Consider the following 70,239-nt stretch of genomic DNA (forward strand, 5'->3'; position numbering starts at 1 on the left):
TGAGTGTATTTTCCACAGATTTTTTATGCAATCGTGGACGCGAACCAGTATTTGCTCTCAAACTAGCAGACGATTCTAACCATTTGGCGCTATCTAGGCTAAGCAATAATGTGGCTCGTGTATCAACTAATAACCGGTTAGATTTTGCGCCCTCCCTTGGTTAACGCGAAAAGCTGGTGGCTTGCAGCCCTCTATGCAAAACAAATGTAAGCTATGTGCTATTTAGATGCCCAAGAGTATGCTGAACATTTGTAGCTATTAGGTTTGACTTTTATGCCCAAGAGTATGCTGTACATTTTTTACACATGTCGAAGCTGTGCACGCACTGCAAAGGCGTCGAATGACTTAAACAACAAACTGGAATGCCACACGCTGAGACACGCTTTGACATTGATTCAAGCCAATAATTGACCCGAGCGGTAAAGCCGGCTGGGCTGTGGGAATTAATAATTTCCATGCAAATTTCATGCCTCGTTGCGCTGACAAAATGAATTAAACGGAAACCAATAATTTAGCTGACCGCTTCTTCAGTTGCTGGTAAAAGCAGGCGCACTGCAATTACGCAATCAGCTTTGGCCGTCTTGCTGTCTTGCCGTTTTGCATGTGCCCGACAATTGGCAAGCGTGACTGCAGCTAACTGACTGACTGACTGACCAACTGAATGCCACTCGAGCCAAACCGATGAAGATGATGTCGGTGTATTTACAAACCAAGCCAACGCCCAGTGAGTGTGCAAATGCTTCAAAATCAAAGCCATATCGAATTTGCATGAATTACAGCTCGCTTAATCAAATGCCAAGTGAGTGGAGCAGCGCTTTGAAGAACCCGCATGACTGGCAAGACTGGCAAGAAACAGTCTGGAGCGTTCGATTTCCTCGTTACCAACATGAACAACGTCATGGCCATAACGATTGCGCAATTATTGATTGCCAAACGGTCAACGAACGCAGCACAGACAGAACCTGCTCTAACAGCCCATTCCCAGCTGCACTGAAAGATCCCACATAGCCTATGCATATGCATTTCCGTTCGCCGTTGGCGCCCGTGCGTCTCGTTGAATTTATTTTCTTGTCACAAGAGGTGCGACTCGCGCTTATTATGCAAATGAGTCGAGGGGGGGAGGGGGGGGCGGGTCATAATAGAGACATAAAGACATAATTCATGCAGTTGGCTTTGTTATTGAACGCGACGTGATTTGACATTTTTTTGCCTATTTCATTTTTATTGTATGGGGTTTGTGTCTTAAGTCTTTTGTTGCCACAACGATTGGGGTCGTATTGGAATTGCATTCGTGCGACCTTGAGCGAGCTGCAGCTTCAAATGCAATCTGGCTGGCCTTTCGGGGAAGTTCAAGCTTGATCTTGTTGCAGCCGAAGCGGAGAAGTGGGCGCACTTGTGGAGGGGCATGCAATTAAATTGCGGCAAGCTGGCGAGCCATAAAAGCGCAACTGCAACAACAACAACAACAACTACCGCGACAAGATCTCGATTGCCTTTGGTGCGTGCGTGTACGTTTTGGACCTGACAACTGTCTGCAAGTGGTTCGGCCAGCTGCCCAAAAAGCAGCATTTGCCTATTTTGGTGGCCAAGCAGGAAGCCATCCATGTGTCAATCGGAAGTAAAAGGTGCAGTGCAGGCGCAGGCGCAATGTATAAGGTGCCAGAGCCTGAGCCACAGCCAAATATGTGGTTCATTGACATGCGGCGACTATGTTAATCAGCTGGACACGCCCCCAACTCTTAAGTGACGCCCTGAGTTATTTGCTTGGCACAGACGCCCACGCCCAGGCCAAAGCGATTTGGCTAATCTCTGCAATCTCGGCTTTTGGTCATTCGAATCAGGTGCAGTGCAGGAAGTGCATGCCAAATGCTGCTCCAATTTGCCTGCCGGAACACCACACACACACACACACACACACACACACGATTACACATACAGACACCCTTGGACGCTTAAGCACTTAACACATTGACTGATTACTGCCACGATAAGAGCAGCGAGTGGCCAATTCGTGGGCCATGAATAAATATGAAAAGAAAAATAAATAAATCAACAACAACAAATGGAAAACAAATCGCCATCAGACAATTTGGACTCGAAAAGTAAAAGTGGTTCGTCGACTTTATCGTCGTCGTCATCATCGTCAACGTTGCCTGCCATCATAACACATCACACGGCTCGCGTTGACTCTGAGCCGCAAGAAAGGAAGCCATTAATATGGCCAGACGCAGGTGGCAAGGAAGCCATGCATCGCATTTGCCATTGGGCGGCCCAATGTGGTGTCTCTGGTGTCTATCAACATTTTGTTACGCATTTCATTTGCACTGGAGTCCAGTTCCAGTTTCAGTTTGCAGTTGGAGTCTGCGGCTTTCTGGCCACTTCCTGAAACGCATGCTGCAGTGGCTGGCGGACATTTTATTTATCTAACTTTAATGAATATTAATATAAGTTTAGTTTTCGTCTGGTGCGAATCATGTTGCTGTCACTTCCTTATGGGGCAGCTGCCGGGCAAATGGATATGTACGCATTTGAGTTATTCAAGCGAACAATTCGAGATATATAACGATGCCAAATACTATTATTTATAGGTTATATTTTGCAGCTAACCAAGCCCAACTGTTGACTATATAAATAATTTATGAATTCCAATTACTTTCGGCAGCAGGAAAAACATGCACACATCTATTATATTATCTTTAATATAAGCAAACACTTTCGATTATTTCTTGGTTGTGTTGCCTTTTTTGTTTTGGCCAAGAGCTGCCCACTAAGTAACGGAACCACACGCTGCCACACACGCACGCTTCCACGTGGAACTCGGACCCAGACTGGGCAACTAGTCCCTGCTCGTTCACAAGAAACCGGGGGAATTGTTGAAAAACTAAATCAACATGCAATTAATTTGGCTCTTGGAAATGTAGCAAGCCATTTAAAGAGCGCTGCTTCGAATGGAATTCCGCATGTTTTTCAGTTTCTCAAAAAATGTGCACTAGATGCAGGAAATAAAGTGCGCCATATTAAAGCGGCGGCATTTTTCCATTGGGTTTGCTGGCCAAGCGTTGCCACATTGTTGCACATGCAAAAATGCACGCACTGGACAAACGACTTGTTGTTGTTGTTGTGTTTAGATGCCATTTGGCAACGCGAGCGTCTGCCCTTAACCGAGTTAGAGCGCCAAGTATGGCTTATAAATTACATTAAGAGCCACTAATTGATACGCTGCTGCCCAATCCCAAAGGCAATCCGTTGTGTGTGGACATCAGGCGCCTCACGAACGTGACGGCCTTCGTGTCGTCATTATTGAACAAGAATTCCCAAAAGCAGCAGCAACAAATATACGCATTATAAAAACCCCAACCTAACCCAAGCTAAGCTAAACGAAAGATATGCGCAACGTTGCCATACAATTTGTTTTTGTTTTCGTTGATTTCCCATTTCGTGCTATTAATTTGCATTGCGCCAATGTTGTTGTTGTTGTTGTTGCTGTTGCTGCTGTTATTGTCATTTTTGGCCTTTTTTGTATTAAGATTTATAACTTTTATTGCCATAAACTTGGCTGCGATTACAACATTTGCACCCGCTGCCTCCTTGACGTCTTCGAGCTGCACGTCACGTCGCTGCAAACAAATGCGAATGCGCAGCACAAAAGAGAAGAGCGAATGCCGGCCCACGCTCGCTCTCACTCTCGCTCACTCTCACACTTACTCTCTCTCTCTATAACAAGCTGAGCTCAAGCTGCGCTCAGCTTGAGCTGAGCTTTTGCCAGGCAGCCGAAAGCTCGCTTTGTCATTGTTTACACACAAAACCGTTATCAGAATTCAAGGTCTTCGGCTTCTGCTGCGACTCGCTCTCATTTTCAAAATTTTGTTGGCGCTCTCATTTCGCTTTGGTTGTTTTCGGTTAGTTGGCGCCGGCTGCACCTGTGCGCCGTCTATTTAACCTGGCTCCCCAAACTCCAGTGCGACAGTCAGATCCACGAAAGTGGCCCAAAGAGTTGCGCGCGTTGCCCACGAAGCGAGTGGTGCCCCCCCCACACACATAATAATTTGATAATTTCTCGTGCCCAAGTGAATTAGTGTTACATTTTTCGGTCTAGGGCCAACCCCCAGCCAACGTTAAGCGGGAGCCATGAGGATCCAGCGGCATTTTATGGTAATTACCAAATGTGTCAACAAAGTGCAAAAGATAGTGTAAAATGTTGTCGTTGTTGTTGTTGTTGTTGTTGACTTGGTCTTGCCAGCCAAGTGGAACTAATGGAATACAATTTTGTCACTTTAGTGCAGTTTTATAATAGATGCGCACAATTTGTTTACCAAACTGCCAAACGGCTAACACACACACACACACTCACACACACACACACACACACACACACTCACACACACATATGGAAATTATGAGCACATGCTTCAAAGATGCGCAAAGCAACAAATTGCAAAATTTAGTTTCGGCTTCGCAAATTGCGAAGTGTGGAGCGTAAATAAGGCATGATGAATCAATTACCTGAGTTAATAAGCCCTATTGGATATATATATATGTAAAAACTGAATGATTCGATTTATATCGAATTAAGATTTATATATCTAGGTAGATTTATATATCTACCAGACTTTGCAATAGGTCTAACGCTGGAAGAGCTACTTTAACACTTTGGGAAAAGAGACAAACTTTAAATCATTTAGCTTTCATAAGCGTAATCTTAATTTTCCCAAATATTAAGTGGATATTAAGTAGAGTTAGGCTAATTTTCAAACGCGATTTTCCCACTCGCACACTTTCCAGCCGGGTGGGCCTGTTGTCGCCTGTCAATAGCACGACATTTGAGACCCTCTCCGGTTTTCTCCTGCTCTGCACTCTGTTTTTTTTTTTGTTTTGTTTTGTAAATCGCTTTCAGGCGCATTGTCAACAATTAAAAGCGCACAAATATAGAGGCGGCGGGATGGTTTCATTAGCGCTTGCCCATGAAATGTGCATTGGAGTCTCGACTCTTTTCCCTCACGATCGATGATCCAATGCGGGCAAACCAGTCGCCAGTCGCGTCAGGAGATCGCAGACGGCATCGCTGGCGACTTTCACTGCCCACCGACTGCGGAAACTGCGGCTTAGCCAGCAGCTGCCTCAGCTACTGCGCACTCCACATGCGGCATCGGCATTGCAATTAGCACCCCGAGTGCCAGCGATGAGATAATTTTTTTGCTGGCGCTAATTTACATTTCATAATCGGATCGAAGTTGACAATTGATTGGGCTTATGTGCATTGAAATTTGATAGATTTGGATTATGTGAAATACCCGGCCCAAAGATGACAGCAAATTGACGCCAAATACTATGACCTCGCCAGTAGCACCAAATATAGAGCTTGGCAACGCCAACGCCAAATCAAACAGAGACAGGCCCAAAAGCGGGCATTTGCATAATGCCAGCAGACCTTTGGGCCTGGTAAAGAAAGAGTCGCAGCCCCAGCAAATAAAAAAACAACCGAATATGACACACAAAGATTGCCGATGGCTTTGACCTGCAGCCGGGTCAGGCTCTATCATGTCGAACTGGCATATTTATGCCCAACAAAAATAAGAAAGTGACGCAACATTTCACTCTTACTTTATGTCTGGGGGCAGTCAATGGACTCTCAGTGCAAACAATGCGAAAAAAAAGAGTTGGGCAGAATGGGACAAACAGTGTCGGCAACTGGCTGACCCAGTTAAAACCAGTTGTGGGCTTTTACGCTTCACATGAAGAATATTTAATTAATTAACATAATCGTTGCGAATTCGGCTTGATCCCTAAGCGGGCGCGTTCGTTGCCTAAGTCTTTCGTTTTATTCGATGTTGACTAACATTAAATGACTTTACTTTATTTTAAGTTGGGTTTGCTCGGCGCGCTCTCTGTCGCCACCAGAGGCAGCCATGCCAAAGCCGTGGGCGATCAGCAGGCAGCCGAGTCCCAGGTAAGCGGCAAGAGCGTGGCGCAGCAGCGCATCGGAGACGGCTTTGGCCTGGGTCTCGATATCGGCATTGGCGAGCATGAAGTACACGAGCACCACATACACGAACACCACGAGCATCACGAGCACCACGATCCCGGCTATTGGAAGAAGAAAGTCGAGTGGAAGGAGGGCTGGAAGAAGATATGGAATCCAGCCAAGAAGCAAATCTGGAATCCATCGTGGAAGAAGGTAATCAAATCAACCTATAAAGAATGTACTCAAAGCTGACTTTAATCTAATTCAATCACAGATCTACAAGCCGCATTGGGTCAAGGTGCCAGGCTGGAAGGAGATTCAGGTGCCCGCATGGAAGCAAATATGGGTGAGTTACACGTCTGGAGTTCGGTTAATTCTTATTCATTATTCAAAAACTTTGTTTTAGGTGCCGCATTGGAAGGAGATTTTAGTGCCCGCTTGGAAGGATATTCAGGTTCCCGACTGGAAGCAGTACTGGACTCCCGAACTAGTCAAGGTAAGGTTCAGATAAAGCCCATTGTTTGCAATACTCAAATTAAATATATTGTTTGTAGGTTGGTATTCCTGGTGAAAAATATCTGGGCAAGGATCATGAGGGTTGGGAGTATACCAGTCACGATCTGTGGAAGAAGAAGGTTGTCTGGAAATCACACTGGAAAAAGATCTGGAAGCCAGCTAAAAAGCAAATCTGGGTGCCAGAGAAGAAACTGGAATGGAAGGAGGCATGGAAGCAGTACTGGAAACCAGGCAAGAAACAAATCTGGACCGACAAACTAGAATGGAAGGAGGCCTGGAAACAGATCTGGGTGCCCGGCTGGAAGGAAATTTGGGTGCCTGGCTGGAAGAAAATCTGGAAGCCCGTTGTAATATCCGAATGGTTCCCCACACCCGATCACCATCACGACCATCACCATCATGACGTTGGCTGGGACTGGGATCGCAAAGACAAAGGCGCCACCAACGAAAAGGATAAGGTTGTCTGGAAACGGGATGACAGCAATGCCTCGGCGTCGAAGCCAACACTACTGCAGCCAGTGGCCAGTGCAGATTTCCAAGCCAAGACGCTGGAGGCAGCCAAATCGCCGGTTGCCGCCGCCGCCACATCGCAGTCATTTAAGTTTCCGGGCGCGTAGAGCATCTACGAATATTTATATGTATAACATATGCCAACTGCCCGGTTCCAAGCTCCTTGTAAATAGTTGTAAACCAGTCGCTAGCACGTAAGGTCCCCCTTTGATTCGGCGCACACTTAAATTATCTCTAGACTTAAACAGCATTTAATTAACAAATAAATAAATAAATAATCTTAATTGTAGTAGTCAGTCTCTCCTAGGCCTAGCTGGAGTGCAGCTGCTGCTTATCCTGTTTATCCTCCGGCTGCTGCCAGGCATCCGGCGGCGGCGCATTGGGCAGCGGCACCCACTCGTTGAGTATGGTGGGCGTCCAGACTTTCTTCCAGACGGGCTCGTAAATGCGCTTGGCGCGCCAGTACTTCACCCAGCGCGCATTCCAGGTGGTCCTATTTGTCCAGAAGCCATCCAAATGCGGCTCCACTGTATCCGTATGACGTACACTGCATGTGGGGCAAACAGGAAGTGTGACTGGTGCTGTACAGTTGGGTGAAAGTCGTTGCGCCGGCTGGCGATTACACAACATCCTCAACACTTACATGGTCGTTGTCTTGCCGCCCACGCTGCCATCTATGCGGAGGAGGAGGAGGAGAAGCAGCAACAGCAGCAGCAGCGGCAGCAGCGGGTAAGCCAGCCCATAAATCCGGCCACAGCTGCGTTTGGCTTGGGCTGCTGTCATCATTATCATCCTGTCACTCTTAACTTGGCTGCTGCCTCTAATTGTGGACCCTTTCATGTTTCGCAATCGACTGGCAAGCTTTAAGACTCCGCTCTTAAAGTTAACTAGCTCGAAATGTTGCGGTGCCACTTATTGAAATTCATGAAGCAAACGCGCAAATGAATTGCAAATTCGCGCGGTGAAAATTGTTATAAATAACGTACGACATTATATAATGCACATAAAAGGGCATTAGTTTTGATAGTTTTCGTATTTATAGTTTGTTTCTTTAATCGACTTTTGTTCGCTGCATTTCTTTATATGCTTAAGCTAAGACTCTGCAAATCAAATGTGTGAGTGCCAAAGCTTAACTAACTATATATATATATATTTATATATCTAACTGATGTATCTGAAGAAACTGTTGCCCATAGTTAACATAGTTTTCGATTTTTTGTAGAATTCAAGCTGTATTGTCTAGAGAAAACATGCAACATATAAAACTAGATACTTAAGCTAAAAAATAAACTACAACTAGACCCTACCATGCAACATAATAGTATAAATCGTGTTAGCAATTCTTAAAGTTTCTTATTTAAAGCCTATGTTTACCGTTTCGAGTATGCGTTAAATAGTTTTCTTAATTCTTTTGTTTTTGATTCTTTGTTGCAAAATAGTTAAGCAGAACGAACGTTTACCTTAGACACTTGGAATTAAGCGATTAATTAATTATAGTTAGACTTGGCCTAAGAAAAGGCGGTACAAATGTTTTGCATAAAGTGCTGTTGATTTGTTCTATATATATGTATATATATATATATATGTGTATATATGTGTATGTGTAAATCGTGTTTAAAACTATGTTTTAATTAAAAGTTAATATGGCACAATCAGCGCATATATATATATATGAACATACATAGTTAATTAAATCGTCGTTTATGATTATGCTTTTAATGCTAATTACAAGATAAACGCAGACAATTAATTAAACATTTAGGCTACAGCACAAAAAGCATTCGAGATAGTGAACCATATAGCCACAGCCGGCAACAGTTGAGAAATCGGCCGAAGAGTCTAGATATAACCCATAGTTAATTGTTTTTAGCTGTGACCAATATCATATCATTTATCGTGTTGTTTTTTTAGACTGTGTCGTGTGTTTCTGAGTGTTTCCTTTTCTCTGTAATCCATCTTCAACTTTATCTTGTTCTCTGCTAGTCTGTCAGTCTTTTGAAATACCATTTGAAATCGTTACATTTGCAAATTACAATTTGTTCGTTAGTTGGTTTTTGTTGTTGTTCTTGTTGTGATTTTCGGTGTGTGGGTTGCTTGAACAAGCAGAGAGTCGCGGGAATGTTCTGTTTTGCGTGGTTTTCAGTTGCGTTGCAAAGTGAAATCGTGAGTAAATGAACAGCTAATTAGTTCCAATTGTTGAGTACAGTTTTTTGCATCATTTTCGTTGGTGTCCAGTCCTGCAGTCCTGCCTGTGACTCACTCGAAGGACATCAGATTGGCGGGCAGTGGCTTTGGCACACGCGTCGTTGCCAGCTTGCAAATGGCATTCGTCCAGAGATGCGTCATCTGCGGACTGTCCGTGCGAAACTTGTAAACGGTGCCCAGGGTGCGGTGGTATAGCTCGAAGGTGTTCTTGTGCTTGGTATTGTCGCTGACATGGGCATACCAGCCCTCCAGGGGACACACCTTGCACGGTTCGCGCTTGAAGTCACCACGTTCGCTGCCCTTGAACGACTTGGGCGGAAAGTAGACAAGCGAATTGGCCCAGATCTGCAACCAGTAGCGCTGCCAGGAGGCCACCGCGGGCTTCCTGCCCTCCTTCTGCACGGTCTTGCGACGCACACAGCCCTGCATGGCAGCCGCCGCCTCCGGCGACATCAGATCGCAATTGCTGCCCATGAAGTCGCACAGGATGCCCTCGGCGCTCTCAAGCGAGATCAGGTCCGCACTGGACAGCGCATCGCTGTGCTCCAGCACAGAGTCGTCGAGCAAATGATGACGCGGCTGCTGGACCGTCGCATCGAGTTCCAGATGCAAATGATGCGGATGTCCCTCGTAGTTGTTCGGCGCAATTTTGCCAAAAATACTGCGAAAGCACAGACGATATAGATATTTGTCGGAACAGCACGCCTTATATATATGCACAGAAGGGGCGTCATGCAGGCAGGCGTTCAAATGGCTTGAAGCAAACACAAAGTAAAGCAGCTAAGAGCGCTCGTGCGTATGCGTGTCTGTGTGTGGATGTGTGTGAGAGGGTGCGTGTGCGTGTGGGTGTGCGAGTGTGGGTGAGTGATGCATGTGGCAGAGATGAGCGAAACGAAATTCAATTGGCTTAATTCATACGGCTAATTTAGACCCAAAGAAAAGCGTGTGTGAGGGGGTGTGCGTGGGGGCGTGTGTTGTGTGTTGTCTGTTGTTATACTCATGCAGAGCGGGGCTTTATAATTTTGTCACGCAATGTGTGACCCACTAAAGGAAACATCCCTGATCCCATAAAACATGTATATTCTTTAACAGTTTCCACAGTCAAAGGCAGATTCTTCTTTTCAGCAGGCTACTGCAAAAGATAGTCGATCAGATCTTAACACTATATCATTGTAGCTATAGCTGCAATAGGAACGAACGACCGAAATTAGAGCTATTCAAGGGAGGACTTTTGTTTTTTGAAGACTATCTTGACCAAACTAGAGAATATCGTATAGCTCTCACAGGAACAATCGGATAAATATGTAGTTCTTATATAAAACAAGTTCTTTATCTTAAGCCAACCCCAACAATCAAATTATGAGCTTCACTTCACAATATTCTTCTTTCCATTGACATAGGATCACAATATCAAGTCAAACTATTTAAAGTATAGAAGAAAATAAAACGTCTATTCTATATCTGCAAGTGTATATAACATTCGGCACTCCGAAGATAACATTATTTTCATGTGTTTATTTACATGTGTTTATGGGTCTCGTTTATGTGGAAGCATTTTAAGTTGGGTCCGTGCACACAAACTGATGAACTGATAATAGGATAGGTAAGCAGCTGATTATTCCTATTGTAGATCCTAGCTACGGGACACTCACCGACGGCATCTGCAGCGCTTGTTCGAGATGGTGCCAATGCCCGGCGCAATCATTACAATGCAGCATTGGCACCTTTGTGCAAAATTGCGCGGCAGGCTGCTGCTGCGAAATCTAATGCGCAGCCAGTTGCAGTTACAAACAAAGAGGCACAGATACAGATACAGATACAAAGATACAAAGATACAGAACGAAAGCCAAAAGCAAAAAGCATAAGTGAGACGTAGAAAAGAGACAATAATAATAGTATTGAGTGTAAAAATTGATATAGAGTTATGATTGGGACCCCCAAAGGTTCAGTCCAATTGCGCAGTGAGTTTTGTGTCGAGTGATGTTTAAGAAACGAAATCGAAACTTGATTTTGATTATTGATTGTTGTTGTTGGGACAAGACACGAAATAGTGTATTGATTGGCAGTTAGAGAATGAGCGCAAGGATTTGAATAAATTAAGATGCAGTTGGATGACTTACTTGGTGCCCAGGCTGCGGCACTTGCGATGGCCGGGCACAAACTTGGTGCCGCTGGCCATGCGCATGGAGCCGATGGTCTTGGCGGGCGATAGATTCAAGCAGCCCAGCGCTGGTGTTATTGATTCCACATTAAATGATTCCTTCGAGCTGCAGGAGGATGAACTGGGCCCGGAGGGTGAAGCGGGCTCCAAGTTTAACGAGCGTCTGTTCAAATTACAAATTAAACTTTACTCGCACATTTACTTATTTCATGATAATTACTTGTATTGATCCTCCTCGAATATGTTCTGCAGCTCCTCAATGTAGCGTATGGAGGTCAGATACTTTTGCGTGGACTCATGTGGCTGTATGTGCTGATAATCCGACTGCTGGTAATTGGAGATGACGCGCAGTATGTTGTTCATCTTGTTGCGCCGCTGATCTGGCTCCAAGCCGCCCTTGTGCGGATGCGCCAGATCAATGTAAATCAAGTCTGTCAGAAATAGGCCCAGATAGGGTATGCACGGCAGACGTAGACTCTCCAAGTACGAGCGCAAATTAGCCCAGTTGTTCTGATCGCTAAATATATCGCTGAGGCGCTCAAAGGACTGTCGGTCCTTCTTGGACAAACAGGCCCAGGTCTTTTTGAGACGATAAATGCTGGCGCTCTGCATGGCCGAAATAATGGCAAACAGCGAGTGCAGATTGTTCAGTTCGTGCAGCTTTTTGGCCACCTGAAAAGTAAATAGGTTTAGCATAAAGTTGACTTTTTGTAGACGTTGAATGTTGCACCTTAATAAAGTGTGTCATGATCTCTGCACGCTGCTTGGGCTGCTCGGCATTGAGTATTTCCTGCACCGTCCAGAAGCTGGTGTGATTGAAGCGCTTGGTAAAGGCCACAATATTCGGCGTGGCCACATGCTTGTCCTTTTTGGTCCAGGCGCAGCTGCTCAGCTCGTCCGGCTGTATGAGCGCAAAGACGGGAAAGTCGAGCAGCGTTATCTGATTCGCCAGCACATCGGCGGGCACACGCAATGCACTCAAGATGACCGCATCCAGTTGCTTAATAGAGCCATGCGCTGGCAAACTCTGCGATTTGTTCGCTGGCGCTGCGGTTGTACTGCAAGTGCGAAATTAAATGAACCAATTTATACATATTTATTTGATTTGCTTGACTCTCTTGTGTACTCACGCTATGCTGTAGTAACAACCCGGCGAGTCCGGCGACGAGCTGAAGCTGGTCAGGCAGCCAATAGAGTTCTTGCGACGTGTGCTTTTAATATTCAACGTCTTGCTGACGGGCTGTTGCGCCTGTTCGTGCTCCGCCTGCAGTTCCTGCTGGCTTTTGTCCTGACGCAAACAGGCCATGGTGTGTGCACTGCCATTGGAACTGCGCTGCTTCGACGGCCGCTGTGTCAGCTGCGGCGATGCCGACTGCTGTGGATGGCAGCGGGACTGTGCGGGCGAAGCTGTCACAAATGTCTGTCCGGCATAGCCCACATAATCCGTTGCGGGTTTTCTGCTCAGCTGTGTGTGTGTGTGTGTTTAATAGAAATATGAGTAAAGAATGCGGCTGGAAAACGCACAAACCTACCTCTGAGTAGCGCAGATTATCCGTGGACAGGTCGCGCGATATTTCTGAATAGCGCATCATAGCAAACGTCTCTGGCAAACCACGCAGCAACTAAGCTGTAAATAGGCAAATGATTTGTATTTTATAGAGTTCTATATATATGTTATGTGTAATGATAAATAATTTGTATTACTTCTGTTGAAACTGTGGCTTGTGCTCTGCAACTTTTCTGGCGTTGGCTTTGGCACCGAGCGCTGGGCAGTCTTTATGCTTACTGAAAGCCATTTTCTGCAGCGGCTGCAACCAAAGTCACAATGCAGAACAACAATAACAAGCCACCATAATGAAACAACAACAACTGTTGGCTTCAGCCGTGCTGCAGCGTGTGGCACGCTTCGCTGCTCAATTTCCACAGCGGCGAGCAAACTGAGTCACGAAGAGACCTGGATCTGGTCTTTTATGGCAGCAATGGCTACTGTTGTAGCTGTCGATTGGTTTATTTTTTGGGGGTGCCAATGCAACACACAACAACACCAACAACACGAGGCTAATGATATGCACAGTCAGCGGAAAGTTTTGTTTTTGGAAAACTAAAAACAAGTCACCAAAACGGTCATTGAACCGCCATAGAATACATAGAAAGAGAAACCCTACTGATGCCCTTATTGATAAACATACTCTATATAACAAGTCTAGAATGGTCAGATGTATCCAACAGGAAGATACCCTGTAACTCTTTCCTATGAAAATTCATTCCCAATTAAGTTTCGTATTGATTTTCCGACTAAATCTCATTCAAATGCGATATGTCATCTGCCTGTTGCACAGTTTTCCATTTTGTTGGTGCAGGCCATAAAATAACCTTCGATATTGATATCTAACACACAGCGAGACATGTTGTTGAGCTAGCTCCAATAACAAGAGACTCATGCATATGTATCTATATATCAATTATATATCTATAGATATAGATATCTATAGTATGTGCATATGCTGATGCCACACATTTCTCGAAGACTGTCTGACGGCGACCCCGTCTAATTAATTTCAATTAAGTCATAATCATTCGACACAGCAAATGTTGATCAAATGCAATGACGTTCGCATTGGCTATTCAATTCGATTAGTTTGCGTGCCCCAGGGAAGAAAGAAATATATATATATGAAAGTGTGATGCGATTCAAAAATGACGGGACAAACTGCTATACATATAATATATATATTAATACCTCGACATAAGTCATTTGACGGACTCTTATCGATTAAGAGCACATGGGAAACAAATTGTTTACTTGTTCCAAGTTCCTCCTAAATTCCGGGTAAATAGATTTGTTTGTCTGAATACTTCAATTAAATTTAAATGGATAACATTTTGACAGAAAGTATTTAAAACAATACTTAGACATGGTCCAAGTTAATTCATATCAATCTTTCACATATTCGCAAGCAATTAATGAAACTGGAACAATTTCAATTACATATCAATTTTTCTCGGAGTTTACATTTTTGCTCGTTATTGGTTTAAAAATTTTTCAAAGAGTAAATAAAAGTAAATTGTTTTTTTTTTCGAAAAATTGACTCTAACTCGGGTAAAAGAAGTTCTTGGAAATATATATGTTTCTGAACTCGTGAAACTTTAGCAACAGATGGCATATAGATTCCAAATCAATAATATTATCACCTTTAACCTTATATATATCTATTGTATATATATTTATATAAATATATTGTAAATTGTTGTATGTATTTAGTTTATAATTTAACGACTTAATTTGGCTGACTTGAATATCTGAAATTTCCAAAATTCTCATGACATGCTAAGCAAATCAGAAACACTATTTAAACAAAATATTTATGCTTACAACAAATAGACATGTTAATTTGTAGCGCATGTTTATGACTTCTGGACCTTAAACTAACTTGTAAACTTTACACAAAAAAAAACATTTCCATTTGTGCATTTCCACAGGCCTTTTCCATTATATGGGCAAATAAGCGAAAAAAACACACTCGATTCCGATAAAAAGAAAAAATACATTTCTGGCAAGACAAAAGCGCAAATGAATTTTTTTCCAGACTGCCTCAAGTTTTCAGCAAATGGATTTTTATTGACTATTTGAACTATTACCCAGGCAAATATACATATACGTTTATATACATACGATATATACATAAATATATATATGTTTAAGTATATAGAGATATGGGCATATGTAATATAGCTGCCCATAGATTTAGCATTGTTTTTGGTCTGGGCCACAATTTGCAAAGATATCAAATGTAATTAAAGCAAATTAACTGCCATCACGTGTATGTGTGAGAGTGTGTGTGTGTGTGTGTGAGGTGTGGGGTGTTGTTTTCCGTCTGAGTTATGAGCCTTTAAATTGTTGTAGCTGTTGTATTTACGTTTACAAGTTTCCCACGTTTTGTGCAATATGTAAATACATTTTGTTTGCTTTGTTATTGTTTTTCATTTCTCTTTTGTTTAGCTTTGATCTGCCTGCCTGCCCATAGACACGATATGTGCCCAGGCATAAGTGCCCATATATATATAAATATACATTTATATACATGTATGCAATATAATTTGTATAATAACAAATTCTAGATTGATATTTTGGTCAGGGACATGAATGTGTGTGTGTGTGTGTGTGTAGGCGTTGCGGCTGCTTGCATTGGTATTGGTGCTGGGCGCTTTTGTTTATATATGGCCGCTGCCCACCACGTGACGCTGCCCACCGCCCACCGCCCACCACCCACTAGCAGCTACCACCTACCACACACGGACAAAGCCGCACACACATGCGCACAGTCCCAATGAATATGTTTATTGTTTTTACATAAATTTCGCGAGGGAAAACAAACAGAACAGCTGCAAAGTTCGCGGAAATCAAATTTGACTAGCGCTTGTTTATCAGCCGGCAGCTGTATTTAAATAAAATACTAAAGAACAAATAAATGAGAAGTTCCGTGCACAACAGTCGTTCTGCGTTACATACGATGCGAACTAATTACAATACCCTGCGCAGGTTAGGGCATCAGAAGTTACACCTACACAGACAGATATATGCCCCATATCAAAGGAATGTGTGTTGGCGTCTTTTATTGCCTTTGATAAATTCCGGGGCCAGCGGAATGCGCCTTCCACACACTTGGAGCTAGCCCCAATGCCCCCAGCTGACCTTTGGGCAGATCATTCAACACAGCCCTATATCATTATGCTGCTGCTTCTTCCACGTCTCTTACAGAACGAGAAAATTAAGTTCTGTTGAGTCTTCTCATTTTATTTTTTTATTTGGGTTGAAGACTTTGACATACAACGGGCGCCGTGTAAGATTGTGTATGGCGGGCAAGGTCAGGTGGTGTCGCCAGCGTTGACAGCGATGCCATCGTCAAGTTCAATAACCGCCAGAGATTTGTTTTTAAAATGGAAATGCCCCGTTATATATATATATGTGTATGTATGTATGTGTGCGTACGAATATGTTTGTCTGTGCATAAATTAACCTTCGCCCGATTGTGAAAAGTGCATGCGCATGCATATACAGTAAACGTTGGCTATAGCTAACCAAGGCTAGTTTGGCCATAATTCATTTTGTTATGGGAAACATATTTGCTTAATCTTAGAATTTAATTTTGATGGCTCTTTGGCAAAAGTTTATACTCAAGTAATTTTTTAAGGCTATATCGAAACATTTGAACAATTATATTGAAATTTCTGAATGTCAGAAGTGCAAGAAAAACAAGTAAATTAAAATTGCACCAAGAGACTTTAACAGCTGGCCTCGCTGCAACTTAACATGCATCTGTAATGTTGCTGTACTATGTTAAAGAATGATCGCTACGAACTCCGAAACTGTAAGAGCTGGAGGCATTTTATTTGGAATGCGGTTAACATACATATACCATGAGTAGCTGGAAGGAACACTCACTGTACCATGAAACAAGTGCATTCATTGAGCTGCCAAATCGCAGCGTGTTGGCTTCATTGACTCTATTTTTTTAATTGAAGGCAGCAGAAAGGGACAATTGCAAAGTTATCAGCTAAATTTAAACGCATGCGATTGCAATGCAAATGCGAGTCAAGTGCAGTTAACATATGTATGTGTTTGCTTACACACACACATACACGAATCTAAGCATCACTATCAGCATAATTGTGTATGTATTTGTATGCATGCATGTGCGTGTGCAATAAGCACTTGTAATCTCAGTCGCTGGGTAATGAGAGAAATTACAATAAAAGAAAAAGAAAAACTGCAAAAAGAAACAAAACACAAACGAGCCGAGCCGAGCTGAGCTGAGCCGCAGGAAGGCCAAGCATATAGAATAATGAGCTTGGGGTCGTCTGGGGTTTTGCTTTCTGCTGACGTTTTGTAGAATTGAATACACTGTTCACAAAGTGAAATAGGGCATATTGGTTTTCGGTAATGTCCAGCAGGTAGATTGCAGATAATCTTTGTTGAAGATCGAACTAATAATTGAACAGTTCAACGGAAACAGTCCGTTAACAGATTATCATTTTTTCAAACTACAGAGTATTGCGCAGTCGACTACCACGGACTGCAGTGTTCTTTTTGTTTTCTACGCTGTCTGTGATCCGCGCGCTGTTAAGTGGGTCAAACCTAGAAAACTAGAAATGTAACCAATACGCGTACTTTTTAAGTGCCTGTACTTATAGCAAGAGAAGGACAGAAGGAGAGGGAGAGCGAGAGCGAGAGAGAGCTACAGTGTTGAACAATGCAACGCATGGGAGCCTTGAAATGGCAGGCTAAAAACATCTGGCATGCAATATGCTTACCCTGGCAGCAACCTGGCCTGTCTGGCTGCCTGCCTCTGCTCTGCTCGGCGCATCCTGTTTAACAAGTAAGCGAAAACAACAGCTGGAAAATATTTCAACAAAGTGAAACTCAAATTTCTTACCCAGGGGCGTTGCTAAGCGTTTGTGTGTGTGTGTCTATTTTGTGTATACTATTTGCGGGTGTCTGATAACATTTGCTTATCACATGATCTATTGCTCAAGTCTAACACCAAAGGAAGCAATGCTGAATGTTCTTCTTTTTATTCTTTTATTGATTTGCTTTGGCGATGAATCACGCTTTACTCATTTGCCGGCAATATAACAAAAATTAGCCACAGCCGCAGGCACAGGCACAACACACCCCTAGCTAAATCGATAGCAATGAATATAAATACCGCTACTCCTACCCCCTACCCCTTCACCAAGCACAACTAGCTTCCCCTGTTGTCACACGCAATTTTGTGTATGCCGTCAGCAACGTCGTTAATGCTTAGCATATAATATGCAAAGTGTGGCCCTGTTAAAGACACTAACCCTCCACCTTCCCGCTCACTTAGTCTGTTGCCCGCCCAGTTTCGTAATCGGCAAAGTACGCCCAAATACATGAAAAAAAGAAGAAAACTATTTGCACTTGATAGCGACTGTGACAATGTTGTGGGCCGGCCAGTGCCAGAGCCAGATCAGAATAAAGCGCACTGCATCTCGAGACATTTATTTTTAGTGCGCGCCCGTTGACGCCCCAAAAACTTACCTAAACAACAACAGCAAGAGCAGCAACAACAGCAGCAGCAGCATCTGTACTAAGTAACCAAAGCATATTAAATTGGCACTGTAGCTGTGGCTATGTTTAATTATGTTTCACTCGATACCAGAGCACTCGATAGCAGCGACTTTCGCGCACGTTTTTAATGCCCGCAAGACTTTTAATTGTATTTTATTAATTAATGTTGAAATAAAAAAAAACGCGCGCGGCGTACGCACATTGAATTATTATTGTCGCAATTACTGATTGGCTTCTGTCTGCAGTGTGACCAGCATGGTGAAAGCACAGAAATAACTATGCGAATAGTGCTGCCATCCTTACGTTTTAAACAAGCTGGCAGCGTCATTTGAGCAACTCAACAAAGCAGTGTGTGGCAACTCTACAGAATGCCCGCCTAACATGTATAATTTTGAAATATTTACCATACACAAACTATAAAATTAATATTAATGCATTCATTCAAATATCAAGGTTTTTTTTTGGGTTAGTTTATTTTATTTTGTATGCATATTGTATAATTTGTGTTGTTATGGTTATCATATAATACATAAATAAATTAAATTATATTCTTTATGCACAATATAGTTATGTATTTTTTGGGTTTCTTTCAAGATATCATACATGTTTGTTTTCTGCCTTGACGTTCTTCAGAAAACACCATAAAATATATATTTCAAACTCAACATTTTGTTCAACATTTCGTTTGCAGTTTTTACGCTTTCGTTTTTGTTCTTATTCATTCTTTTACTTTTCTTGTAGCAAAGTACATTACCAATTGTTATTGTTGAAAACAATATGAAATAGTTTCATATAAGTATTTCAAAGTGTTGATCCAACATGCTTAGCAGTTGGAGGTTTTTATATTTTTTTCATCATTTCAATAGTTTTTGTTTTAATCATTATTATTGTAGTTCTGCGTGTATATAAGTTGCGTTTTTTTTTTAAACTCGTGAGTTTTTCTGGCGTCTTCAATGTATTGTTCCGGCCGCAATTGTTTACGTTGTTGTTTTTTTTTTTTCATAAATATGTTTGTCTCATATATATATAACGCACATACGTTTCGGTTTATGTTTATTTACAGCAATTGAGATGCATTTAAATGTTGCGCTAATATTTCGTTTGGGTACTTGGAGGCATCTACTATTTCGCATCGTAAATTTTCCACTAATTAATAAATAAATTTCATTTTATTTTTCTTTTTGCTTTCATTAATTTCGTTTTTGGTTTTCGCTTTTCCTCTTTTTGTACAATAGACGCGTGTATTTTTGTGTGTTATCAGTCGTTTTTCATTTACTTTACATGAATGTGCTGGAAATTATTGTTAAGTTATACTTGTAAATAATTCATTTCATTCCACCAAATCGCCTTGCCACAGATCCAATATGATAGGTACATACATATACACATATATATGTGTGTGTGTGTGAGTGTATGCATGTATATGTGGGCTACCAGAATTGTATTTCTAAATTGACACAGATAATTTAAGATCACAAAGCGTAGTACAATAAAAATGTTTGTTTTTTTTTTTTTGAAAATCAATTTCGGGAATTTTCTAAGAAATTAATTTCTTTAGGCTTGTATAATAAGTATGTTACAATAATTACACGCATAGATTTATGGTATGTATATTTGTATATGTGCATGCATGCATGCATACCTACATACATACATGTATGCACTGTATGCATGCATGCATGCATACATACATACATACATGTATGCACTATATGCATGCGTGCATGCATACATACATACATACATGTATGCACTGTATGCATGCATGCATGCATACCTACATACATACTTGTATGCACGTTCATAATACATAATAATTATAATATGTCATATTATGCTTTAATTTGTTTTGTTTTTCTTTGTTTCAATGCCAAATGCGCAGACTTTAAAATAGTTTTCATAAATTGATTCTTGTTGCAGACACCAAAAAGTTGTTGTTGTTGTTGTTTTTGTTTCATATAAATTACAATAAAATGTTAAATTACAATACAATATAAATAAGTACACATGTTGGATTGTATGTTAATATAATCAGTAGCATATTATGTATATTCAAAGGATGAGAGAGGAGAGGGGGGGGGGGGGGGGGGCGCGTGTAGGATGGATTATATGATAAAGTGTTTGCGCAATTTGTCTGCTTCTTTGCATTTATGTTATAAATGTTTGCGCAATTTTTCTGTTTCTGCTTTTGATTGACAGCGCACAGCAGGAAATCCTGCATAATGGCTCGTCTCGACTGCTCACAGCAGGTGGCAAGTGCATGGTATGGGGGAGGGGAAGGGGAAGTTGGAGGGGCAGGTCTTAGATCATAGAAAATACGATTATGATACGATACGATTACATAATATGATAGGACTTACAGTTAACAGGGGGAAGATAAGAGAATTGTGCCTTCAAGCAAGTTGACTCGTTTGTTGCACTCGAGTGCCTGCAGCCGCGGAATTTAATTCCATGGACTTTCATTAGGAATACATCGTCTATACATGTCGCTGTCTGTCTGTCTGTGTTGGTGTGCGTGTGTATCTCCGTCTGTGTGTGTGTGTGTGTGTATCTACTGGCTGACAAAATGGATCAGTTCTACTTTACCAATTGCCTCAGCACCTGGGCAAGCCAAGAGAGATTGTGTGTGTGTGCGAGAGAGAGAGCGAGAGAGAGAGAGAGGGGGAGAGAAAAACGTTTCACCTCCAACAATTTACTTCTTGTTCTTGCGCTTCTGCTTCTCCTCAGCGGCAGCGGCGGCGGCTTTGGCAGCGGCCGTGGCCGCGGCATTCAACAGATTCATATTCGGCTTGACCGAGCCCTTCTTCTGTGTGGCCGGCTGCTGTGGTGTGGCCTGCGTAATGTTGTTATTGGCGGCGTTGTTGGCGACTGCGGTGGAGCTAGCGACGGCGGCGGCGGCGGCATTGGCGGACTTGGTGGTGGAGGTGGCTGCGGCGTTGGCGCCTGTGGCTGGCGTGGCCGGCGTCTCGTCCAGGAAGAGCGGATTCTTGACCTCCATTTCACCAGTGGGCGCCAGGCCGGGACATTCATAGACGGTATAGTCGCCCTCCTCGTTGTCATCGTCACTCTCCACATCGGACAGGCCGCAGCTGCCGTCGGTCGCCTGGCAATTCTCCATGGCAATAATCTGTTGCTTCTGGTGCTGATAGTGATACATTTGAGCGCTCTGCGCCAGCTTGCGATCGCACGACGGCGACACATCCTTATTCGGCCCGGTTATGCCATAAGCCGGATAATCAACATCTGCGGCAGCTTTGGTGCGATTGTGGAACCTGTCGAAAGAACAAATCGGGCTGTTAACTATTTGTGTGTGATGGAGGTTGATTGAATATATAAAGTATAAAGTGAATACTATATGTTATAAGAAGCTGTTCTTATTTTTAAAAAAAACTCAACTTTAAAGATACAAATTCGATTTGATTTGGGATATTGATTTATATAAATAGATCTAGTCCGTGCTGCGCGTCGTATACGTAATATTTAAGTCCCACTTCCTCATTTAACTTCACTCTCAACCATTTCTTATTGACTATAGACTTACCAGGTAACGCCTAGGGCTAGAAGGCCCACAGTTACAGCCGCACTGACGCCCGCTATGAGTGCCACAATATAGACGCCCATTTCGCTGTTCATGCCCAGATGCTGGCGCAGCACAATCTGATCGTCGCCGGTGCTGGCCGCGTATGCCATTTGGGAGGATTTGCTTTGCTTCTGCAGCTTATCGATCAGCGCATTTATCTCGTTGGGCATCTCCTTGGAGAGGGGCAAGTTGACGCCGGCCACAGCTGCAGCGGCCGCCGATTGGGGCTTGATGCGATGGAAGTTGGCGGTGGCCGTGTCCAGCAGCTTGGGCGGCTCCACGGGCTTCGGTGCCGGCACCGAAGCTGTGACCAGCTTGCTTTTGGATGTAGCCAACTCGGTGTCGGATGGTTCCGGTGCCGGTGCATACTCCTCGTAATCTTCCAGAGCACGTGAGTCTAGCTCACCCGACGGATCGTTGGCGTTGTCAAAGAAGCGCTCATCGTTGGGGCCCACGGCGAAGGGTATGCGTTGGCGTGTGTAGCCCGGGTTATTGCGACTGTAGCCGCCGTTCGCCTCCAGACTATTGAAGCTGGGCAGCGGCAGTTGCATCGGCAGCGGCGGCGGCGGACGCACAACATCGGGCACGGCATCCAGTGGACTGCCATAGGCGGCATCGCCCTCAACGTTATCATACTGATCGTATTGCTGATTGTTCAGATTGTTGTTATCGTAATTGTTCTCCGTCTCGGCCATTAATTGTGCCTCCTGCTCCCGCTGGCGAATGCGTTCGAGCTCCAGCAGCTGCCGCTGATGCTTCTGCAGCTTCAGCTTGATCAGCTCCAGCTGCTGCTCAAACTGCTGCTGCAGTCGGCGACGGGCGTGATCCTCCATGAGCTGCTCATACTGCTGCGGCTCCATGGGCGCCGGCTGTATAGGACGTCGACGCAGACCTGTGCCAAAGATAAACAAAGACGAAAAGAATGCAATTGATTAATTGAACATAGCTCTCTCTTTCTCTCTCTCTCTCTCTCTGGGCGTGGACTGCACTCATTATGCTAATGCCAAAGCTAATGCTAATGATGTCCGTCATGGCCGGCGGACATTGCGTGCCAGTTGCCGTTCAAAAATAAAAGCGACCAAAATAGAAAGCAACAACAAAAAAGGAAACGTGGTAAGAGAAACGGCTGGAGAAACTACTTATAACCCGCCCAAAAAAAAACAAAAGAAAAAAATAACAAATATGCCACCGGAATAGACAAACAGAAGTCAATTTAATTGCCAATGCCTTAAAATAGACCAATTACTACACGCGCCAACATCTACACACACACACGCACACACATAGGCACGCAAAAACACATAGATACAGGCTGTGACGTGCTTGGAAAAACTTTATTACACTTCTGCTGCTGCCCTGAAAAGTAGGCAATAGAAAAAAGTACGTTGAGCAGCGACTGCAACGAACTCGAACTCAGGCGGGGGCAGAGCCGAGGGGGTATATAATGTGGATGGACTGGGTTGGCACTAACTACACCCATACACACACACACAAACACACACACACGCACATACGTGCACAACCAACGTCAATTGCGGGCGCTGCAGGTTTGTAGTTTGTGCAAGTGTGCGTGTGTGTATGTGTGTGTTTGCGTGGGTGTTTTGGTTTGATTCGTGAATATTTGATGCTTGATACACACACACACACCCACTCATACAAACACATGCATATCTAGTACACAGTTATACACAAAACGAAGTGGCAAGCGGCTGCTTTCGCCTTCCAGCGCCATTCACGACGCAAAAGTTGAAATGATATGCACACACACACACACACACACACACACTCACACATGCACATTAGTTCTAAGTGTGGTAAATGTGGGCTGGTTTGTGATATTTTTAGGCATATATACCTGGGTAAACGGACACTTCGCAGTGACCCAATATGCTGCACATCAGGAGTGCAATCAGTGCGCAGGTTATTTCCATTCGCCTGCCCATATTTGTCCGGCTTTCCTTTATTTATTTAATTTGTATCAAAAAAGTTGAACGCTTTAATTGTTGCCTCCTCTTTTTTTTTCTTTTTTGATCAGAATATGCAACTTTCAATTAAACACTTGGCACCTGGCTGGAAATTTGGCTACCATATGGCCGGTTAATATGGACCGTACATTCCGCTGTTGCCCTTTCACACAGACTACAGAGTTTATTGATTTTCACACCAGCACCAATACCAATGCGCGCACACGCACACGGACACACACACGCACGCACGCACACAGCAAGCGGGCAGCTGGTGGTTGTAATTGGCTCGCAAAATTCGCGTGGGCGTGCAATATTTTTTGCAATTTCCGTTAACCAAACAACAATTTTGCCATGCAACTCGTTTGATTTGAATACTTTAAATGATTTCTATATATGCACCGGTTGCCGCAAATGTCAAATGTTGCACTTTTCTATCAGATTGCAGCCAAACACACTGAGTGAAACTTGTGAGGCTGCTGCCTTTGAAAGATGGCCGTCGTTTGAGTTTTGTGTTCTTGAATCGTTGACGTATACCGTTATACTGAATGAGCCTGGCGGCAGCAGCAGCAGCAGCGTCGACAGCAACAGCAGCATTGTTAGCTGTGACGCAAATGTTATGTCCGCCCCCGCGCTGTTAAATGTTGCGGGCAGCTTTTGTGCTGGCCAACAACAAAGCGCAGCGAAGCCAGCTCAGAGCATGCGTCCTTTTATCCACAAAAAGCTCGACACGTCCGCCAGCGAGTCTGTGTGTGTGTGTGTGTGCGCGCGCTGGGATTCTTTGAATAAACATTCATGCATTCATGAAAAAGCCGAAGCCAGATTCGACTTCTGGGCAGCTAGCAGGTGGCCGCTACGTAGTTACTTGCACACACACATACACGCGCGCGCACACGCATGCACACGCGCACGCATACACACTTGATGTTTGACATGTAATCTTGTGCTCTCGCCCCCTTCCCGCCACCACCCAGCAGCTTTTGGTGGGCACGCGCTGAACCATTTTCGTTTGGGATAGGGCACTTTATTTTTATCAATGAATTTTCAACCGGAAAGCTTTCTATTCACAGGAATGTATAACTGTTGCGTACATTTGATTCTGCCCATAATATAGGAAGTTGTCTATGATCCATTCTAGTTTTATCAGGTATTTAAGAGTATTCATTTAAAAAATTGACGAGCTGATACCATGCTATCAAATATCAAATATCGTTTATATTTGGATATTGATAGATAAATAACGACTTCGACGCCTCATTTGTCAATTAGAGTAAATAAAATAAATAAAACATTACTGCATTTGCCTAAATTTAAATAGTTTATGAGTTTATGAAATTAAGAGAGAACACCCCGCTTATTTGCGTCTACCTACAAAAAAAAAGCGTTTGATACCAAAAAAAAGTACTAAAAATGACTGAACCGTAAAAACACTGCTCTTGGTATACTCTTGTTATCGATACTCAGTCGTTGTTGTTTGTGAATCATTTTTTTAGGCAAGCCACAAAGAAAAACTATAAACAAATAAAATGGCAGCAATGAAAGGTAATAATGCGCAATTAATTCGATAAAAGATTAACTTATGCTTGCATCTATTTACATGGTTAACTTGCTGTTAACGTGCTGCTGTCTGATTGCCACCGACAACAACAACAACAACGAAATTACCAACACCTGCAGCGTGAGTTGCCACCCACTATTTTTGCTTTTTTGTACCTATTGATAAGGCTCCCCCCAACATCTTTTCAGTTTGGTTATATGCGCATTTCTAACGTGCCTGGGCATGACATTCCTGATATTGGCCTGCGCCGTGCCCACACCCAAGATCTTCTATCCGTTCTTCGTGCTGCTCTTCTACGTGTTATCAGTGCTGCCCGTCTTCATATCGAAACGGACTACCCCCGGCACCGAAACCAATCCGAAAACAGAATTTGCACTCTTCCTAACGGCCGGCATGGTGCTCAGTGCCTTTGCACTGCCCATTGTTCTGGCCCATTCGGCTGTCGTAAGTTATAATAAAATTGTGCTAATTGTACTGAAAGCTTAATCTTTGATTTATATTTACAGATCGGCTGGACCGCGTGCGCGCTGACGCTGATAGGCAATGTCATTAACTACTCGACCATGTTTGGCTATGCCATGCGTGAAGATGGCTTCGATACGCCATATGGAGGCATGTTTTAAGTAGAAGTTTGTTTAGTTTTAGGCACCCGTCGACGATTTGCGGATGTAGCAATTTGGAAGCATTTGGCTTCATCAAGGACGACAGTCAATCTCACATTAATAAATATATTCACAAAACAATTAATTGAAATAACAAAATACATAATAGTTATTAACCGTAAGCGGACCATCGATCATTTTTCTTAATTCAGTTGAGGATTAAAAAAAAATGTACGCATATGCTAACAGAAAAGAGCACAATATTGTCTGGCAGTGCGGAGCTTGTACTTAACATTTAGTTGCTTGCTTTAAAATACATTAAACTGCACTATTTAGATTTAAATTAGTTAACTCTTAGCCCTTTGCTAATGAAACAACATATCAAACAAAATTGATTTGAAATCCAGTCGAGCTTGTTCTGCAGACTGTTCGTGAGCTGCTGAAACTATCGATATCGATATTTGTTGATATCGATAACTATTGGTTCAGCTGCAGCAGCTCGCTCGTGAGCCAAACAATGTCAATTGTTTTTTAAAAGTTGGTAGAAATGGAAAATCCGACAAAAAATAATTCACCCCACGAGGAGGGCCCTTCGCAGCCCTCTTCGTATAAAGATAATGGGGAAGAGGAAGAAGAGCAGGAATATGATGAGGAGGAGGAATGGGATCTACAAACGGAAAGGAGCACTTCCTTGGGCGGCTTTAGTAAATATGAAGAAGATTTCTTTGAGCCACTCCCACCCGACGTTCGCACTGCAGATGTGCCCATGCACAAATATCCTTTCAAGCTGAAGCACACCGAATCTGGGTAAAATACTAATCGAATTCGTTGTGCGAGAATATCTCCAGTTGTTTTTCACTTAGAAACATTCTCACCGTGCATCATACGATCAAAGATGTGGAGCGTGCTCTTAGGATTCGCATTGCCGCCTGCTGCTTCAATGAGATGAGCAACAAGCTGGTGGTCATTGATAGACGGTAAGATCAGGCGCATATTGTACGCAAAACTTTAATCTCTGTCTTCTCCCACACAGCGGCAACATCTACGTCTTTGACTTTGTCTGCAAACGCTATTGGCGTCTGAGCTTCAGCTTGCCCCAGGCGACACTGGTGCTGGCCTCGCCACTCCAGCGTAGCGAATATATTGTGGGCAACGACCTGGGCCATGTCCTCACGGTCGATGTCGATAAATCCATTTTGCGCCGGCGCAATGCAGTCGGCAATGCGGCGATTGATGAAATCTCCTGGGGCAATCGACTGAAAAGTTCCAGTGCACCCAACACGGTAATGCGCTTCGGCACATCGGCTGTGCTGTTGAATTTGAGAACCCTGCAGGTGTCACATCAACTGGAGTTTGATCAGTCGCGTTTCACGCTCAAGTTTGCTGGCTATTTGCCCAGCTCGGATCAGTTCTTCACCTGCTTCACCAATGACTCCATCCATTTGTGGTCGACTCACACGCTTCAAACTGTGAACATTGCCCAGCCCATTAAGGCACGCGATCGCAAACTGCGCCTGCTGCGCAGTGATAAGACGATACCGGAGATTGTTTTGCGTGGCGCAGACGATGAGGAAACCGACTTGGAGGATGCTCTAGCATTCAATTGCGAGGATCAGCATTTTGCCGATGGCAAGCTGCTCAGCTACAGCTTTTCACCCAACAGTAACAAGCTGTGCCTGAGCACATTGGATGGCTATCTGTTGCTGCTCAGTACGGCATCTCTCGAGATCGACAAGTTGTTTAAACTACGCGATTTCATCTTGAAGCAAATGGTGTTACTGCCGCAGCCCAAGGAGCGCATACTCTTTGCCATCACAGCACGCGGCATGGCTATTATGCTGGACCTGGAGCACACCGATCATAAGCTAATCGTACAGCGCTCCAATGCTGCTAACGTGAGTGTTAGTCGCGATGGCAAGCTGCTTAGTGTGCTGTCCAAGTGTGGTGAGCTGAATGTGTGGTCCACTTGCCGGTTGTTCAATGCTCTGCAGGCACAGACACACTGCATATCAGAGCTACGTGCGACACTGAAGCAGCCGAAGCTGCCTGGCGCTGTGGGCACCGCCATGAACCGTGAACTGCGTCAGCTGCTGAAGCGCGAACGTTTGGTGGCCATGCTGGGCGAGTATGGATATTATCCGGAAAAGTATAGATTTATTATATGGAGCACGCTGCTGGAACTGCCCTCCAATGGCGTCCAGTTCCAGTCACTGCTCAAGCTTGGCCAGCCGTCAATTGTCAAGCAGCGTGCACGCTGCCTACAGATCAGGAGCGACGCCCAAAGGCGGGCCGTAGTTAAGATTTGGAGCTGCTTGGCGCGCTGGTGCAAGGTTTTTGCCTATACGGATTTTATGCCAGATCTGATCTTTCCCTTTGTCAAGCAAATGACCAAGAACGGCTTGGTGGTCTTTGAGCTGCTCGTGACGCTGCTGCTCAACCATTTGCAGCTTTGCTTTGAATTCCATCCGCTGCCGCCCGGCAATTATCTGGCCATGTGCGAGAATGTGCTGCAGGTCCATGATGAGCAGCTGAGCAAGTTCTATCAAGCAATGGATGTGAAGCCAAAAGATTATGCATGGTCGCTGCTAACCAATGGCTTTGCCGAGGTGCTAGAGGAGCAGCAATGGCTGATGCTGTGGGACAATATCATCACGGAGCCACCACATTTCATTATATTCGTTATTGTGGCCTACAATTTGATGCAAAGGGAGATCATTATGCGCCTGCCGGAGAAATCGGCTGTGCTTTGGTTCTTTCACGAACAGAATCCCATTGATGTGGCCAAGTTGGTGTTGCGAGCCCGGAAGCTAATGAGCAAATGTCCAGCCCACGTGCACCCGAAACGCTTTATGCCACCCTTTGCACCTATACCCAAGGGCGTATATCCCAAGTTTCTCAAATATCCCACTGAGTGGATTGAGCAGCAGGAGGAACAAACAATCGAGCTGATCAAGCAACATCAGGAGATTGATGCGCGCATACGTAACTTGGAATTGGAGGAGCTCAAAATGATGGATCGTCTGGAGAACGGTCTCAAGCAGGAGGAGCACACGCGCCGGCTTAAGGAAATGGAGAAGCTCTACCAGGACACCATACAGCGCGAAGGGGAGCGTATTGCCTGCCACCGCAAAATGCTGCTCACGTATCAGCTGGAGGTGCGGCAGCGCAAGAGCGAGATCATGAGCAAGCTTCAGGAGTCGGAGCAGCGTCGCAAGATATTGGAAATGGAAAAGGACATTGACGAGCTGATGCACAGCGTCGAGCGCGAGCGACGTCGCCAAAATCAGGAAATGCTATTCGCCGAGGATGAGATACGCAACCAGGAAATGCAGCTGCTGGAACAGCATTATTGCCTGAATGTACCAGATGCACCTCTTGCTCAAAAATACTACGATAGCATACAAAAAATGCGCCAGGAAAGGGATAAGCTACAGCAACAGCTGCGGCAGGTAAGCGAAATCTTAGCTTAAATAGAAGTATACTAATTAGGTTTTCTGTTGATCCCCGACAGATGAGCATGGAGCAACTGCAGCAGCCAACTACGTCAGAAAGGGCTACTCCAGTGCAGCCACATCTATCAGAAATTGAACGTTCAATTCTGGAAATACAACGCGAATTCACAGATCTCGTAGCCAGCGACAGAAGTAAGTAACAGGGGGCTATATACTTATATTAGTTTGTTTAGCTAAGATAACAAGTCTGATTATTTATGCTCACATTGTGTTTTTTAACCATTGTTTTATACATATTTATGAACATTTTCGTAAACTAGCCAGGCACTTGTTTAGAAAAGGCTTTTTTAGAGGCATAAATTAGTAAAATACAATTAATAATACATCAAAATTGTGCATTATTAACAAATAAACCTAATTTAACTTTTTTAAATTTATATAACATTTATGTCAAATCAATAAGCGTAAACTGTAAAAGTAAGGTTCATAATTAAAATCCGACTGATTATGATTACGAGCTTTTTGTGCTCCAGCTGACGCATAAGTAATATTAATAAAAACAAAAAACTATCTGCCACTAACAATGGCAAACATATTTAAATGTTAACAAATATGTAATAAAATGTTAGCAATGCTAACATTTTATGCATACAATTAAGTGGCACATATCTGAATAGACTCTTTTGTATTAAATCTAAATTTTAAATAGCACATAGCTAGCAAAATATGCGGCTAGCTTGGGGATTCGAACCAGCATCCTACTTGTACATATTTACAGTCTTCTAAACCTAAATTTGATATATATATATATATAAACTTATGCACATATTCTGTTATTTACATCTACGCTAAGGCTAATTACTTTTGATCTAGCATCAGATTTGATGTGGACGAAGGCACTATCATCTTAGGCACATTTATAACCAGGTGTATGCTCGATGGGGGTATTTGTATCTGATTGCCCACGACTGCTAGAGAAGAGAAGAATCAAGTTAAATATTAGGCTGCACTTGCTCCGTGTTGACATTCTCCTACCACCCGCATTGTTGTTGTTTTGCTGTTGGAGTTGCAGCTCTAGGGTCTTGATGCGCTCTCGCAGCTTGCGTATCTCTTGCTGTAGCTGTGCATTGTGATCCTTGATTTCCTTGTGCTCATTGCGCATCTTGTGGCGATAGCGGCTGGCCGCGGCACGGCGTCGTTCCATGCAATCCTCGTTTCGCTTGACCGCTGCCTTTGCCTTGGGCGCTGGCGTTGAAAAGCTGCTGTTGCGCTGCTTTCGGTTATTGTTGCTATTATTGAGTATGGCCTTGAGGCGTTCCTTGATGGGCAACTGTGATGTGGGCGTAAGACTAGCGCTGCTCGGCTCATGTACAGGCTGTGTGCTGTGTACCACAATCCCTGTGGAAGCCTTGCTATTTCCAGGCACGTTGGGCTTGGGCAATATAAAAGGACGCACAGTCTGTTCGGGCAAGGGTTTGCTGACGCTGGCAGGTATTGCGTTTATAGGTAATGCTTGCGCTGGCAGCACCCATGTGATGACTGGCGGCTGTATTAGCTGCAGCGGCGGCGGATTTTCCACCGTTGCGGGCACGGGCCCGGGCACAGTTGCAGGTGTCGTTGCTTGCAGCAGCTCCTCCACATGGGTCACGGGCACATCCAATGGACTGCTGTTCTGGCTAGCCACCGGAGCAGCTGTTGCCGTCTCCAGTGGATATACCTGCGGTGTGTGCAGCGAGTCACCATCCGTAGCTGGTGCTTCTGCACAGGTTGGTGTCGCTGGCAGGGCTTTACCTGCAACGGCATTTTGTTCGGCAGCCCGTTGGAATCCAATATCGAAGGGATTCACATGCTGCAGATCATCGAATAGACCCACTTCCTCACAGTTTTTAATCAGCCGCGTCGGCGTTGGAGTTTGGTCAGTGGCAAACAGCTGCTCAGCCTTCTGGCCCAAGGACAGGTCGAGAGTCATAGCCATATCGTGTTTAGCCTGACACTGGCCATAATTATCAAAATTGGCATTTCCGTCGCCGGTTTTCGTTTCGAATTCAGCAAATGAGACGTCTGAAATGTCCGCAATATTGGCGTCCGTTTCCATTGTAGGACGAATTCATTTAACAACAATTAACGAAAACAATAACAAAAGTTCTGCCAGTGCTGTCACCGCAAAACTATCGAGCCTAGAAGTGTGGAGGTGAGTCGATAGGCGATAAATTGTTTGCGGGCGCAACGAAGCATTTGCGTTTTCCAGCACTGGCAAATCAAACAAAATACGTTACAAGCCAAAAACCGTGTGCTTAAATGCCATTTGTTTTGATATAAAACTTAAAAGTTGCTCAACTATGAAATGTCATTGAAGTATAATATGTGTTATCAATTCCCACATTAATTCCCCATTAATCTTTATGAAAGCGTCCCACAATTTCATTTCAACTCAAATCGTTTGTTTTGACCCAAAAACTTTGACATTCGGCACTTCCGACATATGTCTGCGTATCGCCTGTCTGGCATCTGAGCCGCTCGGCGCGCAATTCGAACCTTTTCACAGCACGTAGACGCAATCATACAAAAAACATGGCGCAACAGAAGAGACGAAAATATTTTTGGCAATAAAGAAAACCCCATAATTTAAAATTTTGTATCTTTTAAATTAGATTTCTCATTGAAGGAAGTTAAAAAAAAAAAGACGAAAACAACAAACAAAAGACACGCAAAATGTTGTCGAGCCGCTGTTTTGGAAACGCAACACGCAACAGGCAATTTTCTAAAACTCTCTGGGACGTATTTATTTCTCACAAAACACCGCCAATAGCAACTAACAACATACTTGTCTTGTGGGTCAAGTTCAGTGTCCAAATCCTCCGCAGCTTCCCATCCCAAAATGGTGGGCCACCATCATCAGCAGCAGCAGCAACCGGCAACAGACGAGGAAGATGCACAAGAGCATGAAAATTAAGAAAAAGTGATGCGTAATTACAGTCATTCTCTTTCACTGCAGCAAACGGGCGATTCCGTAGCATCCCGACGAGGGCAGGCCAGTCCAGGCCAGGCCGATGTCGATGTCGATCTTAAAGCCGGGCTGCGGCTCTGTTGCTGTTGCTGGTGGACCACTCGGTTATGTTGCATGCAAGAGACGCGGTTTTTGGACAGCCATGGCCGCCGCTGCCGGTAGAAACAATCAGTTTGAAGTTCGTTCGCATAATTATGGGCAATTTTCAAAGAACATGCGTTCCGTTGAACATCTCTCGCTCTCTCTCGCCTCCTCTCTTTCTATCATGTGGCTGCTGCTCGCATTCAAAGTATCTTCAGTCGTCGTCGGTCGGCACATCAACGTGCGCGCCATTTCTGTGGCCCATAAGCCATCCATAAGATACATTTTTTCTTTTTTTTTTTTCAGTTTTGCATTTGTTTCGCCAGATTTGAAAATTACAGGTTGCCCTGGCTACAGCGATCGCAAGTGACAAGATGCGCCGCACAGATTCCTGGCTTTGTTGGGCCTTTTCTTTTTTTTTGGCAGCTTACAGCAGGCTGCAACGGCTCCTTGGCAGGACACCGGCTCCAGGTGATTGACTTCTTGGCAGGCTCCTGTGACCGCTCGCATATAATAACTCATAACGGCATTCACAATGTGCAACGTGCAACGTGCAACGTGTTGCCAGGACGAGGGACCCCTTTTTGCATTTTATAAATATTCAAAAGCGAGCCAAAACATAACAAGCTGCATCCTGTGCGTCTTGGCGTTTCCTTTAAGAAATTCCTAGAACGCCTTCCTTGGCTTTTCGACAGTTTGTTTGTTTTGTGTATTTGCCTAGCGGGCATGTTGCATAAATTCGGTTGTTTTAACAGTTGCTCAGCGTTGCAGGGGCAAGCCTGATGGCTGCCACAAAAGCCGAACTCATGACTTTCTTGCGGTTACATTGAACCAAGGCTGCAAACTTGTGCCGAATGCGATTTTATTAATTAACCATGAAACGAAACTTCAATTGCAAAAGTTGTATAAACCGAACCTAAACTTAAACCGAACCGAATTTAATCGTAATCGGAGTTCATCAGGTTCACGAATCGAGTCAAGGCATTTGTGCACCTTTGTGGTTATTTTAATATAACAATTAAAAAGTTATTTATTATATTATATTGATTTGTATTCAATACGCTTTATGCAACTTCCTGCGCCGCCAGCACAGTCAAGGGACTTCCTGCTAAAAACAAAAAAAAAAAAAAACGAAATGGACTGAGAGAAAAAACAAAGATTTGTACTTTTCCGACGGCAGTCAGAGACGGGCCCGTATAAAGATATCTATAATAATTTTGCGTTTGCATTTTGCTTTTGCTTATTTCGCATATATTTTATATGGCGAGACTTTGAGCCCAACTTGGCGCTCAATAATAATTTCATAATTATGGGTTATCTGGCAGTCGCATTCGTAAATAAAAAAGCCAAACGGCAAAAGGCGGCAAAATATAAAACCAAAACAAGCGCAACCAAAACTTTATCACTGCATTTTGTTGTTGTTGTGCTTGTTGTTGTTGTTGTTGTTGTTGTTCTTGTTGAGTTGGTTCTTGCAGCGTGGCCGAGATTGATTGTCGCTAATGGGCGTGATGTGGCTGCGGCTCGAGCAGTTCCAGTGAAATGCCCTGCCAGCTCTACAGCTACAGCTACAGCTAAAGATACAAATACAGCTACAGATACAGATAAAGATACAGCTACAGCTTATAGCAGCAGCTACAGCTACAGCTACAGCTAGAGCCACGTTTGCGGAGAGGTAAAGGTAATTGTTTTAATTGCCGCTCGGCCGAAAGTAGATCAGGCGGCATTAGTCGTAATATCAGGCCAGTTATATAGGAAGTCGCCATCGCCATCGCAATTAATTGTGACCTTGACCAAGCAAAGTAGGGAGCTCTAGTTTTTAGCTGGTATCTTGTATCTGCAGCCTGTCTAACGGTACTGGAGCCCAAAAGAAAAAGGAAATGTTTTATGATTTTAGCTCGTGCGGCGAACGCGCCAAAAGGCCAGTCACGGCCAGTCATCATCATAAAGTCCAACAAAAAATAACAACAACGAAAAAAAACAAAAAAGAGTCGAAAGGATGCCGACGAGCGAAAGAGCCAAAGCTGGACGCTGAAGCTGGAGTTGGAGCTGGAGCTGGTGCTGAGGCTGAACTGTTGGCGGTACTCATCACGCCATGATTCGCCAGATGATGGATTGCGTTCACTTTTGATGTATCTGCCACTTTCTGCTCACAATTTAATGCCACGTCCAATGGGGCGCTGCCTAATTGCTCCACTCTGCCCGGCTCGGGCTGCCGCCGCCGCATGCATCATTTCCATTTCCGTTAAGACCGCCGGCCAGTTGTCGCCGTCGCCCTGGCCTCACGCCCCCTAGCCCCCTCTTTGGTATTAATTCAAAATCAAGCAACAAAATCAAAAGTCAAACTTTCGATTTTTTTTCTTGCCACAAAGTTAATTTTTTTTTACTTTTGCTTGTTTTTTCTCTTCTCTGTTAGACGCCGGCGGCGACAACAACGCGCCGCAAGTTTGAGCATATCCTGTGCTTGCGGCGCATCCTTGGCCCTTTGCTCTGGCCACATAATTGGCGTCTGGAGGCGTGGCACCTTGTCGGCCCCGCAAAAGCCAAAGGCTTGTGTCTAACATGCGCCATGGCCTTAGATATGCGGTCCCTCTGTCAGGGGGCGTGAGTTGCCTAAAAAGTCAGAACAGCTTCGCCAAAAGGGACATGCGCTCTGGCGACGGTGGGCCTCACCTAGTACACATAACGGTATTAAATATGTGTGCGTGTTTAATTGCATGTTTCCAGATATCGTTGTTAAGGGATTTTTCAAAGGAATTCGCCAGCAAAAGGCATGCTAAATGCGTCATGCAATACCCAAAGACTCCTTTTGTGCATATAACCAGAAATGTTATCATTAGCAACAAAAACATGCAAACTATTTGATATACGTAGTGCTTCCAGGTCTAAAACATGTCCCAAACCATTTGCTATGGGCCAAGAAGTTGTAAGAAAGCAAAACTTAATTGCATTTAAGCCGTCTGCCGCTAATGAATTTGCTGGAACTGAGCCAGCGAACTTTAAGAACAACGTTCTTTTTGAGCCGTCAAATCATTAACCCAAAACTTAAGAATCTGTCAAAATTCATCAATGAAACGTGCTGAGAGACAGAGAGGGAGAGAGAGTGAGAGAGAGGGGGGGGGGGGGTGGAGTGGGAACATTGGCTGTCGTTAAAATTTGACCCCCAGCGCCGACAATGTCCAGTTAGAAGCACTTAATTAATTATACAAAGGTCGTCACCGTCGGGGACAACACATACAAAACATCTGTCGGCACATCGATCGCAGATAAAGGTTTTGCAACTTTATTTCCAAGTGAAATCCAAGAACTAATATCATGTTTGAAAAGGGAAGAATATCTTATAGATCTGTGAGCTCGATCGATGAGTTGTCTAAAGATATTTCCTCATTCAGACAACTGAAAAACGGGCAACCTGGTTCGAATCTCCGAGTAGTGTTTGGAAGGCTGAATGCCTTAGTTGCAAATGGTATTTATAAAATTTGAGTTTTCTTTTTTAGCTATAGCCCTCACTCTGCAATATTTGCTAGCCTTGGAAAACAAGACAACTATCATACTAAAAAGTACAAATATTTTTAATCTGATCAGCAAAAGTTTGCAGAGCAACTATAAAGTCATAGAACTACAGAGATCTTAGTTGATAGATTGAACAAATATTAATCGATAAGCAAATAACTTACAAGTTATATTCGTTTAGTTCGAATCTCCATTCATAACATTGGTCAGCCTATGATCAAGTGATATTCCATTCAAGAGAATCCATTCATAAAATCATTTGGTTAAGCTACAATATTCCACTGAATGGAATATTTTGTGGTTCAGCTTAAAATAATTAAGCTGTTGCAAATAGGGATCTATTACCTAGCTTCCATTCACAGATTATGTTTTAACTCTATCAAGAATATCGCATTCATGGTACACAGACAATTGACCCGCGGCCATCTTCAACGGTTGACTCCGTCGGTTTCTTCTGTCGTGTTCATTTCTTCTGCATGTTTTTATTTTCATTTATTTTTATATGTATTTTTTCTTTGCTACCATTGACAAATGGATCGGCAAGCTGGCTGGCAAGAGCGCAGAGACGGCAGCAAAAACTCATCAATTAAAAGTGCTAATGGCTATAATAATGATATGTTAATATCACTCGTAGCTATAACTATGCTGCTGCTTTTGTTTTTGCGCTCGGGCTAACTGCGTTTTCGTTTCAGTTAACCCGGCCAGGCAAAAAAAGCGGAACTCTAATGCCAAAGCTGTAGCCATAGCCCTAAGAATGTTCCATGATTAATTATGCCTTGGCGACTTTTCGGCGCTCTTGCGAAAAGCCCGGGCCACAAACATTTCTCACTCGCTTCATTAGCGCATTTCTTTATTTGAAAATATATATATATATCTACACACAAACTCGATATGTGTCATATTAATTAAGTTTTTTGGCACGACCGTTGCGGATGTGATGCAAGGCGAACTCCAACTCGAACTCAAACGCGAGACGTGGTCATAGAAAGTGGTTTCTTGACTTCGGCAGGTGTTTCAGCCACTGAATCGACATGTCATAAAGCTGGCAGCAATTAGCTTTATATGCTGTTGAATATCAACAAGTTGGCCTTAAGTGCTGGCTTAGACTTACAAATGGAGCTGTTGATGTAATCTGTTGGCAGACATTAGTCCTTGCAAGGGGGACAAGGCATGTATGGACTGGTTAGATTATGATAGATGGCATTAGTTCTTGGAAGGTGGAAGGATTGGTTGGATTATAAAGGTCAACGGATAGCTATCCGCTATGCTATCTATCATAATCTAACCAGTTCATCCACCTTTCAAGTATTCTGATTATGATTATTATAATCTTATGATAGATATCATAATCTTACCAATTCGTCCACATTCCAAGGACTAATGCTTTCCTGGTATATACGATTTGAAGCCTGTTGCCAGTTGAAATAGTCAAAAACGATTGTAACTATCAAGTCTACAAGCCGAGTTTTAGGTCGAACCAGTTCAAGCCAATACTTAATAGTTTATTCATAAGAAACAATGGCAACCTGAACCGAAACCTGAACCAAGGCTGGCTCAAGGAAACCCGACTGAAATGCAAAAAAGCTTTGCCTAGAGTTTAAATTTAGCATTAAGCTTGATTCTAAGGATATGGAAACTTGAAACATTTTTAGTAGAACTCCGTTAGGCAAAACTGGTTCGAGCCGTGAACCGAACCGCCGACAATTTCTATTACCTTGCAACACTGGTTTCTAGTTTTTATAACGTATGTTCGATAAGTTCCTAGAGCTTACTTTAGCATCCTTTTAATTGCAATTAAAAATTGACTTATATATAAAAGAGGAAACAAACCCTTTTAAATCTTCTCGCATTTCTGCTCACATAAAATAGTTCTGATAAATGTGAACTACATTTGATATTTTTCTAAATATTTTTGCTCGCGCATTCGGGTCGATTATATATCTTTTTGGTTAAACTGATTTATAACTTCAATCAAACTCATGAATATGCACGCATGTGTGTTTGAGCCGCAGGCGCTACAATAACTGATTTATGACTGAAAGCAAGCCTTAAGCTCGACAAAGAGATACAAAGATACAAAGATACAGATACAGCTAAAGATGCTGGTTTTGCTAACTAAAGCCGATGCACAATAAATATAAATACGAGCAGCCTGTATGCAAAAGGACAAGGCGGTCAGGTCAAGCTGGGTGGATGATGCGGGAAGTGTAGGGGGGCTGGGGGAGGTTGCACTGACAGGGCCAATCGCCAATAAATAAGCCAAATGCCAAGGCAACATGGATCGAGCACAGATCCACGCAAACAGCGAGACACCATCATTGGCCAGCTGGCGGGACAAGCGCATTTTTCACCATTTTCAGATTGATACGTGTTGGAATTTGCGGGAAGCGCAACCCTCCCCCCGCCGGACATGGACATGTGATATATGCGTCTGCCAGGTCCGAGGTCCGAGGTCTGAGGTCCGAGGTCTTGAGTCTCTGGCATCCTGGTGCCCGTCATGCGTATGGCCTAATGATTGGTTAGCTGTGCGCGAGTTGAAGAATTATTGTTGAACTTCTGGCGGATGTAGTGCATCATTTGCAAGCGCTAATGATAGGTCAGCTCCAGTCCCAAAATATTCGAAATGCTTAGCTTAGATACAAAGCATTTGCTTGCATTTTAATTGATGCGGCGCGGCGTGGCAAAATACAATTTATGCATCCGTCGGCAAAGGTTTTTTTTTTTTCAGTTTTACACTGTTTTTTATTTTATTTTATTTTTTCGTTTAGTTTAGTTTAGTTTAGGGGCTCACAAGAACTTGCAATGGCAGCCATTTGGGAATAGGCAAAGTTCGGCCATTGCGTGCCAGGAGCCCATCATAGAGCTCTCTCTCTCTCTCTCTCTCTCTCGGCGCACAGAAATTGCCAGCCAATTGTAATGCAAAGTTCTATTCCGGCTGGCAAAGCTAAAGCCAACGCCAACGCCAACGCAATACGCCCTGCGGCCAATTTGGAATTTAACTTTTTGTGGCTAGATATTTGGCTAAAAGTTTGCTATTGTTGTTGCTGTTGTTGTTGGTGTTGTTGTTGTTGTTGCTGTTGTTGCTGTTGGTGGGTAACAAGTTTGGTAAAATTTGCGTTTCCGGCATTTGCAAATTTACAATTCGCGCCTTGCATTTTGACAGAGCTGCAGCCAGGTGAGGGTGGCCGAGGGGGCCGTGTATCCTGTGTGTGTGTGTGGTGTTGTATGTGCAACTCCTTGTGTGTGTGTGTGTGTGAATGTAGGTGTGTGTGGCTACCGCTGTCTGGCATACTAACTGGCCGCCCTAACTGGCAAACTGTTATGTAAACGTCTTTGCGCGCACGTGTGGCCCTCTTTCGACTGCCCCATAACCTTTGAGGGTAAAGAGGGGTATTTCGTTTTTGTGTGCATGTATGTAACATGTAAAATAAGGCAGGAATATTCATAACCTGCAGTCGAGTTTATCTAGTTATGTCCCTCAATTTGATCGTGCGACGATCTCGAAAGCCTTCAAAGTTGAAAGCTTGAAATATTGAATATAGATCCTCATCTTGCTCGCATATCTCAAGCCTATTTAATGATCGATAAGACGGGCCGTTTTCAATGAATCGATAAATATCGATATCGAGTCTATCTAGCCAGGTACCTGCAACCGTTCGTCTTATTAAAGCGCGTCGACCTCGAAGGACTGAAAGAGTTAGAAGCTTGAAATTTTGAATGTAGATGCTCTTATTGCACACACGGCTCAAGCTTATTTCAAATGATCGATAACTCGCGGCGTTTTTACTGAATCGATAAATATCATTATGGGTATCCTGTAGTTAGACCTTATCTTGAAGCTTCCAAGCGCTAGAAACAGCAATTTATGTTTGCACGCTCTCGTATGAAAAGAAGTTAATTAAGAACTGGGTTCAGGGTATCTTGTAGTCGCGCACGCCCGGCCAGAGCACTTTTACTTGTTTATTACGTTATAGTCGTGGTTGTTTTTTTGGGCAAATGTTTATGGGCAGTCTGCGAGCCCTAACTTGGCTTTGGCATGCAACTGCTGCTGCTGCGCCACATGGCCAGGGGCTCAAATGGGGTAGGGGAGGGAGGGGGGGGGGGGGGTGTTGCAGCGGCCGCAGGTGGCGCCATAAGTTCACACTCTACGCTCGTTGGCCGAACGGAAACGTTGACAGGCTTATGGCATTGGGGCGGCTGCTCCATTGACTCAATCAGCACAAGTCAAACAAGATCTGTACAGTGTGCACTGGCTAACCTCAACAAGATCAACCGCTTTTTGTATTCATTTCTTTTGGGGTTTTTTTTTAGCGGCCCGCTCCCATATAAATCACAAAGTGCGCCAAACAAAACGAAACGTCAAATTAAAATGCAAATTTAATTGATGTATCGGTCAGCAGCGGCGGCAGCCAGTTGCCAGACTGTGTGCTGGAAACTGATCATTAGACGAGATCCGACTCGAGTCCGAGCCAGCTGAGGTGCACTCCATGAAAATAAAAAAAAAATCGCAGCGGAAATTACACGAAACATAGATATAGCCATGGCCTAATGCAATCTTTGGCCAAGCTGCCAGCCAGTTGGCGGCTTGCAATTTGAAACGCTGCGGCTAATTACACGCATTTCGCATTTGGCCAAAAGGAGTGCCCCCACCCATGCCGCAATCCGTGTCGATTTGCCTGGCAGACATGAAACGCGCAGGATACGTGCTCGCTGACTATTAAGTAATAGTTGTGCTCCACCTAATATGAGTGGTTGTTATGGGCGCAGCAGCTTTAGAGGGCGTGACAGTTGCAGCAGCAGCCGCAACTTGCAGCAACAGCAGCGCATCAAAGCCAAAGACATTATCAAAGCAGCTGCAACAGTAAACGCCGCGAGGACATTATCATTAGCAAATGCTCATCCCCCATTTACCAGAGTGCCCTCGCTTTTCATTTGCCTCTCTTTTTTATATTTACTTGTTAAGCTTTTCCCGCCTCTTTCTGTTTTACTTTGGGTGCATAAACTCATTAGGTTCAATTTTAACTCTAGTTGAAATACTTGACAAAATTCAATTAAAAGAAATCTGAAGTGAAGTTACAATAAACTAGTAATAGACATTGCCATTAGTGTTGGAAAATTGCCTAAAAAATAGTGAGGTTAGGCTTTGGCTTGTTTAGGTGTTGGATATCAAGCATCTTATGTTAATCTTTCTTTATAAAACTGTTTGTCCAGATTGAGTAATTGGGGTTTTTTACAAGGGTTTGTGGGAATATGAAATGCAAGACTTGTGCCCTTACCCACTTTTCGTTTTCTGGTTTCTAACTATAATAATCGACTATTATAGACTAGATAAGTTGCAATTTTTCAAATGCCTAACAGAAAACCCCAAGTTTAAAGGCCGTCATAGTGTTTGCGAGCATAGTACAAATTAAAGAATCTATGAAAGCAAATTCGACAAGAACGGGGATTTTTCTCGTTTAAAACTAACACTTTTAAATATTTAAGAAAACAAATTTAATAATCTTTAAAAGCATTGAGGAAACGAGTTTTGGAATCGGAGTTAAGAGAAGAAGTTCTAACGCTATTAAATATTCAAAGATAGCAGCGAACTATATAGGATATGTATATTTCTATGTGGGACAAGTGGTCCCTTTTAATTCCCATATAAGTATTATATATATATATGTGTGTGTGTGTGTGTGTGTATGTATGTGTGTGTGTTAGTGTATGCATGCATGTATGTGTGCATTTATGAAAATATGTATGCATCTATGTTTGTTTTCTAATACCAGACGCAACCCAAGCTTATTTGTCGTTTTGCAGCAAATTTAAATAAAACGAATTTCTGCCAAGTGCTCTCCTCCTCGATTCTCAAAAATTCAAGTAGGGCCTGCTGAAATCCAACAAGGCTCCATCGGCCAGTGGAGGAGCAACTGGAGGCGGTGGAGCAGGAGGAGGTGGAGCGGGTAAGTATAGGTGTATGTAGAAGTATGTATGTAGATGTTTGTATGTAGATGTTTGTATGTATGTAGATGTTTGTATGCATGTAGATGTTTGTATGTATGTATGTATGTATGTATGTATGTATGTATGTATGTATGTGTGTATGTATGTATGTATGAATGTATGTATGTATGTATGTATGTATGTATGTATGTATGTATGTATGTATGCATGCATGCATGCATGTATGCATGTATGCATGTATGTATGCATGCATGCATGCATGTACGCATGTATGCATGTATGTATACATGCATGCATGCATGTATGCATGTATGTGTGTATGTATGTATGTATTTTAGTTAGTTTGTTTTTTTGTATCCCCGCTATTATCTTATATTAACATGGAACTACATTTACCACCCATAACTCATCCGATTTACACGACGCTTGGCTTTTTGTTCGTGGACTGCCATTCAGATTATTCTGGCAATATTATTCTTGTAGATTTATAAATTGATAGCAGGGTTAACTTATTTCAGCTTAATGCAAGATTTTGTCAAGCATTCTGATCGAGGCAAATCTTGCAGCTGTTTATACCTATATCTATATGTGCATGTTAAATGGTATTTGCCTTGTAGCTCTGTAGTGAACCCAATGTAACAACAGTTGAGTACTCGCGCAATTTTATAGGTAAAGTTCAGCGCGTAGAGTCGAAAGGTGTCTTTCAATGTCAGCCATGGAGGCAAAAGTCAAAAGACAACCAGCAGAATTGTAACTAGCAACAATGCGAGATGGGCAAAGCCAACAACAACAACAACAACAACTTGAAGACAACATTGATCGATGCCAGGCAGTCAATGGCAAGAAGACTAAAGTATCGAATTCGTACATGCAGATGCAGCGAATGTATCTGACAGATACTTTATGCACACACACACAAACACATGCCTCTATGTGTGTGTGTGTGTGTGTGTTCTTGAAAATTTCAAATTGGTTTCGGCTGCTGTCGCTTTGCATGCCAGCCATTTGTTGTTGCCAGTTTCATGCCAAGACTTTTGAAGCTGCCTTCTTTTTTTTCAGTTTTTATTTATTTTTTTTTGTGTGTGCAGCTGCAGCCAGTTGTGGCCAAAATGGCTGCCATGGCAAGCCATGGACCAGGCAAAGGCGCAGGCCTTGTTGCTGCTGCTGTTGCCTTGTGCTTTATCGTCTGCTGGAAATCTGCGCACGTTTTGCTGGCCAACTCCGACGCTTGGCTTGGGGGCCCTTGAAGTTGGCGTCTTGGTCTTCGCCATCTCGGGTTTTGGTTATGGCTGCATTGCAGCCACGTTCATTCTGTGCCTTAACTTATATATACATTTATATATATGTATATTTTTTTTTATTTTTTGCCTTTTCACAAGAAATCTTGAGCGTCAGTTGCAGTTGGCCTGCCCCCGCTGTCCGTTGGCCCAGCTGTCAGCCACTTGGCAGCGTGTTTGTTAACATATTGTATTTTGAAGGCGTGGGAGCCGCATTGCAGCCCAGGCACAGCACAGACGGATGGACGGACGGACTGCGAGGCACTGAAGCAAGCGAAGCGCTGGCAACGTTTTAATGCAGCCTCTTTTGTTTTTTTTTTTTGTTGTGCTTTTTGCCTCTTTTGCCTTTTTGGTGGCCTTAAACGCCATTTTCCCTTGACTTGGCTTTCGGTCTGCGTTGTGCTCCGACACTTGGACTTGGGTATTCTTTTGGTGCCTGTCTATTTCTAAGCCTGGCCATGTTATTTGTCAATGCATGACAATTTTATTGGCTTTGGCTGCCCCTCGCCAGCTTGATGGATGTATTCTGTTTTTTTTTTTGTGTTTTTTTTTGCTCTGCTCTGGTCGGCTCTTTGCGGTTTGTGCCACAGACACTTTAATTTCGTGCAGGCTGCGGCATGGGGCACATGGAAATGTATGCTGCGTGCGCAGTGCCAGAACGCGACGGCGTCTGCAGGCTCGCCATTTAAAGCCGGGCACGAAGTAAATCACATCACGACCAGCCCAGGCCATGCAACTAGAGCTGGAGCTGGAGCTGTAGTTGTAGTTGTAGCTGTAGCTGGACATCGATACGAGATCGGGCTAATTATATAGTTTGATTTGTGTTGCCGATATTTGGTGATTTGCGCTAAAGCGGCAAATCATGATCCACGGGTGTCGGAAAATTCAAGGAAAAACGTTAATTTGCCAGCCCAAAAGAAAAACAACAACAAAACAGAAAAAAAGCGATTTGAATGCGGCGTTGGCGTCGCTGCCGGCAGTTAAGGAAATCACACGGAATCGTGGCCAGTTTGTAGTTTGTAGTTTTTCTCCCATTTTGTTTTTTCTTCTATTTTGTTGTTGTTGTTGCTGTTTTTCACTTTCGGTTAGCTGCAGCCAAGAATTCATTGTCTTGCTTGGTTGACTTGTTTCCATCAGCGCCCCGCGGCCACATTCCAATTGCTCCTTGGCTCGATGTTGCCGTCGCCATTTCTGTGGTTGTGGCTCCGGCTCTGACTTCAGCTCTGGCTCTGGCTCTGGCTCTGGCTGTGGTGGCATGTATTTTGCATATTGACGCGCGGCATTTTGTAAGCACATTTCACAGCGCAATTGGCATCGACAGCGGCAGCGGCAACAACAACAACTTGAGCGCAGTTTCGTGCCAAGATAACCCAACGATAACCAACTACGACTGCGCCACATGCATGTGGGGCCCAGAGCACCTTTGGCAAATGTAAAATAACTCACGACATCTCGACAAGCCAAACGCTAGAGCACCAGTCCCCAGTCCCCAGCCCCAGCTCATGACTCATGCAAAAAGCCGCAGCAACAGCAACAACAACTGGCACGACCCTAACTCAGTCCGCAAATCAACGCCGACACACTCAGGCGAGAAAAACTAGCTATATATATAAACTCATATATATATATATATGTGCTATATAGCACCTATGTATTTGTCTAGCTGCATATGAAATAGAGAAGGCAAAAAACAAAAAAAAACGCCAAACAACTACTGACATTTTTATTGAGTGTCTGTTTGATAGACTTGAACATCACGCCACGTTTGTTTTTCCACTGTATTATGCTTTGCAGTTAATTCTAGCTATCTGTCAAGCCCCTGGCATTGGATCCATCAACATAACCAAGACGAGCATCCATTTTATTTTTGTCGTCGTTTTTGTTGTTGTTGTTCAATCGAAATCATCATGAACTATGATTACCCAAAGCTGGTACATAAAACTTGTAAATAGCTGCACATATATATATAAAAATATGGTAAAACACTTCATTTGCCAGATATTCCTATGGTAAACTCATCTATCTTTAATTATTAATAATGTAATTCACAGGATTCGAGCTCGATTACACCTATATACCTCTTTACCCCTATATTACCTCTATATATATTTTTTAGAACCTTACAAGGCCACTTTTACCATATACTTTACACATCGAAAAGTGCTGGAATGGGTATAATGGTTCAGTGCATATGTATGTTTAGAGTATATATATTCTTGATCAGCATCAATAGCCGTGGAGATCTGGCCATGTCCTTCTATTCGTCCGTCTATCCATCTACAGCAGCCCCATACATACTTGAGAACCTTGCAAATCTACTTTTATATAGTATATATATTCGTGATCCTTGCATTCGTCCGTCTGTTCATCCGTCTGTCCGTCCGTCTGTATGTAAAAGAGCTAGGCACTCGATCATGAAACCTCCTAATGCCCGCGCAGTACGATTTTTTTCCGATGTCGATAACATGCGCCTTATCCAAGCAATCGATAAGAAATCGATAACGAAATCCTTGTTGTTTTGAGCAAATCTCTCAGGTTTTAAGAGCTAGGGACAACAAATTTAGCATATACCTTCTAAAATAGTATAAACAGCTCAAGTATGTTTCAGTTTTTGTAAGTATTATAAGTACTATAAGTATGAATTTTGAAAAAAACCAACCACATCTGATTTTGTTGACTCTACAAAGTCATGTAAGGTATATAGTTGATATACGACTTACAAATTGCAATTCTATTCTGCAGCTAACTTTGCGCTGGCCACGAGCTGTGCTCAGCTTACAGTTGACCCTGCGCCTGGGCAAACACCCGGCCAAGCACATTTCGCTCGAATCAATAACCATATATCATAAGTATATAGTTAGGCACCAGCACAAGCCTATCATCCCAGCACAGCTCTGCTGCAGAGCAGAAAGATTGCAAATTTCTTCATTGGATCGCACTTTGGTTTTGCTTTTGGTTTTGGTTGTCCGCCCGCCCTTGGTCGAGAGCATATTTTGATAGGACTTTTGATTTATTACAAATTGAAGTTGATTTTAATCGAGTGTTTGCCAAAGTCCGCACGCTCCAACTGGGTGGATTGGCTACGATGCTGGACACGCTGGACACACTGGACGCTGACGGGCTGATTGATGAGCAGGGCAGCTGTCGAGCGCGTTTGAAATTTATGACAAAATATATGAGACGCAGTTTATCAAGTTGCGGCGATCGCGGCACGCCGCGAATATTAATTGGAGCGACTTTTCGGAAAGTGTTTTCCATTTAAATTGAATCCACATGGCAGTGGACCGCAGCGATCTCCATAGTCGCAGGTCGAACCGGGCATGTGTAGAAGAATATTATTTTTGATTATAATGTGATTATTTATGCCGGAGCTGGGATCTGGCTGCTTGGCTGCTTGGTCGGGGTTTGACACTGATGGGCAGATGAATCCGTATCGATGCATGCAACGAATTGATTTCGAAAATTACAGTAATTTTCACAATTTTCTAATTATTTAATCGATTATTGATTTTTGATGTGCGCTAAGTGGCTCACTTAGTGCGTGAGAAATTGATGTGAGAAATCATTTGGCTCTGCAGCCGCATCCTCCACAACAACTGGCCGCCAATTGATGAAGGAATATGAGGTGTTGATATGCCTGAACATCATTATTGATGCCTGTGTGTGTGTGTGTCATACGTGAGCAACGGGAGCAACACTTGGTGTTGTTGCTGTTGTTGTAGGCGTAGCAAAAGCTAACCACCGGCTAATAACTCAATTAGTCAACAATTTGTTATGGAAATTACCAACTGCCAGCGCTGGCCAGTAAAAGCAAAAGTCAAGCCCACACACAAAATGACTGGTAATAAGGCCGAAAAAAAAGCAGAAAGTGCGGCTATTTTCGTCACTCCGAATATTTAATACCCTGAGAGAGAGAGAGAGAGAGAGAGAGACGTGACCTTTGGAAAAGTTTTACTTTCGAGCGATTATTTTATAGGAGCCATACAATATAGACATGCCATTTGTTGTAGCTTATAGATATTTAAAAAAGAATAACAAGGTTTTCACATTAAGCCTTTCTTGCCACAAATCTATACGATAAAGTTGTTCGTTTTTGACAGGATTCTCAAGTTTGCTAAATATGATTTGAAAAAGAAATTAGTTTGTCATAGAAAAGTTGAATATCTAATTGATCCTTCCTCGGGCAGCTATATGACATAGTTGTTCGATCTAGACGATTCGAACCTATGAATAGTTTTATGACTCTAGCTAGGATAGAGCCAGATGGTCATGGCTATATCGACGCGATTGTCGATGCTGATCTTGAATGAATATATGTGCTAGATGTGTTGGCAAGACGTCTTTCCTTCCATGCGTCACACATTTGCTGACAAAATTGTAATACCCTCTGCAAGGGTATCAAAGCACGCAGAAATAAATTGTTGCCAATTGAGACGAAAGTGAAATTTTTTGTTGTTTTATAGTTTTTTTTTTTTTTGGCGCCTGAAGAGGCCCAAAAGCAATTTAAGTGTCGCTTCTTCTCGGCTTGCTGTAATTTCTCTAAGGCCTCTGTTGACCAATTGCGGGTGTTACCATTTTGTTTGCCATCAAATTGATGGCTCTCTTTGGCGTCTGCCAACTGAGCTCAGATCGACCAATACGATATAATGATAATGCTGATGACGATCGTAATGAGCTGCAATTGTTGCGCTTTGGAGTGTGCCACAATTCTTGGCCGCCCTGCCGTCCTGCCCGTCCTGGCCTCCGACTTCTTTAGCTGATTACACTTAAGTGGGCAATGCGATTTGTATTTGTGCCGTGGCTAAGTAAAGTGGCCTGTGGTTTCTTTGGCTCTGATCTTCAGGATCGTTTATTGTGATTTTGTTGTTCAAGTTTTGTGTCGATTTGTGCAATCATTTCATGGTTTCAGTTAGCATACGCAACGTTAGACCCAGTCCAGAAAAACCAACCATGAAATTGCAGCAATTATTGCGGTACAACTGTCACACAGAGAAGTCTTCAAGCCTGGGTATCTGATAGCCATATCCCAGATGTTGTGCTCTTTGACTCTGCGATACTGCGACTCTTCGACTCTTCTCTTGTTTTTGGTTTTGCTTTTTTTGGTCGACTCATTAGAATGTCAACAAATTTCGCTGACAGCGATTTAGTAAATTGGCTTTGACTTGGGTTTGCTTTATGCATATGCATATCGTATATGCCATATTCGTGCGGAGTGGCTGGCCAATTACTGGACATGTGTCCTCGTTCTACGCAAGAGACACAAAACTTTTGTGTCCCCGTGAATTATTCAGTTTTTCAGTCCGCTTTGACATCGGTCAGGAGTCATAACAGTAACTGACTGGCGATTTCCGTGACATGCGTGAGGTCCTTTTCGCATTCGAATTCAATTTACTTTGAATTATTCAAACAATTGTGCCTACTGTTTGTTTCCAGATCCCCACTCTGTCCCCATATATCTATATATATCGTATATATATGTATATATAGATATCGTATCGAGCAGCGCTCATTTGATTCAAAATTTTTGCTCAAATATTGGCTTGTAATTATGGCAATTTGCATAGTCAAGTCCGGCGCTGGACTTACATATATCCATAATTAGCATAACATAATTTATACTGTTTGATTTGTCCCTTGACTTGTTCAGCGACCTCGCCAAATTCCCGGAAACCCGGCACAAAGTAGCAGTTACTTGTGCGTCTATTTCTTGGTAATATGGTAATTGGATGCCGTATCGATAAAAAAAAAAAAACAACAACCTACAATTGATTATGAGACATGCTTTTAGATTCCCAGCTATAATCACTTAAAACAATTGCTAATTTGCCTAAAAGGATTCTACCATAAAAATGAAGCTGAAAGCTGACACTATTGGTAGAGCATTTCTAGATATTATAGATGATTGCTGCGAATAGCTGGCGTTAAGTGCATTTATACTAAAGTATTACAATAACATTAAATTTTTTAGGTGTAAACTTTAACATGTAATTTATGCTTGGTTTCCTATTGAAAACCTGTTTCATTACACGAACGAAAGAGTTTTTTTTAATGCACAAATAGGAATATATATTAAGGCAAGTGAGATCAGTTCACGATTTATCTGCTATTTATATAATATTGATCCGATTTATATATACGCACAGAAATCTGTTTAGATTTTGCTGCTGCAGCGCAGTTTATAGGTAGCTGGTCACCCTAAAACTCCGTGTAACACTGCTTGCCACATATCCTGTCAAGCAGCTAAGCCGGCCAAGCAGTGCAAAGCAGTGCCAAGCAGTTCAAACGCGCTCAAAACAAAGAAAAGAAAAACAAAAATAAATAAAAACATTTTTTAACGGCCATTTTGTGCGGCACTTTTGCTTTTTCGCAGCGATTCCAACTATTTTGCATTTTTAATAAGCATTATCGGCGTTATTTAATTGACTGGCAATTTGAGAACAAAACGCGACAAGTGCGCCGCTCGCAGCTAATAAATTAATTATGCGATTTAATTGGGTGAAGACAAAGCGAAGCAAATCAACAACAGGCAACTGGCCAAAGCTGGCCAAAGCCGGCCACAGCTGCCACACTTGCCACAGTTGCAGCAGTTGCAACAGCCGCTGTTAACCATGATTTTTTGGCGTGCAAACAATTTGTTAGCGGCGTCGCCCTGAGCACGGCCAATTTTCGTAGAGAAGTTACTTGAACTTAGTCGGGCAAAAGAAAAGAAAAAAAAACAAAGTCATTAGCGGCGCAAGTTGCCGCTGGCATGCGATGCAACTGTTGCAACTGGCGGCCAGTTCTTTGGCCGAACTATGTGACATTTTTCAAATGCTGCACAAGAACAGCAACAGCAACAACAACAACAGCAACAGCAACAGCAGCAACTAGAATGAAAGCGGCGACAAGTACAAAGTCAGCAAAGCCGCTTGCATTTCCGCGCCTGGGAAACGTGCAGACATGCCTCATGCAACATTTTGCAGCTTGAGCTTGAGCTTTAGCTTTAGCTGTGGCTGTGCCTCACGCACACGAATTGGGTTTTGGCAATGCAGTCGCAGTCAATGACAAACGTCAGACGGTGTCACAATTCCTGTTGCTGCTGCTGTTGCTGTTGCTGCTGGCCAGTCAGTTCTGGCTGCTGCTGTTGCATGTACTCACGCCTGTCTAAAGCTATTTCGCCAGCATTCATTCAAAGCGGCAGATGAAGCCACAGCGCTGATGTCTTCAAGGCAAAGCCACAGCCACAGCCGCAGCCAGGCCAGGCCAAGTCATGTCATTGTCATTCACTCAGTCAGTTCTGGAGTCAGCTGCAGCTTCAAATCCCAATCAAATGTTGCTGCTGCGGCTGTTGCGGGGAATTGTGAGAATTTCCTTTGTGGCCGTCCTCGGCGTTTTGTTAACAACAAGTGGAATGCAAACTTTCAGTTGCATCAAAATGAAAAAATAAAGGAAAAATAAAATTATTTCGGGCAGCAACAGTTGCCGCGCGCGGCTGCTCCCGCTGCTGTTGCTGCTGCTGTTGTTGTTGTTATTATTGTGCTTATTGTTGTTGTTGTCGTCCCGGACTGCGTTGACATCCTCAACATCTACGCGGCGAACTGTTCGCGGCTCGCTGCCTCTTTTGGCGGCAGCACATCAAAGGCCAAGACGCAATGCAGCCGCTGCCCGCTGCTCGCTGCCGGCGTTTCTCTGCCGCATGGTATGATAAGAATTTCTCGTGCTGCGGCTTTGTTAGCGGCTTCTCCGGTTCTCCGGGCCACTCAGTTATTTGGCCCGACGAACTGGCCTTCCACTTGGGTCACATGTTCGGGTTCTCGGGCTGGGGTTTATTAACCTTTTGCCCAGTCAAAGTAGTTTTTGCAAACGATTTGTTAGCTGCTTTTCGGGTTCATCAATGATAAGACTATGTGGCTATCAGTGCGTGTGCGTGTGCGTGTGTGTGTGTGCAGGTGTGTGTGTGTGTGCGTTTGCGTGTGTGCGGTTGAATGCCTATCGTACAATTGCATCTGGGTCTAGGCGCTGACCGAGTTCCGTTTTGGCTATATTTAGAGGCTATTTGAATATTATTAACGGCGGATAATTATATACACGCACACCCACACACACACACACACGCACACACACTGACATTTTATAGGTCTGGCGATGCGAAACGCAAAGTGCACGCAGCCTGCCGGCGGCTGGGATGAGCACCAGACAATGACATAGAAATGGGTCTCTGGTTTTATTTTTGTGTGTGTGTGTGTGTGTTTTTTTTTTCTGTCGGTCTATGGAAACCTGCACTCACGCAGGTAATTATTATAATTATCTCGAGGGGATGCATGAATGAGCAGGGTAGCAGGGTGTCGAGTCCTGCAGCGGCCGCGGCAGCGGCATCTCTTGTGCGTCCATCTTGAGCCTGGACATTTGTAGGCGTTGCCCAATGGCAGCACCAGCAGCAGCAGCAGCAGCAGCGGCAACCAAATGTGACTTCGCAACTGACACTAATTACACGCCGCCCCACTGTGCTCATCCGGTAGGTGGCAACCTGTGCCGCCGCCGCCGCCGCCGACGCCAACTAATTGCACGCGCCTGGGCTATAACTTATCTATATATCCATACATACATATATATCCTTATGTATTCCTGCATGCCTGCTGCCCGCTTTAAAGTCGTGCTAGCCGCCGAAAAAGTGTTCAAGTTGTTGGCCTTTGACGGCGTCGCGCACGTGCTGCAGATTACACGTTTCAATGGATTTGGCGACAGCAAAAATTACAACGCTTCGCTCCTTGCACGTCCGTTAGCCCCCCCTCCCTTACCCCTCAGCCTCTCCCGGCGCCGCTCTGTTGTTGTCGTCTTGAACTTCAAATGTGCGCGCGGCGCTGTTTCAATTTGTTGCCCATTGTTGGTAGTTGGTCGCTTAATTAAGTTGACGCCGCAATCAAATCAAATCCAAATCGCACGCATATGGAAAGTCGACCCACCACCACCAACATGGAGGCCAGCAGCCAGAGCGGAAGCGCAACATCGATCGTTTGTCTCTGTCTCTGTCTGTGTCGCAGCCCGGTCGCAGCTCAAGGACTCGAGCATATGCTGCTCCTGCTGCTTTTCTAGTTATGCCCCGCAATCAAATGCTCGCTGATTTGACTCTATGTAGAGCACAGCCGGGGGCAACGGGCGCGGAGAGTGAGAAGTGGTGCGAGGGGGGGCGGGGGGCAGCGCGTGTGGTCGGCTAATTCGCTTTAAAGGCCTTTCAGGGTCGTCGGCCCATCCCCAGCAGCAACAGCATCAACAGCATCAACAGCCGCATCGTTAAGTCATTCATTTCACTTATTCATTGATTCAAAAGAAACTGCGGATTGCGCTTATTGTTCCACGTTTCCATCCAAATATTGTACTTGAATTGAATCGAGCGCAAGCCTCAAGTGCGCTTTGGGATGTGCAGGACTCTGGTGTGTATATACATTATACAATAAATATCAATTGCCGATAATAATATATTATTATATGTACTTTGTTTGTTACAATAACATGACTTCTCCTGTATGCTCTCTAGATATGCAAAAAAAAAGGAAAACCTTCAGCCTTTGTTTTTCTATGAGTTTTCTTAAAAACTGCCCGTTCAATTTTAACTGATTATCGCTCTTCTATGCGATTCTCATTAATTGAAATGTGGCTATAAATGTTAGGGTTATTTTATAAGTTTGTGTTAGTAATATAACAGATCAGCCTTTGGCCCTCTCCCACTCTCTCTTTCTCTCTCCCCCCTCTCTCTCTCTCTCTCTCTCTCTCTCTCTCTCTCTCTCTCTATGATTAAGTCAACGTCTCTTATCTGGTTCTCATCTTCTGTTTTTCTCTCACCATCTCCCTCTCCCTTGCTCGCCACATCTCGTTTCATTTCTCTTGCTCTCGCTCTTTCGAAATATAGAACATAGCCTTTCTATGCGATTTTCATAAACTTAAATCAAGTCAAAAGACTTCTCCCAAATTCGGAAGAGCTTGATCTAAGGTTAGACTTATTTTAGCTAAGACTTCAAGGAGTTTTTATAATATCGTTGAGGGGTTTTGCCTTGTCCTTAAAGAATGTTCAATCTACTGATAAATGTTGGGGTTTTCATTGAAGCAAATTAATTTAACTTTTAATTGCTTGTCCCATTTTTACATTGCTCCAATGTGCTCATCTTTCAACAAATCTTCAATTAAATGCATTTCCAATACGAGCTGATAGTCCATACAAAAATAAGCCAAAAGCGGTTGCAAATTAGAGAGCCTATGCAAGGGAGTCTAATGGAAAGAATTGGACATCCATTGGCAATAATTTCCGAAAAAGGACAGCAACAAAATGCCAATTTGAGCTGTCCAAATGGTGTCCAATGTGGAGCAACAACTAAACCAAGGACTTGGCTGAAGTGATGATTTGATTGAGTAACGGAGCGAGCGGCGGAGGGTCGGAGGGGGCTCAGAGGCTGACCAGGGTTACATGTATAGGGTTGCGATTGGTCTATAAGTAGGCTAGCATTGGCATTCATTTTAAAGGCACAAGCGAATGCAGCCCAAATTGACATGGATTGTGGCCATGCAGTTCGTTGGGCGGACGTGGGGCAGGGATTGCGGGGGTAGAAACGGACCGCGCGCACAAACGGATGCGTAATGTCGCCAGGCGTTACTGTAACAGTATTCTCTGAACTGGAGCTGTGTGTGTGTGGGAGTGTGTGTGTGTGTGGGCAGTGAATGTGGCTTGTTTAACACTCGAACGCATTTGAATACGTTGCTAATGGGATTTTGATGATGACCATGTTGTTGTTGCTGTTGTTGTTGTCGCCTTAGCTCTGGCTGCTCTCAGCTTGGTTGTTTTTGCTGCTGCTGCTGCTGCTGCACATACGCATTCATTTGGGTTTTCTTTTTTGGCCCTGCAATTCGATTCAATTGAAATGAAATGAATATCAATTGGAAGGGGATGCACACACTTAATTTGCCGCACAGTCTTGCTGCAAGTTGTGTTGCAAATGATTTTCTTGTCTTGTGGCTAAAAACTTTATCCAAAAAACTGTTCAGTTGACATTATGTCGCTCCAATGCGTACAAGTACATAATGGCCACACACACACACGCACACACGGGCCAACTTATATGTGTTTAGCTGTAGACGACCCACCCAATTAGGTTCGCCAGCAGGCACTTCATGTTGGGCCCCATGGCAGGACCTGGCCGGATGCCCAGCAACAGCAACAACAATGCGAATAACGACAGCTTGGCAGCAACAACAACATCAGCAGCAGGGACGGCGGCAACATAATGTTCCATTCACTTCCGTTTGGGCCAAAGAAAGGCAAAAGATTCAATGGACGCCCCTAGCTGCAAGTATGTGTGTGTACTTATATATGTACTTATATATGTGCATATATATGTGTGTGTTTGTGTGAGTTATAAAAATGTCCTTTTTATTACGCGTTGCTTTTTCAAAGCGGCTGTCACGTTATGTATTATGCATAGACACACACACACACATCACAGCACGCACACCCACACACACACACTTGCTTAGCTTAAGCCTGACTACATAAGCAAACGCCTGCTTCATATCCTGGCTGCCATTTGTGTCCTGTTGCCGCCACATTGTGGTTACATTTTCACGCTACCACAAAACGCCAACCCACCCTCTCGACACCGCACCCGCACCCCCCCTCCTCCCTCCGCAGCAACAACCACCCCGCTGCTGTTTACTTTTTACAGGTTGCGGGTCTGTTCGCAGCGCGTTGCGGTCTGCGCGGTGGTTGGTTTTCAACTCCAGGGGGTTAGCTGCCTAGCTCTGACCTCCGCCTTTTTACCTACTTATTTGAACAGTTTGCTTTTACAGCCCTGCAACTTGTACAATTTGGGCGTGTCATTCGAATACCACAGGCCGTGGGTGGCCAAGGCGCACGCTATAGCCAAGGCCCAAAAGCCAAAGCAAACCAAGTCGGGCCGGGCCACGTCGGGCTGGTCTGTGGCTCCCCCAGCTGCCCGGCTCCAGCGAAGCGCAACATTTGCATATATAGTTTTTGTGGTTGTCGCACCGAAAAGCTGTTGAGTTGTACGAGTGTCCTTTGCCCTCGACAACTTTATTGCGCCGCCTACTGGCTATGCCTTCCCCCCTCCCACTACGCCCCCATTCCGAACCGACGCCGCCAGCTGTGCCACAATATGGCTTATTATTGGCCTCTGTTGTCCGTTGTTAGCACGTTCGATTATTTGTGTCTTAATTAGCGTTTGTTAAGATTTGTTGTTGATGTAATAAACTAATAAGCCACACACACACACACATCGAGAGAGAGAGAGAGCGAGCGAGAGGGCAATTCATGCTGCTGCCTAATTGCATTTCAATTGGCATTTGGTTGCGTATTAGCCATGTTTTCTGAGTATTCTCGGCCGACAAATCTAATTGGCGTTGCCTCAACGAACGAGTTTAATAATAATAATTTTGTTGCCTGATTAGCAGCAGGTAGTCTTTTCTTCTCCTTCCCCCCACTCAATACTAATTTGGTTTTCTGCTGTTGTCAGTTGGCAGCAGCAACAACAACAACAACAACAACAACAACAACAATGGCAAAAGTTGTATTGTAATTGGTCAAAGTTTTCCTTACACCTCAATTAGCACTCAATTTTGATTTTCACGAATACGAATACCCATTCAAATATTGAATATCAATTAGGCTGCCTGAATAGAAATAGAAATCATTTCTCATGTTTCTCAAACAAAACTTCTTTTTCAATTATTATAATAAGCCGCGTAGCGATTTAAATGAATTGATTAACCGGCCAGGAATTCGTTTCTTATACAAATTTCTTTGGCAAGCAGCATATTTTATATATATCTCGACAGCTGTAGATAAGTTTAAGTCCATTTTAATATAACATTCTGGCTGCATTCTAGTTTGTTTAAAAACTAAATTATCTATCGATTGAGTGCATAGCTTAAGAGGAGCTGGGACAATTAACAGAGCAGCATCCAGTTTGGGCTGCTTTGAGTGGGCTGCCGGATATTAATCACAAGACGTGTTGCGCTTAAAATATTAATTAGTTTAAGTAACTAGATTGACTTGCACGACGCCATGATACCCTGTGAGAATGAACTAAATACCAAGTTTGTGGAACATTCCCTCTCTTCTTCGATCTATTAGTAAATTTCTGCTCTAGATCTTGGCATATCAAATAAGATTTATATTAGAAATCGATTACCAGGCTTGAATTGAACAATAATTCGAAGCGAATGCCACTGGGATAAGTATATAAGTGTAGGCTTTAGTTTTGTCAACTCTTTTGCCCTTTTGTTGCTTATAATTCTCAATTGGTTCTAGCTTTGCACTGAGTACAAGACCTTGCCTAGAACCGGCAGATTCTTGAAATAGCTGCACAGGCAGCTGTTGCTCGTTAAGACCAGCATTTGCCTAGAGGCGGCCAGCTTAAAATATAATAACGCAATGTTTACCTGAAGCCAACATTTACCTCAACCTCTTCAGACTCCTTTGGAACTTAACTGTAGGGTATGCTAGTTGCTAGTTAGTTGCGTACTAAGGAAGCCCTTTGGAGTCGGCAACCGGATATGCCTGTTGTTCAATGAAGCTATCAGCAGTTGTCTTTTCAACTTGCCAAAGGGGCCCGAAGTGGGTGTGGCTAGATCTTGGCGGCGACACAGCGCTGAGTGCCAACTTCCGTTTGTTGACTTTGCTGGGGCGCGCGCGCGCCAGCTTATATTGCAACTAATTTGGACTTGATTTGCATTGATTAGGCCCTGTTCCTGTGCCTGATCACTGATCAGTGATCGGCGGAAGGAAGCAAGGCCACCGACATGGCACGGGTCAGTCAACAAAAGGTGGGCAAGCTCCTAGCTGTTAGCTTTCATATCCCGTCGCGTTTCTCTGCTGATTGTGACTAATTTGCGTTGAATTAAATGCAGTTAAAATGCCAATTAACACGTGCTCTGGTTGGTCAACGATCCGTTTGCCGCTTTCCAAACGGATCTTACCCCAGCCAAGCCCCTCCAATAATTTGTATAATGCGCCCCAATGAGCGCATTAAAGTTCAATTGCAATTGATTTGCATTTGATGGATCCCAGTGAATGGCCACAGCGGTATCCATAGCGGATCACCTGGCCAGCGGATGATGAACCGCAAGTGAACCGCATTGCGCTCTCTTGCGATCTCTATCAATTTCTAATGCCTTAGTCAACATCAAGTGTTTATATGCATAGAAATTATACCTAATTTAAATGCTAAATAAGTTTCAACTTGTTCAATAAACTAACTGGACAAATGAGACAGGCTTCATTCAAATATATTCCGTTTCAATCAAGCAACAACTTTTCATCGAAACTATTTCGATAAGTTATTCAAAAAATATTTTTATAGAAAATGTCAACTTTTTGATGTTCTCTAATATTAAAGTAGGAGAAATGTAGAGCATTAAAATGTTATGCATTAGAAAAGTTTGTTTAATTATTGGCAAATATTTTTATAATATTTAATGTTGATTTGTTTTCGAGAGCAAATAACCAAACAGCTTAACAAATGAATTGCACATAAATTAAACGTAAAATATTCAACATTTAATTTGGAACATCTTTTAGATGGGACTCTCCGACTAGGAGATACTCTAAGCCCCGCGCTGAGTTTACTTTTCAAACATTCTAGTTTCCTTCTATACATAGAATACACAAAATGTATATTTATAAAATATTTGGGTACCTTATTCCACATTTCTGGTTCTAATTCTTGTGCAACAAAAAAAAAATCTGTAAAAATAACACAATCTCATTGAATAACTTACACAAATATAATTTATTTACAGTCTTATTATTGAGCACTTATTATGACTAAGGATATTTAAGAACATGTTCAAATATTATTGAATTGTCGGAAATCCATGAAATGCATTAAATACGTATATTCTATTAAACAAGGTAAGCCGCATCCAATTACTTAATTTTCTGGCCATATAAAAACGATTTCGTATTTTGTTATTGAAATAGCTAATTGAAATCTTACCCTAGACGAGCCAGACAGTAGGTTGTTCTCAACAGCATCATCAAAGTCATCATCAGGGACACAATCAGCTTTAAAGTGACATTTCGGAAATAGATTAGACTAACTTCTGTTTAAAGGGCGGACTTGTTTCAAAACCGAACATGGATTCTCTGGAAAATATCCAAAAATTGCCACGACTAACGAAAAAGCAAACACTTGAAGACCAAGAACAATGGAGACACCCTGATGGAAGCCTACTAAACGAAAATATACCAAGAAACCGAAGACCAGATACAAGTGAATCAGAAAGAAAGTACTATACAAAAATCAACAGAAGTAACCGGCGTGCAATTATAATGTGTAACTAAAGAATCCACGGAAGAATCATAAATCTATTACAAGAAAATCAATAAAAGAATCATTCGTGCAATGAAAAACTGCAACAGAAATATCAACAAGGACATCAACGCGGCGAACAACTTGGCAAACAAAATCTTCCACTAGGATAAATACAACTGGGGGACTAGGACCAAGAAAACGCAGGTAAGTACACATTTTAAATATGTACATATGTATTATAGTATTCAATAACATTTATTCATCTATCTTAAAATTACGATAATTCTACCTATTTCCATTTGTATGAAACATGAAGAAGCTGGTTGTTATCATGCTGAATCTAAAGAACAATCACATATTATTCAATTCGGAGACATCTTTGACATTATCAAGTATCTATATATATTCCGCATCAGTATCAACAGCCGAGTCGATATAGGCCTGCCCCTCCATTCTTCTGTCTGCCTCTAGGCAAACTAGTCTCTAAGTTGTAAGGAATTTATCATAGAACCTTGCATAAAGTTCCCCTAAAACATCCGCCGAATCGTAAGCCAAATGTTTACAAGCGTATCGAATGTTCGGTGTGCCGCAATTGCGGCTCTTTCTTTTTTTTTTTAAATTCTGATTCATGGAACGCTGCAACCTTAGCGAAATGGGCGGGATTGGTTAAAGATTTGCTGATGCAGATAAAAATGCCACAATGTGAGGTGCTGCGCCCTTTGGCTTTTTGCCCGAACAGCATTCCAAGTGAAACGAAAACATCAAACAGCAACAACTGGAGTTGGCCATGATGTGTTTTTTAATATCGTTAGTGCAAAAGCTACCATATTGTAGCTGGAGCTAAAACTGAAGCCTTGTGGCAACCGACTGGGTCTGGGTTTGGGTCTGGGTCTGGGCAACACCTACCAGGCCAGGCCAGTCCAGGCCAGGCCAGGCAGTCGGCCGTCAGCGAGAGCGACCTTATCGCGCCCATTAATCTGGCAGGCAGCTCGCCCCAAAATAACGAAATGAAGCGCAGCGAAGAACCAGTCAAAGATGGTGGATATCCATGTGGACGCGGACGTGGATGTCCAGGCTGCGGGCTAATATGGCGCGCATGGCATGTATATAGAGGCAAAAACAATAAAAAGCCAAGCAAGAACACAAGGCAAACTAATGAAAAGCAGCCCCAAAAAAAAAAAAACCCAGTTGTGCGCGCGCGCTCTGTGCGGGGTGTGCAGAGGTGAGGTTATGTAAAGCGGCCCAGTCCGCATGTTAAATATTATGACCAGCACAGAAAACGCCCGCAAAAATGGAAGAGAAAAAAGTAAACAACAACAAGAAAAAACAGAAAAAGAGGCAAACTTGGTTAGCTTGGTTTCTACACTTTTGCTTTAGACCCAAGGCAAAAGAAGACGAAAAAAAAACACAAAAACGAATTCATATTTTTTTATGATCTTAAGTCATGCAAAAAGCGAAACGAATCAGAACGCGGCGCGCATTGAACGTGGTCGCGAATGACGGCGGCCATGACGCCAACTCTGACGCTGACAGCTTGGCTAACGACCCGCCGGCAGTCCCCCCTCATCCCCCCCACCACCCTCCCTCCACACCAATGCCATACACTCCTGAGTCAGGCCCAGTGGTGGTTCTTGATTTTGTACTCCTTTTTCTTGTGCGAGATAAGCACTTTTTTTATTTCGTATATTTTTCTTATATATTCATATTCGCATTCGCGATGGCGTATGTCAAAAAAACTTGAATATATACCCTGTGTATATGCTCTATATGCAATATGCATATGCTTACACTTGCACACAAAAGTATTCGCACAGTTGAAATAGTTTTGGAGGAGGGGAGGTGGGGGTGGTGCGCGCGTTGCACATTTTATAGATTTTTTGCATGCGCCATACGGAAATGTCTGACAGACACGTAATGCTAGGCGATTGCTACTGCCCAGTAAATTTTCTATTCGTTATTCGTTATTCGTTTTTAGCCATTTTGCATATTCGAATTGAATATTTTCCACACAACAGTTGCAGGAATTTTATAATGAACATTCAGCGAGCCTGACATTTGCTGCTGCCAAAGTGCAGTCAAGAATTAATTGTTATGGCAAAGAAAAAAACTTAAATGTAGCTACTGAACCCGTAACTAACACCCAACAGCGGCTACCCTAGGAATGTGCACAATGGTGGCTGTGCAACCAAAAAAAGAAGACAAGCCCTGGCAGAGGCAACATTAGTGGCAATAATAGTGGGAACAGCTAGCTTTGACACGCCGCAGGCTAAATACCCTTGCGAACATATAGAAAAGAACCACGTTTGTGACATGCTTATAATACCCTAAGCAAGCGTATAAGAAGGGAAATAGATAGCCTACGCTCTTCTAATAATGTAAGTAAATTAATATAAGAGTGCGCTTACCATTTTGAGAGTAGCTTCAGCATACTCTCTCGTTCTCTCGCACTCTCTCTTTATTTGCACTACGCACAAATGGCGCCAATTTGCACTTTGTGAAAAAGCTCTGCGCCAAAAATTGAACAACACGCAATTGCAGAATATGCATGCTTATCTTTATGTAAACAGATGGAAAACTGATAGATTATATATAATATACACTCCCACACACAAATCTATTGCATTTGACACAAAATAACTAATTAAACTTGGTTATAAACCGATTTTGTACACACGCGCAGAGGACACACACGATCGGCAGGACAGACGCGCACAAACTAAATTGCCCAAGAAAGCTTTTGCTTATGCTGAGACGGCAATCGTACTTAGATAATTTCAAAAGCTTCCCTCTTCACATTATCTGCATTGCTGGCTTCTTGCCTAAGAACTTTTGGGTGCATGCACAAATAAGGTAACGGGATCAAAAGCATTTCGACCAAAGACGTCCACGTATGAGACATTTCAATTAAATATTTATGCAAGTGCAGAACCAACGTAATTTGTGAGAAAATAATGTTACCCTCTGCAAGGGTATGCTTAAACGTTTGAAAAACAAAGTGACGAGAAAGGTCGTAACATCCACAGGGGGAGCAATCATCGCACATTGCCATGGAGCGAAGTACGTACCTTAGGCAAAGAGGGGGGAGGGCGAGGTGTGTGTGTGTGTGTGTGTGGCGTAGGCAAGTAATCGTTTGAGACTTTGGCTCTGCAACAATGGCTGCCACACGTGAGCTAGAGCAGAAGGGTGCCGCAGCCTTTCTGCAGGTATGCAAAGTACATTTCAGCACGTCCCACTTGGTCATGCAAACACACACACACACACACACACACACAAACACACAGCCACATGCACACATACATGCACAGTGACATATCAAATGTTATATGAGAATTTTGCACAGTGTCTGCAATTAGAAAATATTGTCATCAAATATTTAAAGAGCTGAATAAGTGGCTCGTCCCACGTCCACAATTGATGTCTATCATTTGTAAATTCTTAATTGATATATGGCATAAAAAAGGGTAACTATTGTGTGGATACCAATATATTAATTACTTATACAAATAGCCAGGTAGAGGTGTAGGTCAACGGAAAAGTACATAAGTTAGTAAAAGTTTAATAACAATAAAGAAAAAGTTGACAAGGTTGTTAGGCATTTGCCATATGAAGTATATGTGTATCTATTTATAAGCCACTTGAGATATTTTCTCTATTTTTAACTATTTTACTACTTATGAAGAGTTCGTCAATTCAGAGGCTTGTAGAGTCTTCAAGTTCTGTGTGATAGCAAAAAAAAACCTACACAAAAAGCGCAAGAAATGCAAATGCACCATGTTCGGGCTACAGAAGTTTTCACAACCTGACTGTGTGACTCTTTCAAAGCAATAAATGAGAAGAAGCAGAAGAAGCAAAAGAATATGCAAAACAAAAAAAAACACACGCCCAATCATAGCCCTGTTGATGCGAACCCTTTTCTGAAAGGCAGGGTGCAGGGAAGTGGCGAGCGCAGTATTCATACGCCCCGTTGGCTGCAACGGCAACTAAACGACACTCAGTCATGTGCGGACATGTGTGTGTGTGTGTGTGTGTACGAGTGTCTATATTCACTATGTAAATGTAGGTATGTATATATGTATGCGTGCATGTGACGACATATGCATGCAGTGTGCAGCCTCAAAACCGCTTCAACTGTGCCAAGCCAAAAACAGTGCAAACTCCAGCGTGGAGCTGTAAGAGGCAAGGGGAGGCAAGTGTGTGTGTGTGTGTGTTTGTTGTGGGGGCTTTTCGTCGCTTGGCATATTCGTGCGCAATTTCGCGTTTGACGAAACATATAATCTTCGCACATTTCTATGGAAATGAATGGATTGGTGAATGCTTTGCTTGATGCATTGATAGATGGTCGTACGTAAGACTGGATTGTTGTATATCTATGTGTGTGTGTGTTGTGTGTGTGTGTGTATATGGCCGGGTTGCCTGGATAAATTCAATTCGATTTGATTCGTATTGCTATTGCCTTTTATTTTTTTTTTCTATCTATTTGTTGTTGTTGCTGCTGCTGCGTTGCATTCGTTGCAGCAGCTTTGCTCCTGTTGCTGCAGTCGCATGCAAATTGTTTTGGCCAACGTATTCGACATGGCCTGCATGTCGGCCACACCCCAAAATCCGAATCGCAATGCCAGTCGCCTGCTCCTCGCTGACGCTGCTGTGGCTTCTTGGTTGCAGTTGCTCTCGTTGTTTGTTAGCTTTTGGTGTTGTTTTACCTTCTTTTTTTTCTCTATTTTTTCTTGTATTTTTTTGTATTGCCGTGTTCTACTTACAACGCACTCGCTGGCTGGCTAGGCAAATATGCAATTAGTTGACCAGCTTTTTGCCATGGAGCGGCGTGTTTGTTGCCATCTAACATGACATTCCAGCTGAGTGGCGCAGCGCCATCAATACGTTACATTTTGCTGCAACAACATCGCAAACTTGCACTTGTCCAGCGTGGTTGAGCCCCAATCAATATCAATGCACAAGCTGCTGAAGTTGGAGGCGGTATTTTGTGTCATCCGAGCGCAACAACTTGACATACTTTTCACGTACGACAATTACAATCCAGTCGTATTAATAACAAATAACTTAAACTAATACAATTAGCTCACTTCCAGGCTTAACTTGATTGCAATTATCTATGTGGAGATAGCTGTTGAGAGGAGAATATATGTCTGGGTTTTCTAGCATTACAATTATCATCTAGCTGTAGCCTTGGCCTAGACTCGCGTCTAACTAAACTAATAGTTAATAGTAATAGCAGCCTGATCTGCATTTAACTTATATAGAGCTGGATGTAGATAAATTCCGAATGTGCCCAGCACAAAGCGCAGCTGCATTGCAAATATCATCTATGGACAGGCGAAAATCGGGCAGTTAAGTTTGGCTTATGCTGCGTATACGCAATTTGTGCTTGACTCTTTGAGAGGCTGCCATTAGCATTGCCTATGCAAACAGCGCTGCATTTAAGACCACGTCGATTGCTTACAAAACGTTAAACCGCAATGCGTACATACAAAAAAAAAAAAAAAAGAAGAAGAAGACGTAAAAGCAGAAGAAAAAAAAAAGAAATACAAATTTACAGCGGCATTCCAATGAAGGTGCCGCGCTTCTCCTTGCTTCGAATACCCTGTTATCATGTGCAGTAAAATGGTATGCTGCTCTTGTGCAAAGGCATGTAACAGGCAAAATGAGGTAATTCTCAACGACATAGAGATACATTTCTTATATTATATAGATGTGTTTTGCATCAACTCGACCGACGATCGATTTTCGCATATTTCAAGCAGAATTTGTTTTGTTTCATTATAGTTTCGTTCTCAGCTGCCAACAATCGATATATATATCGATTACTAGCCGTGTCATATTTGATAGTGGATCATTATATGGATAGATATATAGCATGGGCATCTTTTACTATCATTGATGAGGATTATACCACCAAGAACTGTGTACAGGGTATCCATCTAGCCAAGCACGCTCATTTGGCGCACTCTTGCTTATTTTTTCTGCACTTCATATCCGTATACTTATAGCTACACCCATACTTACACACACAAGCGTGCGAGTACTTATGGTAGGCAGGGTTTCTGCCATAGCCGACGCCATGTTGCTGCTGCATGTTGCGTGTACGTGCGGTACGCGTGCACAAAGCCAGACATACAGACACTCGCATGCATGTGCGCACATATAGGCAGGTATATATACACATATATATATATGTGTATATAGAAGCAACAACAGCAACGCATTATGGCCGACGCTTGTGGCTTATATGGCATGACGTTGTCGTCGTGGCAGCTGTTGTTGTTGTTGTTTTGCGTGCTAGAGAGTGAGTCGAACCACCCAAGCCAAAAGCCCAAAATGCTCACAACGCATCAGAGGAGCGAGAGCTGGCCAAACCGCATACAACTTATTTTTACTACTCGACTTGGCAGCAAAAAAAAAAAAACACACACACACAAAGAGGTGCAACAAAAAACAAAACACATTCATTGCAAGCAGCCAAGGAACTTGGCCAGCAACAACCACTCGACAACCGGGCAAAACTTGGCTAAGTCTTTGGCTTTTTGCGGTAACACAAACTATGCAGCGGGTGTATGTGTGTGTGCGAGTGTGTGTAAGAGAGGGGGGCATGCAAAGTAGACACTTGTGCAGCATGCTGCAAACCTACATATATACATATATATATGTATATGTATATATGTGTAACACACACGGCGGGGGCATCATTAAAAATGGCGTCCAATTGCCCAGCTGTAGAGTTGCCAAAGAGCGCGCAATTTTCCTAGAGCTTTTCCCCAAAATGAGTTGCCATGAAATTTTCAATTAATTCTCAAATTCAATTTCATGCAGCCAGCAATGATTTATGAAGTGCCGCGCGGCAGCTGAATGAAAATGTTGATGAAAACTCGCGTTGAAAGTGTGATGAGAAATTTCATAATGACTTCTTAGCTTTAAACGGGCGGACAGACGGACGGACGGTCGGGCGGCCGTTGGCTGCGACTATAATAAGTGCAATTAGGCCATTGATGGCCGCTGCCGAAGCGGATGTGAAGGTGAGTAGCGACTGCCGCAGCGTCGTCTGTCGTCTCGTTAGCTCCACGGCGGCGCAGCTTGAGTTTCAGCGTCTAACATGGCAGTCGCCATGTTTAATCAAATACGTGACTTGATTTCAATTTGGGGCAGACAGCGCCAAGCATCCAGCAAGTCCGAATGCCAACTATATTTAGGAATACAAAGCGTTAAGGGACTTGCAGTAGGCTGCGCTAATGTGCTCACAAATGCGTAAAACTCTGTCTGCAGCGACTGCAAAGTCCGCTGCTGCTGCTGCTGCTGCTGTTTCTTTTGGGGTGGATGGTCATAGAAAATATTCTATAAATTCATATCAAGACCACATTGGGCAGCAGCTATTGCCCAATTTAAACATAATTGCTAGCATACGGCAGGTTCAAAAGTCTTTGGGACATCTTCCAAGAGGCAACTTCTGCTAGAGAAACGCGGAGGCTAACTAACTGCTTGCATTTAAGCTGGTCAATTGTTTCAAATTTAGTTGTTTGAATAATTGCCTATTCTCCTCAAAACTCACTTAGCTAATTTCTTGTTTAACTCAGTTCAGTCTTAAATGGTTTCGAGCTGTCTCAGTAATGAATTCTTCGGACTCACAAGTGGATTCGCTTCACGTGAATGTTATATTGTCATAATGGGCACTCATATTTAAAAGAAAAGTTGGTTATAGAGTCTTAAACTATGTTTAAAACAATATATACATATAAATAATTATAAATAATATATATAATATTGAATTTAGCGACCTTTTCATTCTTAAGATATACTTAATTAGCTGGCTCGAGTAATAATCCGGTGATAATGAATATATATTATATAATTATATTCATATAAATCAATAATAATAATATATTAATATTGAACATTAAGTAATTATCTTATCATTCCTTGCTTTCGCATATAATTCTCAGCTGGTTAAAGCTTTCAAAAGGCAACAAAGATGTAATTCACAACAATTTAAAGCTTTAATTAAAAGGAAACAAATAGTTTTCAATCCTTGAGTGACTGGGAGGTAGTTGAAATAACTAAATCCAATCCAAACATTTTCTGTAGCTAAAACTTTATAAACAAATAAATAACATTTTATTAGCTGGCTCTCAAGAGGAGCTCATCAACAGTCTTCAGCTTAAACTATAGAAGTTATAGATATTCTCGATTTGGGATTGCCTCAAGAAAGAATAAAGAATATTGCAGTTGGGTGTAACCGACTAGGCAATACTCCTTCGCAGTCTAATGACATTTCTCTTGCCATCTCTTGTCGTTAATTAAGAGCAGACTTGTGACAAACTAAATGCACATAACAAAATGATTGTCAAAGAAAATTGTTTAGAGAGAAAAATACGTGCCCTGTCTCTTCAATATAAACGCAGTGCTGTCAATTTTGACTTGATTCGATGTGGTCACCCGAAATGCGGTCACAGGATTCGTGCGTTGGGGCTCAGCTTATAAACTGAAACTCTGGCCAAGATCACAACCTGTTCCGAACACATTTCAGCAAGTCAATCAGAAGTCAATCACTTTGTTGAGGCAACTTTCGTCTGCCACAATATACGAAATTGTTGTTGTTGTTGTTATTGTTGTGGTGTCTGTTGAAAATGATAATAATAATAATAATAACAAAATAATAATAATAATACACGTAAGCTGGCACACAACAACAAGCACAGGCGCAACATAATTGCAAATTGGCCCAAAATGAATGTCGAAAAGTCGAAGCAGCTGAACACGATAATTTAATGGGCGAACGGGACACAGGGTCTTATACAAAGGCACATATGCAGGGGGAGGGGAAAGAAAAAAAGAAAAGAAAATAATAATACCAACAATGAAAAGATTATAGACCAGCAGAGAAATTAGTCTGGCGACCTTGAAAGTGAAATGCGCCAGAATTCAAGAAGAAAAAAACGACACGAAAGAATCTGCTAGTCGGGTGTATCCGACTGCGTAATACCTGTTCTCAGTCTAATAAAAGCTTTATTATTATATGTATAACTATTTACGATTTGCCACACATATATGTGGATCACTCTCAAGAGGAGGTCGTCGATAGTCTTCATCTGAAACCTTAGAAGCTTTAGTTATAGTTGCTTTGGTCGGTTGTGCCACAATAGGGAATGTTGTAGTCGGGTGTAACCGACTGGGCAATACTCCTTTACAGTCTAATAATAGTTTTGTTAAGATAAGTATATCTATTTTCGATTTTTCACGCATACATGAATCATTCTCAAGAGGAGCTCATCAATGGACTTCAACTAAAACTATAGAAGCTTTACATATACCCGATTTGCTTGGCCTTGCCATATAACCTTTATCTGACTCAAGTTAGTCGTGTATATATATATAGATATATTCCCACCTGACAGCCGCTGCCACAAATCCCAATATACTATCTTCACTTGCTCTTCATCTAAAACTATAGATAGCTATAGATATTCTCGCTCTGCTCGGCCGTGTAACTTCACTTGTATAACCTGACCCAAAAATATAGACGAGTATAGGTATATAAGTGCCCACCCGACAGTGACTGCCATAAAACCCAATATACTCTCTTCAGTTTTTGAACGAGTGTAGGCACAATAAACGTCTGCCTGGGCAGAGATTCAATTTGAGATGGTGTCAAAAGTTGATATTTTGGTAAATGACTTAACTGTTTGCATTGCGGCTTATATTATGACGTGGACACTATAATTGTGCCGTGCGTTTAATTGAGTGCTCACAACATTTAATTGACATATATATCTAACTATAGCTATAATGCTGCTGCGCCAGCCTGAGCCCAGCCCTGGCTAGTGGAAATTTGTAATTCATACCAATACAATACGGAATTGGAACAAGTCTCTCTCAGCCAGCACACAGGGGTTGCAGAAGTTGCCGTCTAGAGTTTCGCAGCCGTCGTATCTGGCAGATTCAGTTGTTGTACAACAATATAGATGTACATATAAGCGGCTACACCTTCTGAATTCAGTTGCTGTCGCCGAGTTTTTTATGCAATTGTATTTTTGAGAGCGCTCGCATGGGCGTTAACCAAATACATTTTGTTTTTTGTTTTGCTGTAGCTGCTTTCCTTCTGCTTTGTTTCTTTTTTTTTTATTTCATTTTTTGTTGCCCTGATTTCCGGCGCGTTTTGGATTACACAATGCGGGCCAAGAGCCGGCAGCCAGTGCGAAAGGTGTGCGGCATTCAAAAACTGAAACGAACGCTCGGGTCGGGCCGGGCTCGTCGAGCGAGTGGCGAGTTCCGCCCTACGCCGTGGTGCACAATTCCTGTCGTTCTGCTGCTTGACGTCTTAAGAATCCAATTTGAATTACCATTGCGATTGCAATTGCCAGCAGCAGCAGCAGCAGCAGCAGCCGAAAACCTCGGCCCCGGAAGCGCTTTAAACAATGGCATGAAAGCAACTGCAACTGGCGCATAACTGTAACTGGGACTTGCCCTTCTTGCCACATTTGCGCGGCGGCGGGTCCATTCGAGAGTAAGACTTGCTTGGGGTAGCTGTCGCCGCCGACGCCCTTTTACCCCTTGTGCCCGGGCATGAACTCTTTCGCTACCCCTTCTAACATCATCTATGAAGTCCATGAATGTTGGCAACATCCTTTTGATGATATGTCATAAGATACTGTACATATTAATGACATCTCTATATATAAAACTGTTTATCATGACTGACTGATTGAAGAAATGTTCGCTTATGTCATGAAGATACACGTTAAGTTTCGGGGTTTCGGGGAATTTCATCCACATGTGTGGAAAAATCGCGAAAAATCTTTAAGAGAACTTATTTCAAACGTGCCAAGGGCAAGACCGGGTTATACCCTGCATTATCCTATATACACATAGGTCGAAATTTCCCACTCCCATAACTCGCTCAAAACTCAACCGATTTTCATAAGGTTTGGACTTTTGTGCATGGTTTGGCCTCTAGATCAATTGTGCATTTCAATCTGGAAACATATTTCCGGGTCAAAATTCATGTTAAAATGGTACCGTCAAATGTCCCATATAGACATAGGTGGAAACTTCCCACCCCCATAACTCGGTCAAATCTCATTCGATTTTTATAAAGTTTGGACTTTTCTGCATGGTTTGGCCTCTAGATCAATTGTGCATTTCAATCTGGAAACATATTTCTGGGTCCAAATTCATGTTAAAATGGTACCCTCAAATATCCTATATAGATATAGGTCGAAACTTCCCACCCCCATAACTCGGTCAAATCTCATCCGATTTTCATAAGGTTTGCTTCTTTGCTCTTGGTTTGGCCTCTAGATCAATTGTGCATTTCAATCTGGAAACATATTTCCGGGTCAAAATTCATGTTAAAATGGTACCGTCAAATGTCCCATATAGACATAGGTCGAAACTTCCCACCCCCATAACTCGGTCAAATCTCATTCGATTTTTATAAAGTTTGGACTTTTCTGCATGGTTTGGCCTCTAGATCAATTGTGCATTTCAATCTGGAAACATATTTCTGGGTC

General features: G+C 43.0%; 7 protein-coding genes across 8 annotated transcripts; 3 read left to right on the plus strand and 4 right to left on the minus strand.

Annotated features, from left to right (window-relative positions):
• The first annotated feature begins 4,068 nt into the window (after positions 1–4,068).
• Positions 4,069–7,248, plus strand: LOC115762176. The gene is made up of 5 exons (XM_030704296.1): positions 4,069–4,152; positions 5,864–6,175; positions 6,237–6,308; positions 6,369–6,458; positions 6,517–7,248. The coding sequence occupies exons 1-5, from the start codon at positions 4,129–4,131 to the stop codon at positions 7,093–7,095; spliced, it is 1,077 nt and encodes a 358-aa protein (XP_030560156.1). The 5' UTR covers positions 4,069–4,128; the 3' UTR covers positions 7,096–7,248.
• Positions 7,249–7,297: 49 nt separating this feature from the next.
• On the minus strand, positions 7,298–7,952 carry LOC115762446. Its single transcript, XM_030704646.1, has 2 exons — positions 7,632–7,952; positions 7,298–7,535 (listed from the first exon to the last, which is right to left on the minus strand). Exons 1-2 carry the CDS (start codon positions 7,826–7,828, stop codon positions 7,298–7,300), a joined length of 435 nt encoding a protein of 144 aa, XP_030560506.1. The 5' UTR covers positions 7,829–7,952.
• A 652-nt stretch (positions 7,953–8,604) lies between these two features.
• LOC115762277 (ras-specific guanine nucleotide-releasing factor RalGPS1) lies at positions 8,605–18,662 on the minus strand. The gene is made up of 7 exons (XM_030704439.1): positions 18,418–18,662; positions 12,887–12,981; positions 12,485–12,819; positions 12,085–12,412; positions 11,575–12,026; positions 11,314–11,517; positions 8,605–9,854 (listed from the first exon to the last, which is right to left on the minus strand). The coding sequence occupies exons 2-7, from the start codon at positions 12,944–12,946 to the stop codon at positions 9,245–9,247; spliced, it is 1,989 nt and encodes a 662-aa protein (XP_030560299.1). The 5' UTR covers positions 12,947–12,981; positions 18,418–18,662; the 3' UTR covers positions 8,605–9,244.
• Positions 18,663–20,564: 1,902 nt separating this feature from the next.
• On the minus strand, positions 20,565–24,507 carry LOC115762114. Its single transcript, XM_030704218.1, has 3 exons — positions 23,883–24,507; positions 21,989–22,919; positions 20,565–21,719 (listed from the first exon to the last, which is right to left on the minus strand). Exons 1-3 carry the CDS (start codon positions 23,968–23,970, stop codon positions 21,140–21,142), a joined length of 1,599 nt encoding a protein of 532 aa, XP_030560078.1. The 5' UTR covers positions 23,971–24,507; the 3' UTR covers positions 20,565–21,139.
• An 894-nt stretch (positions 24,508–25,401) lies between these two features.
• On the plus strand, positions 25,402–26,302 carry LOC115762378 (leptin receptor gene-related protein). The gene is made up of 3 exons (XM_030704558.1): positions 25,402–25,412; positions 25,738–25,993; positions 26,056–26,302. Exons 1-3 carry the CDS (start codon positions 25,402–25,404, stop codon positions 26,170–26,172), a joined length of 384 nt encoding a protein of 127 aa, XP_030560418.1. The 3' UTR covers positions 26,173–26,302.
• Positions 26,303–26,687: 385 nt separating this feature from the next.
• Positions 26,688–29,975, plus strand: LOC115762113 (TBC1 domain family member 31). Its single transcript, XM_030704217.1, has 4 exons — positions 26,688–26,958; positions 27,015–27,128; positions 27,185–29,600; positions 29,663–29,975. Exons 1-4 carry the CDS (start codon positions 26,699–26,701, stop codon positions 29,801–29,803), a joined length of 2,931 nt encoding a protein of 976 aa, XP_030560077.1. The 5' UTR covers positions 26,688–26,698; the 3' UTR covers positions 29,804–29,975.
• A 19-nt stretch (positions 29,976–29,994) lies between these two features.
• Positions 29,995–31,895, minus strand: LOC115762115 (cyclic AMP-dependent transcription factor ATF-7). 2 transcript variants are annotated; one of them, XM_030704219.1, is made up of 3 exons: positions 30,639–31,895; positions 30,466–30,574; positions 29,995–30,391 (listed from the first exon to the last, which is right to left on the minus strand). In XM_030704219.1, the coding sequence occupies exons 1-3, from the start codon at positions 31,696–31,698 to the stop codon at positions 30,376–30,378; spliced, it is 1,185 nt and encodes a 394-aa protein (XP_030560079.1). In that variant the 5' UTR covers positions 31,699–31,895; the 3' UTR covers positions 29,995–30,375. The 2 variants fall into 2 exon arrangements, with proteins under 2 accessions (XP_030560079.1, XP_030560080.1); XM_030704220.1 differs by having other exon boundaries at positions 30,000–30,391; positions 30,466–30,571; positions 30,639–31,894.
• Between the last annotated feature and the right edge of the window lie 38,344 nt (positions 31,896–70,239).

Source organism: Drosophila novamexicana, unplaced genomic scaffold (assembly GCF_003285875.2).
Source record: "Drosophila novamexicana strain 15010-1031.04,08,12 unplaced genomic scaffold, DnovRS2.1 tig00000564-arrow-pilon, whole genome shotgun sequence".
NCBI classification, from domain to species: domain Eukaryota; kingdom Metazoa; phylum Arthropoda; class Insecta; order Diptera; family Drosophilidae; genus Drosophila; species Drosophila novamexicana.

Coding starts and splice junctions, on each gene's coding strand:
- LOC115762176 (XM_030704296.1), top strand. CDS start 4,129: ATGAGGATCCAGCGGCATTTTATG. Junction 4,153..5,863: donor GGATCCAGCGGCATTTTATG/GTAATTACCAAA, acceptor CTTTATTTTAAG/TTGGGTTTGCTCGGCGCGCT. Junction 6,309..6,368: donor CCGCATGGAAGCAAATATGG/GTGAGTTACACG, acceptor ACTTTGTTTTAG/GTGCCGCATTGGAAGGAGAT.
- LOC115762277 (XM_030704439.1), bottom strand. CDS start 12,946: ATGATGCGCTATTCAGAAATATCGCGCGACCTGTCCACGGATAATCTG. Junction 12,413..12,484: donor GGTTGTTACTACAGCATAGC/GTGAGTACACAA, acceptor TCGCACTTGCAG/TACAACCGCAGCGCCAGCGA. Junction 12,027..12,084: donor TCATGACACACTTTATTAAG/GTGCAACATTCA, acceptor TTTACTTTTCAG/GTGGCCAAAAAGCTGCACGA.
- LOC115762115 (XM_030704219.1), bottom strand. CDS start 31,698: ATGGAAACGGACGCCAATATTGCGGACATTTCAGACGTCTCATTTGCT. Junction 30,575..30,638: donor AAACAACAACAATGCGGGTG/GTAGGAGAATGT, acceptor TCTCTTCTCTAG/CAGTCGTGGGCAATCAGATA.
- LOC115762114 (XM_030704218.1), bottom strand. CDS start 23,970: ATGGGCAGGCGAATGGAAATAACCTGCGCACTGATTGCACTCCTGATG. Junction 22,920..23,882: donor CGAAGTGTCCGTTTACCCAG/GTATATATGCCT, acceptor TCTTTGGCACAG/GTCTGCGTCGACGTCCTATA. Junction 21,720..21,988: donor CTAGCCCTAGGCGTTACCTG/GTAAGTCTATAG, acceptor TTCTTTCGACAG/GTTCCACAATCGCACCAAAG.
- LOC115762113 (XM_030704217.1), top strand. CDS start 26,699: ATGGAAAATCCGACAAAAAATAATTCACCCCACGAGGAGGGCCCTTCG. Junction 26,959..27,014: donor CTGAAGCACACCGAATCTGG/GTAAAATACTAA, acceptor TTTTTCACTTAG/AAACATTCTCACCGTGCATC. Junction 29,601..29,662: donor TACAGCAACAGCTGCGGCAG/GTAAGCGAAATC, acceptor GATCCCCGACAG/ATGAGCATGGAGCAACTGCA.
- LOC115762446 (XM_030704646.1), bottom strand. CDS start 7,828: ATGAAAGGGTCCACAATTAGAGGCAGCAGCCAAGTTAAGAGTGACAGG. Junction 7,536..7,631: donor GGCGGCAAGACAACGACCAT/GTAAGTGTTGAG, acceptor CCCCACATGCAG/TGTACGTCATACGGATACAG.
- LOC115762378 (XM_030704558.1), top strand. Junction 25,994..26,055: donor TTCTGGCCCATTCGGCTGTC/GTAAGTTATAAT, acceptor TTATATTTACAG/ATCGGCTGGACCGCGTGCGC.